The sequence below is a fragment of the Micropterus salmoides genome, unplaced genomic scaffold, assembly GCF_014851395.1.
Source record: "Micropterus salmoides isolate LMB-PRFRI ecotype aquatic unplaced genomic scaffold, ASM1485139v1 Ms_hic_scaffold_13, whole genome shotgun sequence".
Taxonomy (NCBI): domain Eukaryota; kingdom Metazoa; phylum Chordata; class Actinopteri; order Centrarchiformes; family Centrarchidae; genus Micropterus; species Micropterus salmoides.
In genome coordinates this window covers 31545150-31617238 of record NW_024040374.1, presented here as the reverse complement: position 1 = coordinate 31617238, position 72089 = coordinate 31545150, and the positions used below count along the sequence as shown (strand labels likewise).

General features: G+C 41.3%; 1 protein-coding gene across 2 annotated transcripts; it reads left to right on the top strand.

Annotated features, from left to right (window-relative positions):
- Window positions 1-52058: 52058 nt before the first annotated feature.
- On the top strand, window positions 52059-68286 carry dsg2.1 (desmoglein 2, tandem duplicate 1). Of its 2 annotated transcripts, none has more exons than XM_038716852.1 (14): window positions 52059-52279; window positions 54260-54388; window positions 54955-55110; window positions 55300-55441; window positions 56042-56202; window positions 57351-57485; window positions 57755-57940; window positions 59231-59685; window positions 59782-59924; window positions 60964-61185; window positions 61545-61787; window positions 64834-64964; window positions 65074-65385; window positions 65866-68286. In XM_038716852.1, the coding sequence occupies exons 1-14, from the start codon at window positions 52235-52237 to the stop codon at window positions 66952-66954; spliced, it is 3549 nt and encodes a 1182-aa protein (XP_038572780.1). In that variant the 5' UTR covers window positions 52059-52234; the 3' UTR covers window positions 66955-68286. The 2 variants fall into 2 exon arrangements, with proteins under 2 accessions (XP_038572780.1, XP_038572779.1); XM_038716851.1 differs by having other exon boundaries at window positions 52062-52279; window positions 65863-68286.
- Window positions 68287-72089: the final 3803 nt, after the last annotated feature.

Genomic DNA, 72089 nt, shown 5'->3' with positions numbered 1-72089 from the left:
TCAGAACTCCACTGCAGACTAGAGTTTGTTAAGAGACAGACAGACGCTTTCTCCTATGAAACAGAATTCGACTTTTAACTTCTGAAATAATTTAGATGCTCTGGTTAAGCTCAGGATTGATCAGGACGGGCTGATTTACACAAATTAACATTAGATCCTGACCGATCCTGTTGGCGTTTTGGGAGATTATAATAGTCAATTAAGGTATGCTGCTGTGCCTCGTGCATAAATGTACACAGCATCCCTCTTATCAGAGTAATGCGCCCCTAAAATAACAAAAGACAACGAAATATTACACACATTTTTGTTTGGGTCAGCAGCGCAATTGCTTTCTGCTGCCTCAAGATAGCAATGTACCAACAATTTCCCTGACCACACCTCATTTTATGACCAACTCCCATGGATGCACAGATGGTCGCAAGTGCATTTGCGTCGGTTGGAAACTAGCAATTACACTTCCACTGTGCCTTGTGCCGTGTGCAAGATAGGGCCCAGTGAGTCTTTCCACAGTGATGTATGAGTAATACAGTGCTACCAAACACATGAAAGTCATCCAAATACAGAAACACAAATGAACACAGAAAAAGCTTCCAAGTACAACAAACTCAACTAAATGCAGAAAATGAAACATAACACAGAAAACGCAACCAAATACAGAATGCAACCACATACAGAAAACGCATTCAAATACTATACTTATAGACAATGCAAACACATACAGAAAATGAACTGCATGATGGTTACAGCCATGAAACATGATGGTTCAAAGACACTATGTAACTGTGGGTGTCAAGTTCCCCAAAAGCAAGGCATGAATGACGTGTTTCATTACTGTCTGTCCCTGCTTTGGGCTATTTGATTCGGGTAATGGCAAGATGGCTAAAAGTAATTTCATGGAATAAATGGGAAATGCCTTAAAGGGGATGCATGAGATAAAACCTGCTCCCCAAATTATCTCTCACAGCATGGCATCCCAGAGGGCAGACACTGCAGCAATCTCATTTGAAACCTTTAGATATACAAAAAGACCAAACAATTACGGGTTAAGCCCTCTGGAATGCCACACTGTGAGAGATAATTTACGAGTTTAGGGTGGTGAACAAGTCCCCTGCATTGTCATTGCCTAAATAACTTCCACAGCAAACACATGAATTGTGAATCACAGCCTTAATTAGAATAGCCAGTGGCCTTCATTATATGGGAAAACTGTAGAGTAGCTACAGTGGTATTGTAGCTCAAGTGCTTTCATCAATTTCCTCACCAAATGACTGTAACATTAGATGGACTGTCTATTATGCAGAGTGCATTTATTTCACATATGGCTGATGATAGATCTCTGGCCAAAGCAGTGCTGCTGACCATGATTAGATGTCACCTTCGTCTCTGGATCTGAATTCAGATGAGGATTTTCTGTGTGTTCAGGAGTGATATGTAGGCTACTGTATGTACAATACGATGGCCTATATGGTAATGCATTTTAATTGGACCATGCTGCCTTTACTGTTCTGGAGTTTTGACATCATTGCTAGCATGATTGCAGCATATGCTAATATGCCTGCCTGTCACTGAGGTATTCCCCCCCCCCCCATTCTATTTCTGTTGTGAGTCTGCAGTTCTACTCCCCGACCCCTTGTGTCTATGTTCTCTCCCCTCCCAGTGTCTCCTGTTAGTCTGTCTCTCTGTGTTGTCTGGGCGTGGCTTCTCGATCTGGGCCTGGCACTCCACCTGCACACCAGATCCACATTCCACTAATCCACACTCTGCAGTATATCAACCCGGTTCTTCACCTCACTTGTTGCCAGATCGTCAGTGGTATTTGTGCTGCGGCTAACCAGTCTCTTGTCATACACTCACCTAAATGATTATTAGGAACACCTGTTCAATTTCTCATAATGCAATTATCTAATCAACCAATCACATGGCAGTTGCGTCAATGCATTTAGGGGTGTGGTCCTGGTCAAGACAATCTCCTGAACTCCAAACTGAATGTCAGAATGGGAAAGAAAGGTGATTTAAGCAATTTTGAGCGTGGCATGGTTGTTGGTGCCAGACCGGCCGGTCTGAGTATTTCACAATCTGCTCAGTTACTGGGATTTTCACGCACAACCATTTCTAGGGTTTACAAAGAATGGTGTGAAAAGGGAAACACATCCAGTATGCGGCAGTCCTGTGGGCGAAAATGCCTCGTTGATGCTAGAGGTCAGAGGAGAATGGGCCGACTGATTCAAGCTGATAAAAGAGCAACTTTGACTGAAATAACCACTCGTTACAACCGAGGTATGCAGCAAAGCATTTGTGAAGCCACAACACGCACAACCTTGAGGCGGATGGGCTACAACAACAGAAGACCCCACCGGGTACCACTCATCTCCACTACAAATAGGAAACAGAGGCTACAATTTGCAAGAGCTCACCAAAATTGGACAGTTGAAGACTGGAAAAATGTTGCCTGGTCTGATGAGTCTCGATTTCTGTCGAGACATTCAGATGGTAGAGTCAGAATTTGGCGTAAACAGAATGAGAACATGGATCCATCATGCCTTGTTACCACTGTGCAGGCTGGTGGTGGTGGTGTAATGGTGTGGGGGATGTTTTCTTGGCACACTTCAGGCCCCTTAGTGCCAATTGGGCATCATTTAAATGCCACGGCCTACCTGAGCATTGTTTCTGACCATGTCCATCCCTTTATGGCCACCATGTACCCATCCTCTGATGGCTACTTCCAGCAGGATAATGCACCATGTCACAAAGCTCCAATCATTTCAAATTGGTTTCTTGAACATGACAATGAGTTCACTGTACTAAAATGGCCCCCACAGTCACCAGATCTCAACCCAATAGAGCATCTTTGGGATGTGGTGGAACTGGAGCTTCGTGCCCTGGATGTGCATCCCACAAATCTCCATCAACTGCAAGATGCTATCCTATCAATATGGGCCAATGTTTCTAAAAAATGCTTTTCAGCACCTCAACGCCACGTAGAATTAAGGCAGTTCGGAAGGCGAAAGGGGGTCAAACACAGTATTAGTATGGTGTTCCTAATAATCCTTTAGGTGGGTGTATATACTATTGTTCTAGTGAGATCACTTACCTTGTCTCCCTGTGCTCAGGATCACTGCCTGCCTGGAAATCCACTTGCTGGTCTCCATTCCCTGGTCTGCCCTCTGCTCTGCTCTCACCCCACCCTTTCAATAAACTTTAAATTCCTGGATATTAACCTGTCCCGAGTCCATTCGCCTAGTCTGCCATAACAATTTCATGCAGTCAGTAGGAGGTCAGTGTAGCGTAAAGGCAGACTGTGGGTTTTGGAGAATTGCTGAAATCCTTTAGTGACATGCAGCTTCTCGGTCTTAGGTAGTGCTGCCCCTTTTAACCTCTTCCTGTCTGAGAATCACACACACTGTACATCAAACACGGACTCACTGGTAGGAGGTCTACTGATAACTTCCAAACACAGCCCTCTGCATTCTCTGCTCCATTCAGTTCCTTTATCTGAGACTATGAGGTTTTGTTCTGATGTTTCAGTCTTTTGATCAGTATGAGCCTTGAGTTATCAATGCCATTGCTCAATATGAATGTAGCAGCTACTGTGATATCACATTGTGGTGAGGTTCTAATTGTGATGCGCACAAAGGACAATGGCACATCAAATGAACAGAAAAGAAGGGCCTTCAGCTGCGCTGTGATGGATCATAATTAGAATATCAAAGTTGATTTCAGTAATTCCATGCAAAAAGTGAAACTTGGATATTATATTCATTACACACAGACTGATTTCAAATGTTATTTCATTTAATTGTGATGATTAAAACTGACAATGAAAATCCCAAATTCAGTATCTTCCGAAAATTAGAATATTACTTAAGACAATACAAAAAAGAAATTTTTAGAAATGTTGGCCAACTGAAAAGTATGAAAATGCAAAATTATGAGCATGTACAGCACTCAATACTTAGTTGGGGCTCCTTTTTGCCTGAATTACTGCAGCAATGCGGCGTGGCATGGAGTCGATCAGTCTGTGGCCACTGCTCAGGTGTTATGAGAGCCCAGGTTGCTCTGATAGTGGCCTTCAGCTCTTCTGCATTGTTGGGTCTGGCGTATCGCATCTTCCTCTTCACCATACTCCATAGATTTTCTATAGGGTTAAGGTCAGGCCAGTTTGCTGGCCAATTAAGAACAGGGATACCATGGTCCTTAAACCAGGTACTGGTAGCTTTGGCACTGTGTGCAGGTGCCAAGTCCTGTTGGAAAATGAAATCTGCATCTCCATAAAGTTGGTCAGCAGCAGGAAGCATAAAGTGCTCTAAAACTTCCTGGTAGACGCGGCTGCGTTGACCTTGGACCTCAGAAAACACAGTGGACCAACACCAGCAAATGACATGGCACCCCCAAACCATCACTGACTATGGAAACTTAACACTGGACTTCAACCAACGTGGATTCTGTGCCTCTCCTCTCTTCCTCCAGACTCTGGGACCTTGATTTCCAAAGGAAATGCAAAATTTACTTTCATCAGAGAACATAACTTTGGACCACTCAGCAGCAGTCCAGTCCTTTTTAGTCTTTAGCCCTGGCAAGACACTTCTGATGCTGTGTCTTGTTCAAGAGTGGCTTGACACAAGGAATGCGACAGCTGAAACCCATATCTTGCATACGTCTGTGCGTGGTGGTTCTTGAAGCACTGACTCCAGCTGCAGTCCACTCTTTGTGAATCTCCCCCACACTTTTGAATGGGTTTTGTTTCACAATCCTCTCCAGGGTGCGGTTATCCCTATTGCTTGTACACTTTTTTCTACCACATCTTTTCCTTCCCTTCGCCTCTCTATTAATGTGCTTGGACACAGAGCTCTGAACTGCCAGCCTCTTTAGCAATGACCTTTTGTGTCTTGCCCTCCTTGTGCAAGGTTTCAGTGGTTGTCTTTTGGACAGCTGTCAAGTCAGCAGTCTTCAACCATTATGGTGTACCCTAGAGAACTAGACTGAGAGACCATTTAAAGGCCTTTGCGGGCATTTTAATTAATTAGCTGATTAGAGTGTGGCACCAGGTGTCTTCAATATTGAACCTGTTCACAATATTCTAATTTTCTGAGATTCTGATTTTGGGGTTTTCATTAGTTGTCAGTTATAATCAATTAAAAGGAATGAACACTTGAAATATATCAGTCTGTGTGGAATGAATTTATACAAGTTTCATTTTGTGAATGGAAATTACTCAAATAAATCAAATTTTTTATAATATTCTAATTATATGACCAGCACCTGTATTGTGATGGACGCTGACTGGCCTTGTGAGGCCAAGCATGACTTAAAATCATTGCATTACATTGATTATAAATTACAAGCAAATAACAAGCTTCGGAGTTGATGGCTGACGAAATAAAACATGTCAGTCTGTCTTTCCACCACCTTGGTCCCGACTTAAATATTTGTTGGATGGATTACAATGGGGAACAATTTGGAAAGGGCGACCAGTGTTTACGGCTTTCAGCGTCTGTGCTGACTACACGACTTACCGTGATGTGATGGGAGTCTAGAAGTTGTTTTGGTGTTCATACGATGTGATTGGTTAGCGACAGGGGGTCACACACACAACAAGAGCTTGACAACGACTCAGAGGGCAGACACTGCAGCAATCTCAACGAGCGGTCACCCGGCGATGTTCTGATTTGTCCCCGAACACAGCCCAACGGTCGGGGAGCTTGGCGACTTCCAAAATGGGCTTAAAATTGTGTAGAGTGAACTAGGCTTAACAAATGAGTAAGTTTGACTGCAGTGTTGAAAATAATCAAGGATAGGATTTAGTTTGTGCGTTGGAGTCCGGGGGAGGCATCTCCTCGTTGGCTTGGAGGGACCTGTTTGCGTTCCTGTTTTGCTTCGTTGGCCTCGGATCCGTGCTTGCCCATTTCTCTGTCGGCCAGTTGTTGGACCCCTCTGGATACTGAGGTATATAGTTAGTTTTCGGGATGTGCAGTGTGGGTGCGGGGCAGGGCTGTGCTCCGGTTTGTTCTGGGTTTGTGCCTGGAGTTCTCGGCCCTTGATAGATGGGTGGGTTGTTGGTGGCATGCAGCTGAGCTAGTTGATTTTGCCTCGTTGCTGGTTTGGCTGGTGTTGCATGGCAGCCGGGGGGCGCGCTGGGCATGGGGGATGTCGGCTGGCGCCGGCGGTTGGGGGGACGGTGGACTTTTATTGGCGGGTGCACGGTGACCTGTGCGGCGCGTTTGCTGCCGGGCTGGGACTTGCTGCTGGTGTTTCTCTCCGCTGGCTTTCGCTGTCGTGTTGTTCCGTTTGCTCTCTCTCATTTGCCCGACCTCGCACGCGGGATTCGCGGGGGGCTGCTGGGCATGGGTGTCGCCGTGCTCGCGCAGTGTGCGCGTTGGGCTCGTCACTTGTGCATTGGTGTTGATGATTGCGTGGCATTTGGGCATTGTGGTTGTTTGCTGCGTGGCGGTGGGGTGCTGGATGGGGGGGCCACTGGTCTATGTTGTGTCCGCGCCGCGGTCGGTCCGGGCGCTGCTCTTCCTCTTTTGCGTTCCGTCGGCATTACGTTGTCAACTGGCATTTGGGTCGGGGTCTTCTGCGTTTGCATCTCGGTGCATCTGGGAGTCTTTGTTTTTTTTTGATTTGATTTATTCTTTTTCTTTCTTCCACCCCTATTGGCTACTGGGGTTCTTGCCTGCCTGTTACAGTCGTGGCGTCCCACTCTCTCTAACAACTACATTCTTTAACAGGCTTATGCGCACACACACATGTACACACACACACATACAGACACATTCACCCACACGCACACAGACACACACAAACTTAGGTTGTCCCTGTTAGAACTATTCCTGATGCCTTTCTTTCAGTTACTTATTTAAATTAATTATTATTCCAGCTCTCGTGGCTGTGTTGTGTTGCTTATTTAGTGTGTGTGACTGTTTCTTGTTTTCATTGTTCTCTTAGTTGTCTTAATATGTCATTAATATGTCAGCTGTTTATTGCCGCTGTTCGGCTGGTTGTCTTTTACTATTATTATTATTTTTATTGTTTTTTTTGTTTGTGTTTGTTTGTTGTTGTTTTTCTCCTCCCCAAGCCCCCCTCTCTGTTCTCTTGCAGGTTTCGTTGCTTTCTGCAATTGGTGTTTCCCACTGCTTTTCCCTGTTGTCCCCACCTTCCATCCTCCTTCTCTTACAGGTCTTGTCCTTTCTCTGTGCTGTCTGTCTGTGCCCCCCCATCCCCGTGTCTGCCCCCCTGTCCGGACCGGTGACAAATCAATACATAATTAAATAAATAATAAAACAGACAAAGGAGTATTTTAATACTCTCTTGTTAAAGTAAAATCTGTCTGGCACAATATGGTATCCAGGTCATTATACTCTATACCAGGCTGCTGGGCAGGACAGGTTTAAAAAAAAAAAAAAAGAAATAAAAAAAAAAAAAAATAATCAAGGATTGTGTTTATTGTTACTGATTACTGAATTGACAGAGATTGAATACACACTTGTCATGTCATACAATGATGAGTCTGCATATAGGAGTGAAGTACAACAACTAGCAGTAGGGTGTAATTGTCACAACCTGGCTTCAAACTTCAAGAAGACCAGGGAAGTGATCATGGACTTTTGCATGTCAGGACAACATAATCACACCTCACTCTACATAAATTGTGAGACAGTGGAGAAGGTCGCCAACTTCAATTCCTGGGCCTGACATTTACTGTCTTGGAACACCAGCGCTGCTTTAGTGATTGGGGAAATCCCAACAGCGCCTCTTTTATCTGATAAAACTGACGAAAGCAAAACTAATGGTGTATTTCTACCACTGTGCCAATGTGTGGAGCTGTAGCCTAAGTGCCGTAATTGTTTTCATGTCTATTCGACTTATTAATGTTTGACGGCCACAATCATTGGCATTGCCGCCCGCGTTTGTCCTGTGGCAAATAAACGAAGCGTCATCACCACCTTCAATTTAACTGAAAACGCATTACTGTGTAAAGTCAGTGGTGAGTTGACGTCCCTCACCAACTCGCTGATGAAGCCTGCGTGGTCCAAACCAGTCTTAATAACTGCGTGTTGTGAAATAATTCAGAAACATTCTTCCTCTCCTGAAAGATGCATGTCTCTGTCTCCACAGCACCATCACAAGCCCCTACTGGCAGCTCCTAACCACTTGAGAGACCTCTGGAGCTGTCTTAAATAACTGGGAGAATACGAGTGATTCTTAGCTTTAAGAAATTTGATAACTTGCTTTTATTCTGAAGTTTAAAAGTAGGAGTAAATTCCATAAATTCTCAGCACTTAAGACTAAAGTGGCACTTTGAGAGGCTTGATAAATACCGGCCATGGCCACACACTTGCTTGCACCTGTGAGCTGCAGAACAGGGAACTCTGCAGCATCTGCTGATGAGGCAAAGCATAGTGTCTGAGACACCTAGGTTATGTTAGCAGAGATTAACTGGTCTCACTGATGGACACAAACAATTGTAACACAGTTAGCGAGGTTAGCACCAGAGACTAACCCCTAACACTAAGATTGTTTGGAAAACAAAAAGTAGCAAGTCTAGAATGATATTGACTCAGTACAGACAGAGTAAATAAGAGTGAAAAATAAGAGTTTGAAGGAGGAGGGAGAAACAGTAGAAAGCAGTTTGTTGATCTCACAGAAGTCTCAATGCGCGTTACAGAAGATGTGCAGCATTTGCTGCTCCTGGAGCTGTTGGTCCACTCTTCAGTGTCAATCAACAGGTTAACAGATTGACGTTTTCTTCAGTTAAAAGGGGCCTTCAAATTTAGTGGTCCAAAGAAAAGTCGGATTTGTCATGTACTTCTTGTTTGTCAGCATGGTGCTGAGGCTGCTATGTATAAAATTAGAACAATTCCATTAGTACGGACATTGAGATAAATGGCCTGCAGTAATTTTCATTTGAAAAATACATGTGTTCAAAGTCCATCTGTGTGAAACTCCCAAACTCATAGTTTTTGTTGAGCCAACCAACAACTATTTAAAATCAGTGCTCACTTTTAATCTTTTTTCGTGTTCTAGATCACAAACCAAGCCAGAACTCTTTTGGTGTAGTTATGGACTCAGACCTACATATAATAGTGACATTAAGAAAAATGTATTACAAAAACCGCCTAATATCACCTTAGAAATATGGCAGCAATTAAATTTCTCTCTGTAGGATTGAGACAAACTTGTTAATGTGTTTAGTTGGCTAAACAATTCTGATTGTATCCTTACTACAAGACGGTATAACAGATGTGGACGTAGCCACTGTGACATCACTCATTGGTTTGTGGACCACCATCTTGAAACCTTGAGTTTATCATTTTGGCCATGCGCTGCTTTGTCATCCATTTTCCTCTAAATGGGACCATACTTTACTAAATTAACATCATGCTGTGTTGAAGAAGACTTGAAACTAACGACTGAGACCATAAAGTCATTAGGAAAGTGTGTAATAAATCAGTTGAGTAGCATCATTTTCTCATAGACTTCTATACAATCTGACTTCTTTTTGCAACCAGTGGAGTTGCTCCCTGCTGGCCATTAGAAAGAATGCATGTTTAAGGCACTTGCACATTGGCTTCACTTTTCAGACACGGAGGTCGCCCCTTGGTCTATACAGGTCAAGATTCAGAACCTAATTAATACTGGGAGACTAGATCACATCATTCCAGTTCTCAGGTCTTTATGTGACAGGGCCAGAAAATGGCAGATTACTTTTTATGCTTCTGGTGTGTTTTCATTTGTGTGCTGTGCCTTTTTTACCTCTTTGTGTTATTTGTGTTTTTATCGCACATGGTGTGTTTTAATGCATGTGTTGTTGCAAGTTTTACTTACTAGCTGGACTGCCCTTAAACCTCTCACCACTACTGATCACATGTTAATGAGCAACAGGTGTGGCAGCTGACAACCGATTGGACAGGACTCCTTTTTTAGTAGTAAGGGGGGGTCGGGGGAAATAATAGAGGCGGAGATAGGACAAGGATGTAGGCTGGTAATGAGCGTGACGGCGGGGAGGCCAGAGGAGATGGCGGTCATCGGGCACTGAGCAGGGGGCATCGAGCAGGAGGCCTCGAGCAGGAGGACGGCAGCTACGAAAGACCTGTGGGGAATTAATTGTTTGGACGGAACTGGCGCGGCAGCCGAGACGACGCAGCAGCGGGCGACCGTGAGAGCAGACGCTATAGAGGCCTGTAAGGAGACGCTGGGCAGATTCCGGCAGACCCAGGAGCAACACCAGCAGACGACCGCAGCAGCCAGTGTCCGCCAACGCGCTTTTACTCAGGCCTGGGCGAACAGTTCGACTGTTGCCTGGGGAAACCGCGAGTAACAGTTTTACGTATTTTCAACTAGGCGGCACAGAGGACCAGGCAGGGGAGGGCTGCAGAGTTGGGGTCGGAGGCATAGGATGCGGGTTGACGTGAGCACACTACTCGCCAGTGCTTCCTCTGTTATAGGGAACCAACGCGAGCCACGGACTTAAGAGCAGGTGGAGCGACCCGTGGAGAAGCTCGGCCGTGGGACGGAGGAATCCTTAGAGGGACTGTTTGCCGTGCTGGGAGCTGCCAACTCACAGAATATTCCCCTTTCATTTGGCATTACATGGGTTTTCGCAAGGCTGTTTTAAAATGTTAACATTTATTTTAGCTCCTGTGATTTGTTCTGCTCTGCTCCAACCCCGATTTTTAAAGAACCTGTGTGTCTGTGAGTCCTAGGGCTCATTCCCCAGGTGGCGTTGTCGGCGAACCCTCGCAACATATTTTTTTGTTAGTAATGCCTTTTTAATTTATCTTTTCACGTATCTACAAGCGCCACATTTACACTGGCTTCCTGTTTGTCGAATCGTTTACTTTAAAATACTACTTTTGGTTTATAAAGCACTGAATGTTTTATTTCTGTTCTTCTGCTCCTTTATGAACTGTCCAGACCTTTGAAATGGTCTTGGAAAGGTCTGCTTACTGTCCCCAGATTCCAATTTGAACATGGAGAAGCAGTGTTCAGTGCTTCAATTAACAAGCTCATCAATTTATTAGTGGATTGACCCATGAGATTTTCATGGGGGTTTAAAATCACAAATACATAATACAAAAACACATAACTTGTACACAACGAATACACAAAAACATAGCTCACTCATCTGCTTTCATCCACACCCGAGACTGACAACAATTGAAACAGAAATTAGAAAAGAAGAATCAGCTTTATTGGCAGGTATGTGTACACATACGAGGAATTAAACTCAGGATTGTACATTGATGATTATTATTATGTACATGTCGGAGGTGGATGAGATATACAGGTGCACATACACATACAAGCATACATGCACACATGTACGCAGTGCGATGGATCATAGAGCAAAGGATGCTGGGAGTATTATGTGGAAGTATTATGTACTTGAAGTAGGTGGATTTGGTACAGTATATAGAGTATACAATATGAACGGCTCTGAAATAGAGTGAGAGAATGTTGAATAAATAATAGGTGATAGTCAATAATTAGTCGGAAAATTAGAAGGTTTCAGTAAACAAAAAGAAAACGCATCATTACATATCATAGTTCATACAGCTGGTAGCTAATATAATAAAGTACATCACATTCAGGTCAGTTCACTATACAGTACAACATGGCACAATAAGGACGGACAATAGGTTTCTCTCCCTAAGTGCTGTCTCTGAGCAGCCTGACCCTAAAACTGGCCACCTTTTGATGCCGCAGCCAGTTAACGCAGTACTTGACTGTTAAACTGACAAAGGAACAGATTTTCTTTTCCTTTTTATAGACATATTAAAAGTTTAGAAAGGCAGTCCCTCGGGAAACGGGAAACAGCCCGCCCTCTGGGAAACGAACCACGCCCCAACCAACAAAAGCGCAACACACGACATCGTTCGATTTTCTCCATTAAAGCCGACAAGAGATGGACCCCCGGAGCAATTCCCTGGCAGAGAAAGCAACTGGCCAATGGCTTGAAGCTGTCCTAAATGAGAACGCACAGACTCTGCCAGTGTGAGGCCGTTTTACCAACAACCCGGCGGGGAGAAACACAAGCAGTAAGAAGAAAACCATCAGTGATGTCCAATAGTTGGTTAGTCCAGCACATGTAATCCTTGAAACTCCTAGACAAATTTAACCAAGTTATCATCTAATTGCATTCATTAACTGCCGTATGAGTCAAATTCTCCCACAATAGACCTCCATTCTCATTGTTTAGCCATTGTTTATTTCTCTGATGTATTTACCCGCATTTTTATATCACCTTAGTTAGTTAATAAATTCACTGTAACCAAGGAATTGTGTGTGTTGCCTATTTCTAAGTCCCTGTCAAGAGAATTTACCCCTTTCAGATGAGACTGATTGATTGATTGATTGATTGATTGATTTAAGATAATTGAGCGATTGTTGGCTAATTGATCATTAGTGAATAATTGTAAAATTTAATGCTACCCAGAGGTCCGGAGACTTTGGGTTAATAACTACGGTGGTGCCCCGAAACAAGAGATTTAGATTAATATTTTCTGAATATTAAAATTCATAATTGGGTATTAATTCTTATTAAAATAATTTATTAAAAATCATACGTAGCTTTAGACCTGCTACACAGACAAGGTTGATATACTTGTCAGCATCAGTAACATGCACACAGTGTATTAAGATGGTGAAATAGAGATCAACTAAAGCAGCAAAAAGACATGATGGATTTCAAAGAAAGAGGGAGATTGTTCCAATCACAGGGCTGCTTATAATGTAAATGTCCAGCAGCAGTGACAATTCCTGGTACAAAGCAAACAAGATGTTGCATATCTCTAAGAGGATATGCAGAACTATGAGGAACCAATAGATCTTTCAGATATGGAGGACATTTGAAGTAGGCACATTTAAATAAAGTGAAAGCACTCCCAGGAAGCTGGTCTGCTCCAAATCTGTGATTTTAAGATGAAAACTTAATACATATACCTAATATTATTTGGGACTATTTATTCATATCTTGTATTGTACTGTATCAGTGCTTGAAGTGGGCCGGAACGCACCGGTACGCCGTACTGGTACCTCGACATTTTACTCTTTGCCGTACCGGGACATTTTCTTGCGTACCGGGACTTCTTCCAAGTTGTCGGTCCTTTCCTCTGCCCTCTCCATATCAGGTTCTCTGGGCGCTACGTGACACTCACCTGTTCCCGTTCTCTCGGCCTGCTAAACTCTTTCGGTGGAAAGAGACGAGGGAGAAGAGAAGTTCGGGTGCCTCTCAAGCAGCCGTGCTGAATGTAGCTCATCAGTGTCACTTATTGTGAACCGACCAATCACAGCCTGGATGGGGCAGGACATTTAAAAGTATCGACAGATAGGTGTCATTTACACTGGGGACACTGGGAACAGGTCAGAATCTGAATGTGTCCATCACTTTTTGAAAGCTTTTGTTAAAAATGTTCTGAAAAACAGGGGTGTACTGGCACGTATTTTTTTCCACTTCAAGCACTGACTGTAATTACTGTAACTGTTACGCACTCCCTCACACACATGCTCTGAACTTGAACAACTTTAAAAAGATGAATGAAATAGTTTGCTGTCTATTTTGGAGAACGTTGTTTATGCAAGTTAACAGCCTGAAGGTGTGTGAATCTCTGCAGACAATGATACTTCAAACAACAGCTCAACCAATAGCTCTAATTTTATACATAATGAGAATCTCCATTAGATGACACGCTTGCTTCTTAGATATTTTTTGGCCACTGTATTGCGCCTAAAACATAAACCCCATGACCGACTCTCATTTATATTGCTGCGTTTGTTCTCCAGCAGTCCTTTGTTACACCTTGTTCAGGCGTGGGTTTGTCATGTTGCTGATGGGATCAAACATACTCTGCTTGAAAGAGTGTTGCTCCTAATTATATTCAGTGTTTTCGAGACAGGGGGCACATGGGTAGGAAATTAAGTCTAATTCAACTGAAACCCACTGCCACACTGTGTTACATCTGAGAAATAAAACACCACTTTGATTTAGAGAATATATCAAATATAATGCAGTATGTTAAAATGTGGTTACTTTCCTGGTCATCACTCATCAGTATTTTCAAGGCTGCATCTACCGTAAATGTCCACCCTTTGCACCAGCAGACTGAGCTCCTGCAGCCTCTGTCAGGTATTTTACCCTGCGCACACAATATGAGATAACATTTCACTTGTTTCTGGGGATATAAATTCATGTTCCTGACCCCTGTTACCAAATTATTTTTCAGAAAGTTTTTAAGTATGGGTTCGCATGTTTTCAATCTGTCCTAATACAACACCCTCTTTGGAAGATATCCAGTAGTCCTATATTTGTCCTCAATTACTTCTACTGTAATTACTTTAGGAAAGGTTCTCTTTACGGCCAGTGTAAACTGTCCTTAAACATAATAGACGTTGCAAGATGTAATGTATACCCTGCACTTGTATAACGCTTTTCTCGTCTTCCAACCACTCAAACTTTACTAAATTTACACACATTCATACACTGATGGAAAAGGCTGCCATGCAAGGTGCCATCAGCTACCTGTTGTAATCTACGCAATAATTCTTAGTTAATCACCCATAACAGGTACTACAATTACACATTCTTTGAATAAAAAAAAATCATACTTATGAAAGTATTTCAGTATTTTATTTATATATATATATATATATTACGGAATAACTTTAAAATTATCATTTTTAACAACAATGAATGATCAGATGTATTTCATTTCACAGCAAATAGTCAATTTTATTACATTTGCTTAGCTTCACTACCTTTACCATAAAGTGACAAACCATTTGGTAGAGCATGTTTTTAAAAAATTAGTTGACCCTAGAGAATGGTGTATCAAGTTACATAATCCTGTTAATGAAGACCTCTGAAACTATAATATGCTAACTTACTGTAAGGATAAGATATAATAATAATATTAAGGCATATTATTTAAATACACAGCGACATTAGTGGATAATTTTAGCATAACATACCTAAACCAAGTGGTAGAGGTGGCTTTATGAGTTCAACACATTTTCCAGTAAGATATAGTGACTCAAAATGTACTCTTCTAAACAGCTGAATAGAACATTAAAGGGTTTTAAATCATCTCTTGAAGCATGAAACAGTTCTTGTTTATCTGGTATTGTAGAGATAGAGGGGGGTGAGTTCTAATGACTTAGATAAAATGAACTCCCCATTGAGGCCAAGAGAGCAGAGTCACTGCCATCTTCTTTCACAGGCTGAAAACCACATTTTCAGACTACACCTAGACATCCCATGCTAACACTGAATGTACTGCAGCTGAGAAATCTGACAATAAAGTGCAATCAAGTCAATCCAACAAGCTTTGATAACGATATTAATGAATTAATTTAATGAAGGCAATCATAAACTCAAAAGCCCTTGGACTTTGGCTAGTCATTCAAGTTTCAATAGCTGCATGAAAGCATTAAGAATTAAGGGAAAATATATTAATGCCACAAAAACATTATTTTTAAAGCAGATTGATTGATTATGCGCATCACTATCAGAGTGCATTTTTTTAATCTGTTAATTTCGTGAGCTCCACCAGAGAACACAAAATCACTAGACGTAGTAGCAGAAGGTTGAAAAGCTCTGGAAAGAGTTAGAAAGTGGACCTTGAGTTGGGATTTTTTTGTCAAATTAAATTGATGACATGTTTGCAGTTATCCAGCATTTCCACCAGTATTTAGAGTTTGCATCTATCTGGACAAGAATGCATTCATATTTCATATATTGTCATATAAGAAGGTGTGTTAGCCTACTGCTAAAACATGTTTTAGAATTACAAAACAAGAAAAAATGGAGGAATTGCATTGAGGGCTACATAACATAAAGCACCTAAATCAGCATTAAATCCTTTCCACTGTTGCCCTCAAACCAGTTTTGTTGTCACTACTGCTAGCCCTGCTGCTTTTTATTTAAACTCATCTCTTTGCATGTGGTTAACTCTGTGACCTTTTGTGGTGCGTGCTCAGAATCAAAAACCTGAGAGCGAACAGACTGAGCTGCAGACATGCCAACAATCATTTGAAAGACGATTACGTAATGCAGCCTTGTGAATCCAGTTATGCTTACTCAGATTACCACCTTAATGCGAGTAAGATAACTAGATGTTTACATGAGTTGCAATAATGACAGTATTGCCTTACTGTGGCTGTAATCAAATTATTGAAGTGCACACTGTCTGACTCTGTCTGATAAGCCTGGAGCCGCCAGGGTCTGGGAGTGTAGAGAGCAGGCTTCAAATTTATGAACAAATCGCACTGCATGACATACGGTTATGGTAGCATACTGCTAAGGCCAGCCGTTACACACGCGCACACACACACACACACACACACAGTGAAAGGAATACAGAAACATTAGTCAGATACATTGGGTTGACAAAAGAACCTGGTCCTGTCTAAAATAATAGACATGTGTTTGGTGGGTTGCAGTAAGACCTATGGTTTATTACAACTTGTGTTTTCCTGTTGGTTATAACCAGTGTTATGCAATAACACTTCTCTGTAATATTATTACTTTTCCCAGTAACTAGTAGTGTAAGGGATTACTATTTTCAAAGCAGCATTGCGTTACAAGAACACACCCTGCTTGGCGTGAATGCGCAACAGGTCAGCAGCACCGGACTTGTTGTTTGTCTGAAAACACACCTCTTCAGTCATACCTAACCAAAATCTCTACCATTGTTTGTTTTTGTCGCCATTTATTTTGTTCAAAAACATTTTTACACTTTTGTTCATATATACAGCTTATGTCACCAGGTTAGAGGACTCGTCCAATCACATGCAAAGTCATGGTCACATTGAGGACCTCGCGTTGGGAATTAAAATAGTTGAAAGCAGGCCTATTCAAATACAAATTCAATCGGGACAGATTTTAAAACCAGGACATGAAGATGGGCTGGTTTCTCACAAGTTGGGATGGGTATCATTAGAATTTATTGATACACTCTTAATGATACTACTTTTTGGTTCACTTCTCTTATCAGCTCTTTTTCATTACTAAATAATTGCCTTTTTAAAAATATATAATTTTATTTATAATTAAATATTTTATTATAACTAAATATTGTTTTTAGAGCAACAGGATTTTCAACAGCATAGTCACCAATATCTCACTGGAAACAAATCTAAAATGTCAGAAAAATAAATCATATTCCTGACAAAAAATAGTTTAGAAATAATGATGAACTCTGTCCCTATCAGTCCTTCCTCCTCCTCCTCCTCCTCGCTCTGCTGCTGCTGGTAGAGAGAAGGGCTGGTTTGTCTCAGCCTCCAGCTGAGTTTATAATGTGCCATATTTTAATGTAGGCGGCAAACTAAGCTACGTTTTTATATAAACCACATACTTATAGCTCTTAGCTATTTCCACTAGTTTACTTATGTTGTCATATCAGATGTATGCTGGCCCATATGGAGACTGATTTAAAGGGTCACCAAGTTGTGTAGGTGCAATCAAGTATTGCATGTGCCATAAAAATAACAACAAATTATGACTTTAATTAATAAAGTTCCTCAGGGCACCACCCCTAAAGAAGGGAAAACAATAGCCAATGATTTGATAAGTCTCATAAAATACACTAAATTACTCATTTGGAACTCTGATTAATTATTAAAATGCTTTGACATTTGCTCCAAAAGCAGTGATTGGCTTGCCTACCTACCTGCATACAGTCTGTCCGTGCACTGGGGAGTGGCTTTGGAGGGAGGTGTAAAGGGAGGCTGTTAAAAATCTTACATATACATACACATATACACATTAGGGCTGACCCCCAATAGTCGAGGATTCGATGCTTCGATGGGCGGAGCCTGATTCGACTGTCAATCTCACAGTCGAAGCTTTGCAGCAAAATAAGGATCATGCCATTTTGGCAATATGGTGGTGCTCAACGTCTGATTTTACATAGAACTACCAGTTTTCTCCCAATAAGTTAATATACAGCATATTACAATATACATTTCAATGTTTAATGCTGTATATAAACATGTAAAAAGAAAAAAAACCTTCCAATAAATGTTTTTAAAGTGCATGAATAAATCCAAAATTGTAACCATAACCATAACCCATAAGCCTGGGTCTTCAGTGCGCATGTGTAGGTGTAGCGTGTATGTGTGGAGTGGCAGAAGAGGAACACAGTGTTCAGTGTTGTGTTGTCCGCACCTTGCGGGACTTTCGGATAATTTATAACTGTTGATGAACCACACAAACAATATATCGTTTTTAAATAGCTGGCTACTTGAAAAATGCTTGTTAGCATTGTAAAAAAAAACTGTAATACAGTTTTTCTGAATGCTTGAACAGGTGACAGGTTTGTTGGTTGGTGTGTAGAGTTTTGCAAAAATAGCCTAGTTTCAGAAATAGTGCCTAAGCAATCAGAAAAAAATTATATTCCTGACTACCCTTCCTCTTCCCAATCCTGTTCTTCTCACATGAAGGTGAATATCAGGGAGGCTAAGGAGAAGTACAGGAGGAAGCTGGAGCGTAATCTCCAGCAGAACAACATGAGGGAGGTCTGGAGCGGCATGAGGCAACACTGGGGCCCGGCAGGGGACAGTTCTCTCTCCCTTCCTCTTCACCATCTACACCACAGACTTCAACTACCACACAGAGTCCTGCCCTCTTCAGAAGTTTTCTGATGACTCTGCTGTGGTTGGATGTATCAGCAAGGGTGACGAGGCTGAGCACAGAGCTGTGGTGGGGGACACAATGTGACAGAGACTAAGGAGCTGGTTGTGGATCTAAGGAGAGCAAAGGCACCAGTGACCCCTGTTTCCATCCAGGGGGTCAGTGTGGGCATTGTGGAGGTCTACAAATACCTGGAAGTGCACATGGACAATAAACCAGACTGGGCCAAGAACACTCAAGCCGTCTACATCAAGGGCCAAAGCCGTTTCTATTTTCTGAGAAGGTCCTTCAACATCTGCAGGACGATGCTGAGGATGTTTTATGAGTCTGTGGTGGCCAGTGCTATCCTGTTTGCTGTTGCATGTTGGGGCAGCAGGTTGTCAGAGGGGAGGATGCTATCTAACTACATGTCATCTTGGACAATGTCTCCCACCCACTCCATGACGTGCTGCTCAAACACAAGACTCATTCCCCCAAAATGCACCACAGAGCGCCACAGGAAGTTATTCCTGCTTGTGGCCATCAAACTTTATAACTCCTCCCTTTAAGTGTCTGACACTTAGTCAGTTATTAAACTAGACCTCATTACCTATTTTCTGTCCAATATTACCTGTTTAATAATTAATGTGCGAAAAGAATTTAGAAGACAAATGTCGGCACAAGAGGCAGCTAACGACCTCCTCCATGGTGGAAAGGTGCTGTGGCAGAGGCAGATGAGTAATGCATTTATTATAACCTGAGATTATTTATATATGCATTTATGTATAGGCGTATAGGCTGTATTATATATTACACACACACACACACACGTCATATAATTAGAATATCATCAAAAAGTTGATTTATTTCAGTAATTCTACTCAAAAAGTGAACAGGGATACCATGGTCCTTCAACCAGGTACTGGTAGCTTTGGCACTGTGTGCAGTTGCCAAGTCCTGTTGGAAAATGAAATCTGCATCTCCATAAAGTTGGTCAGCAGCAGGAAGCATAAAGTGCTCTAAAACTTCCTGGTAGACGGCTGCGTTGACCTTGGACCTCAGAAAACACAGTGGACCAACACCAGCAGATGACATGGCACCCAAACCATCACTGACTGTGGAAACTTTACACTGGACTTCAAGCAACGTGGATTCTGTGCCTGTCCTCTCTTCCTCCAGACTCTGGGACCTTGATTTCCAAAGGAAATGCAAAATTTACTTTCGTCAGAGAACATAACTTTGGACCACTCAGCAGCAGTCCAGTCCTTTTTGCCTTTAGCCCAGGCGAGACGCTTCTGACGCTGTGTCTTGTTCAAGAGTGGCTTGACACAAGGAATGCGACAGCTGTCTTGCATACGTCTGTGCGTGGTGGTTCTTGAAGCACTGACTCCAGCTGCAGTCCACTCTTTGTGAATCTCCCCCACATTTTTGAATGGGCTTTGTTTCACAATCCTCTCCAGGGTGCGGTTATCCCTATTGCTTGTACATCTTTTCCTTCCCTTCGCCTCTATTAATGTGCTTGGACACAGAGCTCTGTGAACAGCCAGCCTCTTTATTAGCAATGACCTTTTGTGTCTTGCCCTCCTTGCGCAAGGTGTCGATGGTCGTCTTTTGGACAGCTGTCAAGTCAGCAGTCTTCCCCATGATTGTGTAGCCTACAGAACTAGACTGAGAGACCATTTAAAGGCCTTTGCAGGTGTTTTGAGTTAATTAGCTGATTAGAGTGGCACCAGGTGTCTTCAATATTGACCCTTTTCACAATATTCTAATTTTCTGAGATACTGATTTTGGGGTTTTCATTAGTTGTCAGTTATAATCATCAAAATTAAAAGGAATGAACACTTGAAATATATCAGTCTGTGTGGAATGAATGTTTACATTATACAAGTTTCACTTTTTGAATGGAATTACTGAAATAAATCAACTTTTTGATGATATTCTAATTATATAACCAGCACCTGTTGTCAGGGTTTGGTATGGGTGAAGCAGGTAGTAGGTTGGAGGACCCAAATGCAGGACACGAAAGCCAGCAGGAACAGTTCAGAGGGGTTTTAATAAGCAAACAAAAGACGAGCACACTTACAGAGTGGCTGATTGACTGAGTCCAAAAACAAAGGCTGTCCAACAGAAATCCAAAAGGGTGAAAACCAGAATCCAAAAATGAGCAGGGTAACAGGGAGACACGGCGAGTAAGGCTGAAGACACGAGAACAAACTGCAACACAGGGTGACAGCAACACAGGTGAAAGAAATGAGGCTAACGAGGCACAGGTAGAGAGAGAGTAGGGGAAAACAGAGACAGACATGCAGAGTGTGACAGTACCCCTCCCTCAAAAGGACGGCCCCTGACGTCCTAAAACTAAATATCAAACAAAAAAAAAACAGAAACAGGTCAAGCCGGCCCAGGGTGGGCGGAGGGAGGCCAGGTGGAGGGCCAGAAAAACAAAACCAAAAGTCCCAAAGGACCAACTACCGGCAGGGCAAGGCAGTTCAGGAGGCCGACCAAGGCGGCCAGAGGTGAACAAAAGTTCAGGGGGCAGACCCGGAGGTCGACACAGCAGACCAGGAGGGCAAGAGCCAAACCAGGGTGGGCGGAGGGAGTACAGGAGGAGGGCCAGAGAAAACAAAAAACCCACAGTCCAAGGAGCAGACAGAAGGGAACCAGAGTACAAAACAGGTAGGGCAAGGCAGTTCAGGAGGCTGACCGAGGCATCCAGTGGGGGACAAAAGTTCAGGGGGTCGTCCTGGAGGATAACCCAACGGACCAGGTGGGCAACAGAGTTCGGGAGGTCGCCTGGGACGACGACCCAACTGGGCGGGAGGACCAGAGGAACCACAGAGTTCAGGTGGCCGTCCCGGAGTACAGCCCTGGAGGCCGGACTGTTCAGGGTAACGTCAGGAAGGCCAACAAAGAGGCTGGAAACCCACTGGAGGCCGACGGGAAGACCTCTCCGGAGGTCGGCACCCAAAGCTCTGGTGCTCTGGAGCTGCAGCTGGGCTGAGGACCATGGAATGGACACGAGGAGCTGGAGTCGGTCTGAACACCGACTGAGCAGCTGGGCTTTTGGACCATGGACCGGACACGAGGAGCTGGAGTCGGTCGGGCCACCAACGAAGCTGGTGCTGGTCGGACCACCGATGAGGGACCAGGAGTTGGCGGGGCCACTGGCGAGGGACCAGGAGTCGGCGGGGCCACCGGCGAGGGACCAGGAGTCGAGTCGGCGGGGCCACCGGCAAAGCAGGTGCCGGTCGGACCACCGACGGAGCACGAGCAACGGGAGTCAGCTGGTGATCAGGCTGGCTGCTAGCAGCGCTAGCAGGCCGGGGATCAGGCTGGTTGCTGACGGGTCGCTGCTGGTGACCTGGTCGCCTCCGATGACCACCACGGGAACCTGAAAAGATGGCCAGGCGACTCCCTTCAAAGGAGAACTCCGGGGGAAGCCTAGCCTCCAGGCTATCAGGCCATAGGCTAGCTGCGCTAGCTGGCCGGTAATCAGGCGGAGCAGGCAGCGGGTTAGCTGGCTGACAGCTAGCTGGTTGGCTGACTGGTTGGGGACAAACAGTCCTTGGGCTCTCTGGCTCTAACGCCAAGTCCATCAAAAAAGAAACCAGAGAGCTAGATGTCCAAGAGTCCCCCACCAGTCTGGATGCTGGAGCCAACACAGGAGGGAGATGACCAGGCGGGCGGCTAACGGCGCTAGCCGGCAGGGAATCAGGCGGGCAACTAGCAGGCTAGGTGCTAGCAGGCCGGGAGAGGAAGAATCCTCCCACCCTGCAGCTAGCAGGCCGGGAACAAGTCCTTTTGGGGTTAGCAGGCTGGGGAGCAGACAGCCTGGAGCTAGCAGCACTAGCAGAACTGGTTTCAGGCAAGACAGGCAGAGGGCTAGCAGCCAAGCTGGATACTGGCAGATCCGGAGGAGGGCTAGCAGCGCTAGCCGAGCTGAAGACTTGCGGATCAGGCTGGCAGCTAGTAGCCCTAGCGGGCCAGGAAACAGGCTGGACAGGCCGAGGGCTAGCAGCGCTAGCATTCACCTGCTGGGGGGTTGTGGAACAGAACCTTGACACGGTCTCTAAATCAAAAGTCTTTCTCCACCGGGAGGAGGCAACAAGCAGGGCCATTTCAGGGTCCGTTCTCCACATATTTGACAGTAGTTCAAAAAACTGAGATTCCTCCTCTACTAGCTCCTCTTTAGGCACCCCTAATGCCTCCCAAGTGCTGGGCAACTTAACTATGTCCGCTGGGTCCATGTTTGGTTGGGTCATTCTGTCAGGGTTTGGTATGGGTGAAGCAGGTAGTAGGTTGGAGGACCCAAATGCAGGACACGAAAGCCAGCAGGAACAGTTCAGAGGGGTTTTAATAAGCAAACAAAAGACGAGCACACTTACAACAGAGTGGCTGATTGACTGAGTCCAAAAACAAAGGCTGTCCAACAGAAATCCAAAAGGGTGAAAACCAGAATCCAAAAATGAGCAGGGTAACAGGGAGACACGGCGAGTAAGGCTGAAGACACGAGAACAAACTGCAACACATGGTGACAACATACAATGACCTGACAAAGACAAGACAGAAACACAAGGTATATATACACAGGGACTAATGAGCAGGGTGGGAGCAACACAGGTGAAAGACATGAGGCTAACGAGGCACAGGTAGGGAGAGAGAGAGAGTAGGGGAAAACAGAGACAGACATGCAGAGTGTGACACCTGTATTATAAACAACAGTTGAAAGAAGAAGGAAGAGGAGGAGGAAGAGGAAGAGCTATAGAAGAAGGACAAGGAAGAGGAGAAGGACAATGAAAACTTTCTTGAAGGTCTTTATCATAATGAAATTGACTGCATACAAGTACAACACTATTTATTAAAATAAAAATCTTTCGCTGCGCCCCCACATGGCGCTCACATAAAAGGCCTCTCCGTCTCTGAATTTCAGTCCCAGTACATCCCTGTCTCTGACATTTGCAGAATAATATTTTGAGACAAAAGTCAAAATATTACAAGAATAAATCACAATCTAATGAGAATGAAGTTGTAATATTTGAACAAAATCTCCCTGCCCCTCTGCTGTCCATTACCCGGCATTATTGTTCTGCTGATATGGCAGGCTAGTAGGCTAAGCTACTCCCTTTCGACCGTCTCTCAGACACAGAGCCCGTCTGGGACTGTACTCGATGAGACGAGCGCACTGCTCTTCAGAGGTAGAAAACCAAAACTGAAAACACTTCAGACAAACATCTCACCACAAATCCACACAAATTTGAATTTCAGCTCCTCTGATAAAGTGCAGCGCAGCCACTTCAGTTAGAAGCATCCTGGAGCAGAGACACAGAGCAAAGGTGTCTCTGAGAGAGGAGGACAGAAACAGTAGAGAGAGACAGGTGTCTGTGTCGCGGTCAGATGTATCATATTATTCTGTCGCTACTTTGCGGCGGACTGTTAACCGTTTGTTGTTGTTGTTAACCAGCAAATACCCTGGCTAGACACTGACTGACAAAATTTATATTTAAATGTGTTGATTACAGTTTTGTTAGGGACAGCCTGAAGCTGTGAGCAATGCTCTCTCTCTCTCCTCCCCTGCTCTCTCTAAATGCAGGCAGGCTGAGTTACATGAACTTCAAATAAAATGTCTCTGTTATTTGAAGACCTGCAAGACAGGCTGCCCAATTGAATTTGTAATTGAATAGCCCTGGTATACAGTATAGGGGTGTAAGTGTTTGAGTTATCACAATTCGAGAGAGGGAGCCATAGGTGGCACTAATAAACCAAGCTTATCATGTCTGACGTTTTGTCATGTGACCTGCCAACCCATACCCTCATGTAATGATTTACCAAGCTGAATGAGATAGTGGTCTAGGATTGTAGCAAAGAAGGGAATGTACAACTTTAAGTAGGGAATCTGAAGGGTTCTGTCTACATCTAGTGGCTGAAATGTGAACTGCACAGAATGGAAAAGTCAGAAATGTGAGACAAGTCAGATGTCAGTTACAGACAAAGGGAGACATAAGACCTCATAACCTTTGTTATATTACTAATTATTTCTCAAAGAAACTAAAATGACAGCACAATTCAAAAGCCAAAAAGCATCACAGTCCGTTTCATTTTTCAAATCAGTCTTCAAGCCATCTCAGAGATTTTTAATGAAACATGTTTACACCAATTCTTTATTTTATTGTTTTCCCACAGGGACAATGCCAATACATGTATTGTACCAGATATAGCTAAAAGCGAATTGTCATCTGTAGTCCCTGAATGTTGTTGATGGGTGATTAATGAACTTGTGTATACAGACCTTAAGGTTAAATGCCATATGGACCATGAGGTGGCACTGTGTCTGTGCTGATGTCAGAATCAATAAGAAAGTGACTGATAGCTTGTTTGGAGTCAGGTCCTTTCAAAATGGAACCCTGCTTCAGTGTGACTCATCACCCCTGATGCCCAAAGGTTCTGTATGGCCTTAAAGGATAGGCTTGGACTGTTTTAAGTCTATCTTAAACCCTACTCACATGTTACATGAATTATTACAGCAACCAGTAAATCGTTTAATGTCCATATAACACATGTACAAGCGTTGTGCAGCTGAATCAAGTGCTTCTCAGATCAAGTACAGCAAACTTCAGAGGGAAAAAAGGAGTGGATTTGCAGACTTTAATAGTGCTAATAAACCAACATTTCGACACTACTATTAGCACTATTTCCATGGCAGCATAATGACCAGCTCAAGCAATGTGTGTGTGTGTATATATATATATATATATATATATATATATATATATATATATATATGTATGTAAAAGGGGACCCTGGAACTCTCTTTGATGCTCCGTGTAATGTATTGGTGCTCAGCACACAGTGCACGGTGGTTAGGTTCATTCTGATGAGGCAGAGCAATAAGACGATAATGCATAAAATGTAAAAGAAAAAAGAAAAGAAAAAGATTATTAATTTTAATTAAAGATAAAGAAAAAGCAGAAGCATCAATAAATTGGTCTGCACTGTGATTCTTCTAGTATCTGCTGTCCACAGCTGCTTTATACTGAATAAAATCTTGTCCTTCAGCTCATTAAAGCCCTGCAGCCATCTGAAGGTAGCAGGACACATGCTGACAAATTTGCAGATTCTGATTAGAGAAGTGCCGCATCAGCATTTAGATAGATGCCCACATAGTCCCCCAAGATCTATGACTTCTTTCAGTTTCTGTTACTGAAACGGGGGCCAAGTCTTTATCAGAGTCAAAATGGACAAAAAATGTATTGTATTAAAATAGATTTGAATACCATGAACCTATATCCTTTTAAGTTTTAAGACAATTGAAATTTGAGCCTCTTGCATGATGAGCAGTAGGAACTCTGTTGTAGAAGAATTCTGGCAAATAAAAACCTTCTTGGAAAAGTAGTGAAAGTCACAGGTAGATGGCATCTTTCTTTGAAACAAGTCAGGGACAGCTCAGGTTATGTTTTGAGACTCACAGCACCCTTCCTATATATATCAAGTTGCTTCCATCAGGGTAGAGGCTCTACTTCATTAAAGACCCTAAAAAGACACCAAAGATACATGAGGTATATCATTTTCCCCATTGCTGGGAAATGTGGTTCTCTAGAAATTGTAGTGCTGCTGGTTTGATTCCCTGCCCTTCCAGTCCCCTCGAGGTGTCCTTGGGCAGGATTCTGAATCCCCAAATTGCCCCTGATGGCTGTCACTGTGTATGTAGGGGTTAGGGGTGTGCATCTTATCTCGATGCATCACAATGTGTCACCTCAAGGGTGGGAATTTCTAGCCACTTCATTACGATTATGAGGCTACGATGCAATGGTAAAACGAATTGGATAAAGATGTATTTTTCTCACTGTGTGACTACTTGGTACTTTTAAAACAATTTATAACGATCCAAACAAGTATGTAGTAATGAAATGCAGATATTTCATATAAATGTAGCTAACATTGCATAGCATTATTACATAATTACAGCATTATTACTGACCTCTGCTGCTGCTATTTTTTATTTCTCATGTTGCTGTCAGGTGAGGGTTGAACTACGCACTTTACAATGCTCCAGCCAAACCACGTTCACTCCACCTTAATATCTGTCCCTTTTTTTGTCTCGTCTTGTCTAGTTACATGTTTGGGTCTTGTCTTGTCTTGTAAGTTGATTATTGTAATCTTGAGCACCGTGGGCCTTGAGAAACGGCATTTCATTCATTTTTGTAATCGATATGAGGATGAATTACTTGAACTAGCAGCCAAAAAACGTCCTGGTCAGCTTCCAGACTTCAGTCTGAAGAGATGACAGGTAGCGCTAACTGCCTTCGCTTGCCTCCAGTAGTTTGAAAACAACAGAGAGACTTTAATTAACGGACACACAGTGACCTAAACTGTACATTTACTGCCAGACTGAAACGTAGTGCACATGTTTTCCTCTGCTCCGCTGCTTTCACTCTCCTACTGCCGCCTGTCACGTAGCTGTCCTGAAGAATGAAGAGAGGACGCTAGCTAGCTAGGGGCAGTAGTCATTCATTGAACAGCTGCCTGTCTGTGCCGTACAAGGAGAACCGCACGTCTCTGTTGTGTGCACACCACAGACAGTCTGGAGCTGCACTTTAGCATTTCCGAGTTCCGCCTTTTTTGTTCCATCAACATTACGTTATAAATTAAACTCTAGATAATCGATTATTGACATATGTGAATCGATTCATAATCGTCCAAGTCCGCATCGTTTCTTAGTATATTTGGCTTTGCCTTTTTCATATAGAGCAGTCCTAGGCCATACTCTTTAATATTATTTACAGTGTCAAGGCCGGCCCAAATACCATGACAAATAACGGAAGATGGCATAAAGAGCAAAGAAACTATTACTTTTCTTTTAACACGAATAACAAACATGTCACAACATATCAGTTGGAAGGGGTGGCTGTCAGTGACTCAGTATTGTTGGCATGTATGCATGAGGGAAGGATAAACAGAGATAAGTGTAGGGAGGGTATGGAGCAGAATTTCCTCTTTCTCACTCCCTCATGGAACAGATTTGTTGATTTGCCATTGGCTATGGCCCACAGAAGCCTGTATTTTGTTCTGTAACAAAGAGTGAGCAAACCCAGCTATCATCTTGTAGCTTATTATTGAGGGACACAACAATAGTAATAGTGGTAATAATATTAGTATTAATAAAAATAATAATAGTAATAATGATAATAATAATGAGACTGCTAATAATAATTGTAGCAGTCACACAAATGTATGTGTTTGATAGCTGGTTGGTGCAGTGAGTAAAAGCCATCCCATTGCCTGAAGTCAGGGAGGCTAATTCTACAGATGAATTAAAAGCTCCTCTAAACTTTGGAGAATGACATTTCCTGTGCTGGCCGTGACATTTGTGGTGACATTTGTTCCTCAGAAGTTGACGCTGACCTTATTCAGTTTGATATGCAGGACCTCGACCGTCATGCCATTTGGACCACCACTCACAAAAGAGCTGAGATGTGGAATGTAAAGATGTCTGATCAGTGTCTCTCTTCAGGGAATGTGCATATATACTTATAGTACTATATATTTTTAATAAATAATATTTCCTCCATAAATAATGTATTTAATATTAATTGTATCACACACATAGGAAGTTCATTATGTTTTACTAAAACGTTTCCTTGGGGAGTCGTGCGCCTCTTTCAAGCTCTGTTTTGTGCAAATATATGGTTCCCATGATGAATGAAGCTACAGAGCATCACCTTTTGGTGTTCTGAGTTCCTTCCCTGCCTGCAAGATGTTCACTTATCCTTAGGACAGATCAGCAGGACTGGAGACCGGTGAGGATAAAGCAACAAAGGAACTTAGCACTGCTGCTGCTCAAGCTCAGTGGATTGCCGCAGCTCAGTAGGAAGAGGTGCCAGCCAGGCTGCTGACTGAGAATGAGGAATAGGTGAGGCTGGTTTGTGGCGCTGGGCAGTCGAGTCTCTGGGGTAGCCTACTGGGCATCTAGCAGAAAGACAAGGAGCCGAGCCCTAGTATGTGTGTTAATTAATTCAATATTTGGGTTGACCATGCCTTGATGCCTTCAAACCTGCATCAATGATTCTAGGTACACTTGCACATAGTTTTTGAAGGAACTCTTCAGGTAGGTTGGCCCAAACGTCTTGGAGAACTACCCAGAGTTCTTCTGTGGATTTAGGTAGCCTCATTTGCTTCCTCTCTCTTCATGTAATCCCAGACTGGATGATGTTGAGATCAGGGGCTCTGTGGGGGCCATGCCATCACTTCCAGGACTCCTTGTTGTCCTTCTTTAAGCTGAAGATAGTTCTTAATGACTTCAACTGTATGTTTGGGGTCATTGTTATTCTGCAGATTAAATTTGGACCCAATCAGATGCCTCCCTGACGGTGTTGCATGATGAATACGCATCTGCCTGTACTTCTTAGTATTGCAAACTGCATTTGCATAAATGCAACCCCAAACTTGCAAGGAACCTCCACCACGCTTCACGGTTTCCTGCGCAAACAACCTGCCTTCTGCTTCTGCTTCAAATGCACCTGCTCTCATTTCTCTGCACCCAAGATCCTGTCCACAAGGTCCACTTCTGACTAGACTTCTCTGGACAGTAGATGGACGTACCAGGGTCCCACTGATTTCTGCAGGTCTGAGCTGATGGCACTGCTGGACATCTTCTGATGTCAAAGGGAAGTAGGGTCTATGCTCAAAGAAGAAACGTTGCCTGTTTCTTTGAGCTTCTTCAAAAGACCTTGGACAGCACATTTGTAAACCCCTTTCTGCCTTGAAATTTCTGCCTGGGAGATGCAGTATAACTACTTTGCATCTTGTTGCTGTGTCTTGCCAAGATGTATGACTTTTAACAGTAAAGTTAACAGTAAACTGTCTTCAGCAACCTGAGTTTGGCTGTTCTTCAGCCAGTTGTCTACCTTGCACACAGCTGTTTCTGTTTCAGTTAATGATTGTGTTTCAACCTACATATTGAATTGGTGATCATGAGCATCTGTTAGGTGTAATGTTTTAATCATACACCAGTCAATATGGCAAAAAATCCCCCAACACTGTGCACCTAGAAAATCTTATGCTGTTTTGAAGGCAAAGGGCGGTCACACCAAATATTTGATTTCGATTTTCCTTCTGTTCACTCACTTTGCATTTTGTTGACTGTTAAACATACTCTTTTAATTCGTCTATTTTTTAAATATAGCATAACTCTCCTTTCAGATATAGACAGGTAAACAACAGATAGCCTCAATATACACAAAACACCAGGTAAGTTATTAAACTGTCAGTACATCCTTTTTTTGCTACTTTTAAACCTTCATGAATTATGCTGAAATGATCTAACATTATCTAACCTGACAGAATTTAATACCAACAGTGTTGGGCAGTAACGTGTTACTGTAGTATTATTACGTTCCCAGTAACTAGTAGTGTAGGTTTGGGAGGGTTACTTTGAAAATGCAATCCTGTACAATTACTAATTATTTGTATAAAAATGTAATCAGTAACATAATCCAAGTACCATAAAATAAAAGTAATGTAATCTGATTACTTTTAGTTACAAATGAGAAATATCAACAACGCATTGTCAGCTCAGTGGATTTTTAGAGAAACATAGAATAACAAAATCTCCCATTCCCAAAATCCATGTTTAAATGTTTTTATATGATATGCTTTGCACTATGTCACCACTATGGCAGTATTTGGCCCATCAATGACAAAAAATGTTGTTCGTATGTATTCTTGATGACCAGCTAACCCTACCTCCCTTGTGTTGCTGCAATGTAGCAAACAGGGGCGTTTCATACGGATGCTGAAGGGTACCTTTAGCATAAAATCCTTACGCTTTGTCATGCTGTCTGAAAGCGTCGGTTATGACGCATTGAGATGAGAATGATTTTTCTAAATGTACCTGTAATCTGATTACGACCAGTAACGGTCTGGCCATTTGGAGTACCGAGACAAATCCCGGTGGCCCGGCCAACCTCAGGGCCGGTGGGTTCCTTCCTTAGCCAAAACTTTTTTACTAATAATGAAAAAGATGGCAGAAGGTTGAGCGACATGGGCCAACCCCTCTTCTCCCCAGGCCTGTTGGTCTGTTCAATATGAACGTCTACGCAGCCCTAAGCCCCAACAGTCCATCTCACTCAAACTGAGAGCTGGAAAAGCAGAGTTTAACTGCTAATGTAAAAAAGTAACCGACTCGTTTTGTAGTAGTACTGGTACCAATGGGCCACAGACGCTAAGACCGGGAAAGGAAAGTTGCCACAGCCCTGTTCAAGGGTGAAAGATTACTCAGAGAGGACAGCAAAGCCACAGATAGTGCTGCTGAACAGTGTTCCCATTCATTGACTTATTTGTGGCGGCCCACCTCTATATCAACGCTGACCGCCACATTTGATTTTTGATTTTTTTTTTACTAGGCCTATTAATTAATTTTATTTCTGCAGAACTGTGCGCATAGATTCGAGCAGCATCTCTTCCCTCTCTATCTCTCAGGAACACCACTGCACAAATCTCTCCAACACAACGCTGTCAACGTTGGAGACCCACCACTTTTCAACACAAAGTGACGCCCTTGCTGCTGACATTTATGCAGCAAAACAAAACAAAATTAGTTAAAAACTTGACAGGTCAGAGGAAACTCTGCAGAAGAAACATAATTAAACTTTTAGTGTCTGAAATGTTTACACGCTCTGATGGAGCTCAGAATTGATCAGGAGGACGGCTGCTTTACTCTAAACAGTGTGTCTGTATGACCCTGGACTGTGTGTGAGACCTTTTGGATGGATACAAGAACACAGCATATTATTTAACATGATCCTGTGAGCTTGTCGGGAGATTTAAATACAAGCTTATGCTGGCTTGTGCGTAAATGCGGACAGATCTCTTGATGTGGAGATGCTTCACCCTATTTCACCTTGAAATTAGCTAAATTTAGGCTATATATCGTTAGGGTTCGAGTTATAGTCTGAGCTTGGTGGGGATCTTTAATATACTAATGTTACCGGCAGAGAGAGAGAGAGAGAGAGAGCTTATTACGTGATTCAACATTTCCCTCTCTCTCTTACTCACTCGCAAACGCACAAACACACACGCAGCAGTCCACTACTTGCCCCAGATGTATGCGATATTGCAACAAAGTTTAAGTTTCAATAGCGTGAAAATTTTCATTAAAGACTATTGCTCAAGGAGCAATAATTATGTGCCTAATAATTTTAGGCACTGCTGGCTGCCGGCACACAGTAGCAAGCATATTATCATATGTGTCATGAACCCTGCATCTCTCACCTCGAGTTTGGGACTGAGTGAGTTGAGTGTTTTGATTTGGTTTTTTCTTCTTTCAGTTTTGTGAATCCTGGGCGTGTCTGGGTTCCTGAGTTGGCACTTGCTGCACCTGCTGGTAATCACGTACCTGTTCCTGATCAGCCATCCCTACCTCTTAAGGAGAGACTTCCATTCCCTGCCGGATTGTTAAGTCAGGTATCGTAGGTCTTACCTTAGCATCTAGCCTTAAGCCTGTTAATCTAGCAACCAGCTTGCTTTTACTGACTTCTCTCTGCCTGTCTCCAGATCACCTGCTCTACCTGCTCTGCCTGCCTGCCAGTTCCAAGTCCCTCAAAGCCGAGATCCAAACTTTCCAGCCACACTCCAACCAGCCACGCCAGCCAGCCTGCCCTCACGCTCCACGGCTTGGAAAGAGACTCCCTGCCACCTCACCCTGCATCAGTCAATAAACTGTTTAACTGCTGCTTTGTCTCCGTGTCTGCATCTGGGTTCTAGCATAACTCCTGACAATATGTATTGCCGTACTAATTGGAGGATGCATCAGAAAGCCAATAATACACAAATGAGCAGTAGTCAATACAGAGTCTAATTCTAGGCCTCAATCTGTTACTTCAAAACTGTGGCTGATGGTGGAGAAGTGCAGCCACCCTGTCAGTCATGCGGTGTGCAGTGTAGTTCATTAGGAAAGTATGCTCATTTAAGTCTTTTTAATGTAAGTAATAGTACTAATTACAATGAAAAATAATTTTTTTGTGATTCAAAATAATGTTTGTTGATAAATGAATTTGTGACCCCCCATAGATGCATGAATTTACTACTTCCATCAGAGCTCACACCTCCTTATGGGAGCTGAGCTCCCTCGTAACTCGAACCCTGTTTATCGCCCCAGACTCTGCCTGCAAACAGCAGTGCTCTCAGTTTACGCGCGCACAATGTTGCGATGGTGTAATCAGCTGCATCCACATGCTCCTAAAGCCTTCATTTAAGTTGAGCTTGTTACCAATGGTTTTTATTCAATTTTTTTTTTATTAATAGGCTAGTCTACCTATAATTACGGAGGCTCGGACCTCGGTGACCTCATGGCTGGTTACAGCCATGAGTGTGTGCGCGTGTGTGTGTGTGTGTGTGTGTGTGTGTTCTGCAGCCTTTTTAAGGTAGTAGCTTACTGCCATAGTGATCAATGGCTGTGATGCTGCCAGGTGGTTGTATTAGAGGCTGGGCCTGTTTGTACGTGCTTTCATCAGCAGGGCGGCGATGGTAGAGTATACGGTGGAACATTGTGGTGGGCCGGTCTGGATCAAAGTCCAGGGCCATTTTTTACTCCCAGTCCATCCCTGATTAGTCTTTATTTTTTGTACTGTAACCGAATACAGTTACTTTTTTTTGTATCCTGATTACGTAATGCCGTTACATGTAATCTTGTTACTCCCCAACCCTGGTTACTAGAATGCCGTTTAGTTGTCCTTGACTTGAATGTGTGACTGTGCTGCAGGTCAGTGGTAGTTCAAGTCTAGAAGCCATACAGCTTTTGGCGCTTTTGGCCATAGCTACTTCACACAATTGATTACAAACATAAATCTCTAAAATGCAGATTTATTCACCTTAGCTCACATAAACAGTACTTAACAGTCTTTATTTTAGCCAGTTATTATTTTGATCGGCGTCCACAATTTTAATCATTCTAAACTGTGGTCAAATTCAGTGTACTAATATTGTCTTCTACCAGTGTTCTGTTTACAGTCTGCTTACCTGTTATAAATATGAAATCACAGGTTAGGTCAGAAGCGCTCTCTGTGGCGTGCATTCTTGGCCTCACTCATCACGTACTGACAACTCATTCTATTTTACTGGCATTGGCTACTGATAATAAGGATGATGATGATGATGATGATGATGATGATAATAATAATAATAATGCATATTATACATCCCTCTGCTGACCATGCTGTGCTTCGCAGAAATTAATTACCACACATCTCAGTAACAGAACAGAACAATTCATGTAAGTGACAGAGTAGTTTATTGTGTTTTTTGAGACATTAGCTTTTGCTGAATGAAAAAATAACAGAGGGCTAACTTTACCTGTCTTTTTCAAACACCCCCTGCCACATATGCATTTTTCTACATTAACGAAATGAGCTGTCATCCAAGCTGTGTGTGGGATGTTATGCATGAGAGATTTAACTGGTCTCCCTTGCAGTAAAAAGACACATCCACCTTTGCCAGATATGAATGAAAATTGAGATAATCAGGCAAATAACTTTTCAGTTTAAGCTTTGGTTGTTCTACTAATGTAATCCAATGGAACCAATCCCCGTTGACATTGGGTGAGAGGTGGGGTACACCCTGGACAGGTCCCCAGTACATCAAAGGGCACATATAGTAGAGACAAACAACTATTAACACTCACATTCACACCTAAAATTTGGTTAACCACACTGCTACTGACAGACTTAAGTTTTGGTATTTATATTAACATATTTTTTACTGTGTAAAAAACACATAACTTGTACTTTGCATGTCGCTGTATTTGCTTTGCGACAACTTTGTTTTCCACCGCCACAGTCGCTGTGTACTCCCATGTTACTTTCATTAACAATTCAATGTCGGTCCTTGCAAAGAGATCTCTGGTGTGGTTCTTCACCATTGCTATTCTTTCTTCTTTAGTTAAACTTTCTTCTTTCGCCGAATCTTCTGCACCTGCGGAGTAGACAATCTGCTTCCTGTTTACACCGGCATGTGCATGCCCAGCATACATGAATGGCCACTAGATAAGGGCACTGTCGTTTTGGATCATTTCTGACACACAGCTAAAACCATGGAGTGGACAGAGCAAATTTTTTGTGTTTTAAAATTAAAAATCAGCTTTAAAAAAATAAATCAGCTTTGAGAAATTAGCTTGTCTTGCATTTCTAATTGCTTTGTTGAACATAGTGAGGTGTTCTTGTCATAATGGTCAGCTTAGTTTTTCTCCATTGATGCTCTACTTTTTCTTTAAATGAATAATATCCCCACTTCTCTATGGTGGTTTCTGTTTAGGGAGTAGTAGTAAATCATCACAAGAGGAGCAGGGCATCGGTGGGGTTATATGATTTATGACATTTTCACCAATTTCAGAGATTAAACAACCCACTGAGTAACAGAGCTAGATGATGATGATAATGTTGCAGAGAAAAAAAAATACAGTAGTGGTCTGAGATTGCCAGGATACATCAATCCTTAGACCATGACTGATAATAAGATCCAACTTAATAAAATCCATAGAGCTCAACACATTAAGGAACCCAATGTTGTGATAATTGGTACTGACAATAGGCAACATTTTCAGGTTTCTGTTAAAACATGCAGCCAAGTTTATGTTCAGAGATGAAATTGGTAATAAGAAAAGTCTTGGGAGTGTAGGGCCAGTTAAATGTTTGTGAATCCTCACAAGGGAGTTGCCATATACAGCACAGGTACCTGATCCAACCCCGACCACAGCTACCCAATAAAACATATATACTTTTCACATAGTTCAGCCTAAACACTTAATGAAGTGGCGTTACTGAATTGGAGGGTGTCACAGGTTACACATTCTTGGCTGTCACATTCATGAGACAAGGAAAGACAATCCTCACAAGGGAGTTACCATATACAGTACATATAGTCTACATGTATAATAGAAGAACCCAATTTTACCATGAAAAATAAGCTCTGATCTGTGCCTGCCCTGTTGTCACATTCCCTAGCTACAGCTTCTAAGTTGTTGTTGTTACATTGTCTTCTGTTATTTTAAACGTAAGATATTTTGTGGGGTTTGGAACATTTGTCAAACAAAATAACAGTAAAAAAGACTTCAACACAAGAAATCACTTTTTCACCATTTTCTGACATTTCATAGACAAAACAATCTGATTATGTGTATTTCAAATTTAACTAAAAAAAACATCTGACAAGAAAATGAAATCAAGAAGAGAAATCAGTGATTAGCATAACACAATAAAAAATAATAATTAATTAATTAATTAATTAACAATAGTTGCAGCCAAAGACGTTTTAACTCTTGTCAATGTCCATTACATATTCGAAAAGGAGTGGGAAGAAGAAAAAAAAAAACTTATTTAATCCCACCCCCTATCCACAAATCAAGCATTCCAAATATTTACACATCTACTTTGTTGTACCCCAAAGCAATTCAAAATGTACATTAATTATTTAATCAAGGAAAAAATAAAAAACAATAGGAAAGAATAAATTATAAATTTCAGCAACTCAGAAAACACCACAATGAAACTGAAGATAAGTACTAGCCCCAAAAACACTCTGTGATTATTTACCCCCTTCTTCATCCCTGTAACCATTGAAAACCTTTATACCTGTTTTTAAACTGATTTATGTTTGGACATCGTTTTAGTTCATCATTAAGACTGTTCCATAACTTTACTCCAGAGCTTGAAATGCAAAAACGTTTCCTGGTTGTCCATATCCTGTTTGTTTTGAAGTTGTGTGTCCCCCTTAAATTATAACCTCCCTCTCACTCCCTAAATAATATTTGATTATTTCTCGGCAATAGATTATTTTTGGCTTTAAACAGTATTTGGGCTGATTGAGACTTCACAAGATCAGTGAATTTTAATAATTTTGACTGTAAGAATAATACCCAGCATTGTGAATAATTATTGCTCTTTTTTGGAGAACAGATAGTGAATGTAATGAACTTTTGTAGTTGTGTCCCCAAATCACAGCACAATAAATAAAGTAAAACTAGTGAAAAGTACAACATGTGGGGTGATTTTTGAAGAACCTGCTTTGCTTTGTTTAATAATGCAATTGATCTTGATAGTTTGAATTGTACATGATTAATGTGTCCAACTGATTCTGTCATCAATAACCCCAAGAAATTTATTTTCATGAACTCTAGCAATTATAACCATCTATTTGTATGTTCACCTGAATATTCATATTGCAATTCCACCATCTTCAACAACTTAGATACTGAACATATATCATTAATATACAAAATAAACAGTTTTGGTCCCAACACTGACCCCTGGGAGACACCACAAGCAATGTCCAAACATACTAACCTGGATCTTTCCAACTTCACAAACTTGTCTCTTACTAAGATAACTCCTCACCCAGTCTAACACTATCCACCTGATCCCGTACCTTTCCAGTTTATTTATTAGTATGTCATTTTTAATTGTATCAAAAGCTTTTTTGAGCTCAACAACTACCCCCATTACATAATTTTTTTGATCTATGGCACTCGTGATTTCCTCAATTGCTTCTATTATGGGCAATTTGTATAGCTTAATTTTCTGCTATATTCTTTAATCGGACAATTTTTGTCATATAAATACTTAAAACGTTGTCAGAATGTGTCATATGCATTGTTAATGTCTTTTTATACATATTATATATGTTTGTTAATAGATTCCTCTGACCTCACTCTTCTAAATTCGGTTTGCTTGTTGGGCTTATTAATCCTATATTTGTAATCATAAACTGTAAAAACTGGCAGGTGGTCACTGATATCAATAATTAATAAACCATTCACTGTGTTGTTCTGAATATTATTACTAAAAATATTGTCAATTATGGTGGCACAATAAGATGTAATTTTACTGGTTCTGGTTATTATCGGATTTAGACTCATGCTATGCATTGTATTAATAAATTCATCAGTAATTTTATGTTTATTATGATTCAACAGGTCAATATTGAAATCCCGATATATAAAAATGTTTTTATAGTTTTTTTTTGTAAACATACACTCCATCCAGTCCTTGAATTGTTCTATGTTCGAGCCTGGTGCTCTATATATACACACACACACAACTTATGATCGCATTGTTAGCTTTTTCCACATATTTCTATTATTATACATTCTAATATGTTGTCAACCACAGCTGTCATATTTTCCAGTACCTTAAAGTTCAGCGTTTTTATCCACATATATTGCTACTTCTCCACCCTTGTTTTGTCTATTGTTATATCTAAGTTCATAACCATCCAGTTCAAAGTCCATCCCTTTTTCCGAGTTGATCCATGTTTCGGATATAGCTATGATTTTAAATGGTTGTGAAAATCTGTGTAAATAATCCTTAATGTTATTAAAGTTGGCATATAGGCTTCTGCTATTGAAGTGGATAATTGATAATTTGCCATTTGATATAATCATTTTGTTGTACAGATGATCAGTGTAGTAGCTGCAGTTATTGTTGATGGTGGAGAAGAAGTTATTGTCCGGGTCTATATCTTTTCCAAATCTTGTGAGTTGTAGTCAATGTATTCAAATGTTTTCAGTTCCTGCTGGTCTTGATCATTGTTCATCAAAGTTCTTAGTTTATCGTCTTCAGATGTAAATGAAAGAGTTCTTTCAGCGTGTGACAAATGGTTGTGTGTAGCTGTTCTTGTTCATCACTGATACTTATTCCATATTCCTGATGACAAGTACTTCCTCAGGTGATTCATTTAGTTTAAAGAGTATTTTGCAGTTTGTTGTCCAAGTGTTTTGAATTTTCCTGTTTCTTCAAGTAGCGTGCTTTTCTGGCTATGTCAGCGTTGTGTTTTGTGAGGTTCTCGTTGATGAAGACATTTGAGCCTTTAAGTTTTCTACCCTGTTTTAACAATGCAGCCTTATGTTTTCGGTTAACAAACCTCATAATGACCGCTGATTTATCGCTTGTGTTTTTCCTTGGCAGAGGGTGGCAAGCCTCAGTGGAGTTACAGTCCAACTTAATCAGTTGGCCTGTAAGAAGGCAGCCACCTGTTGCTCTGTGGAGTTAGCCTCCATCTCACCGGGTTCTCCCCCGTTGTCAGCGGCCACCACCCGAGCTTATGACCGGAGTTTAATATGGAGCCCGGTGACAATCACATTATTCATTCTTGGATACTGTTCCAAGTCTGCCACTCTGCTCTCAAGGTATGCGATTCTCTTTTCTTTCTCAGCATTCTGAGTCCGCAAAGCCTTCACCTCCTCGACCAGATCCAGGATACTTTTCTGCTGCAGACTGACAGCAGAAATTTCCTCTGTTAGGAAGTCGAGCGATTTTTTTGATCTCATCGAATTCATCAGTCTGCTGGTTTTTCTTTGGTCCCATTGTGAGCATTTATAGGTCACTTTAAAAGGATTACTAATAGAAACAATCAGTAATAGAAACACAGATGCGGCCTGATGGTACGCGGATGCAGACAATTAAACAATAACTTGAATGATAAGGAATATATATTAAAATTAGTTGCAGCCCTAAAATGCATGCATATTTATTTCACATATCAAAGACAGTAAAAGCTTAAAATATGTGTGTGGTCAGCATACTTAAAGTAATAGTCAGTTCAGTAGGAGTTCAGTAGCGTCAGTAGTCATTATAAGCACCATCTGTAGAAACAGTGTTTTAGAATTCTTCATGCTTGAAGGTATTGAATAGCTACTAAACCTTTTACTTCCCAATCTAATATACAGCATTTAGAATAGAAACAAGCCAACTAAGATTGAAATGGTAATCACCAAACACATGATGCATGTTAAATTGCAAGCTATCTTTAACCTCACAAAGCAACACTGGTGTTTGGTGTTTATTAGAGGGGTTTATTTCTCCAGAAATTCTAAGCATCCCTCACCACTACTCCCCCTGAGTACAGTTACAAGAGCATAAGAGACAGACCTACTTCCTCCATTTGTGAAGTGTAGTTGAAAGTGAGTGAGTAGTCTCCATTGTGATAACTTTTTGATAAGGTGACATTTGACTTATTCATGTGCACTGGCTGTGGTAGGGTGTGTACAGAAACGTGTTTGATAGGTCATTGGAGGTATTTTTATTTGTTGTTCCCACAAAAGAGATAATTACCTGCAGTTGATGCCACTCCTCAGCTTCACTTCCTTCTTGGAAATAAAAGTAGTGTTACATAAAAGCAAAAAGATCTACTACCCACTTTTTTTCCCTTCTTCAGCAGAAAGTAATTCCAGTGAACTGCTGGCGGTGACATCTGTGGGTTTTCCTGAGTAATAATGCAAGTCCAAGCTAGTTAGGTTTATTTCCAGCCCAAAACCACAATTTGTTCACAAAGGCATTACAATGTGCACAGCATGCAACACCTCAGTTCATGTTTTAAGCTGGAAACACGTCATCTTTCACAAGATCCTAAATTAGGATAAAAAAAACTCTTCTCTCTGCTTCTATTAAATTAGATTATATAGATTTACAGAGACCAAACAATTCCCACCATGAGCAAGCACTTGGCGACAGTGGCAGAAAGCCCAAAACTATGATGGGAGGTAAAAAGTCAAGTTAGTAGCATGTGTTGTGGGACCAACCAGCCTCTCACCTCAAAAGGGAGGTGAGATCAGATAATGATCGAAAAATGCTACCATAGCGAAAATCAATAGACTCGACTCTACTCGGCCCTGCTCTGTTTTCCATTGCAGACAGTACCCAGAGATAGTACGTAGCTTGTCGTCATAGCGACGCCACACACAACTGCCGCGACATAATGTTCAATGCGACACACACACCAGCGATCCACACAGCTTTCTGGACTTTTTCACTTTGCAAACCTGTTACATGCACAAAAAAGATATATAAGTCAATAAAGGAGAGGGGGAAAAGCCAAAAAGCAGAATACCACCTCTTTAACTTTTAATTGACTTTTTCAGTTGAAACCAATCAAGGGGTTTTTATTGGCTAAACCTAGTGGAGGCACAGGATGTTGATCTGTTGACCTGTTGATCTTCCTTTTCCTGAACTCCGATCTAACGGCCAAGGACTGTTTTTCGATCTGCTCATGTTTATTTTTGGATTGCACAATCAACTTTTTAACTATTGTACTTTGTATTATATTGGATTAATTTTATTATTTTAGATCCCTAACAACATCAGGTGAAAGGAGTGCAGACAAAAACTAGCCTGTGGCTAGCCGGGTACATTGACATCTGTTTTGAATATTGATTGATGTACAATGTCCCTTCTCAAATAAACAATAAAAAAGTATCATATAATTATTAATTAACAACAGCAACCAATTTGAACTGTTTGAAATTCATTTACAGATTCCATAAATTCCATGAAGTGAATTGTGTATATGAATGAATAAAAGTGAGTGCTTAAGTGCTTGTGTGTGTGTGTGTGTGTGTGTGAGAAATTCATGACAATCTCTGCAACAAACTTGTAACAGGCACGTACCGACAGGCTTTTAGAGGCAAACAAAATAAGTTAGATGTAAGATATAAGCACCAGGCTCTTCAACGTGCTGGATGTAATAATAATAATTATAATAATCCTTATTTGTAGAGCACTTTTCAAAAACAAGTTACAAAGTGCTTTAACAAGTGTAAAGACAAAAATACAAAATAAACAGCAAAATACAGATAAATATAAAATTAGTAAAATACAATAAAATAAAAGGGATAAAATAAAGTCAAATAAGATCGGGAAAGGCTCTCCTATAAAAGTATGTTTTAAGAAGGGATTTAAAAGAGTTCACTGACTCAGCCGACCTGATTTCCTCGGGCAGGCTGTTCCAGAGCCTCGGGGCCCTGACAGCAAACGCTCTGTCCCCTTTAGTTTTCACTCGAGACTCTGGAACAGACAACAGACCTCTGCCCGAGGATCTCAAGGTACGTGCTGGTGCGTATGGGACTAAAAGGTCAGAAATATAACAAGGCGAGAGGCCATGAAGAGCTTTAAAAGTGATCAATAGAATTTTAGATGTAAAATTTTTGTTTAATGTAATTGTTGAATGTAACTGTTGGAGCCTTCACATAGCCTGCTCCACTACCAGGGGTATTCAATTAGAATTCAAAGAGGTCCAGTTAGAGAAAATTTCCCAAAGCAAAGTTCCGGAACATCAAAACGACTAACTTGAATTATCATTCAGTGCCATAACGTATAGTTGTATCAACATGTGTTTTTATTCAACAACTGACTGTCAAATCAATATTTCAAGAATATTCTCCAGTTTGATATTTTCATCACACTGGAGGGATAATAAATAACTACTATAATAATAATTTCTAATTTTAAGTAAACTAAAATAAAGTGCTTAATTTTTAGAAAAATGAAATAAAAAGTGTAGCTTGAAGTGATGAAGTGTATTCTTAACCAATTTTATAATAAACACTCAGCACATAACAAATGAACAGCTGTAATGCCTCCTCTTCTTTCATGCTTGTGAATCTCGTGGACTCAACTCACAAGCATCGGTATGCACAGATTTGATTGGCTGAGCAGCGTCACATGAGACGATTGAAGCACATACGATTGGTCTTTGAGTTTCCTGGGCCTCTCTCTGCAGCACTCCACCAGTAGCCAGACGGAAGCCACTCCTCAGTAAAAGGCACATGACAGCCTGCCTTGAGTTTGGAGGATGGACTCTCAGACCATGAGAATTCCTAAGATTGAATGGCAAGCGTCATGTCTGGAGGAAACCTGACACCGCTCACCATCTGGCCAATACCATCCCTACAGTGAAGCATGGGGGTGGCAGCATCATGCTGTTTGGATGTTTTTCAGCAGTAGGAACTGGGAGACTAGTCAGGATCGAGGAAAAGATGAATGCAGCAATGTACAGAGACATCCTTGATGAAAACCTGCTCCAGAGCGCTCTGGACCTCAGACTGGGGCAAAGGTTCATCTTCCAACAGGACAATGACCGTAAGCACACAGCCAAGATAACAAAGGAGTGTCTACAGGACAACTCTGTGTATGTCCTTGAGTGGTCCAGCCAGAGCCCAGATTTCCACCAGAAAATTATACATAGCGGTGCGACCGATGACCAAAATCAGGCAGACAGAAGTATACAGTGGGTACGGAAAGTATTCAGACCCCTTTAAATTTTTCACTCTTTGTTTCATTCGGCTTTCATGTGTCTTGCACTGAGGAGAGGCTTCCGTCGGGCCACTCTGCCATAAAGCCCCGACTGGTGGATTGCTGCAGTGATGGTTGACTTACTACAACTTTCTCCCATCTCCCGACTGCATCTCTGGAGCTCAGCCACAGTGACCTTTGGGTTCTTCTTTACCTCTCTCACCAAGGCTCTTCTCCCCCGATAGCTCAGTTTGGCCGGACGGCCAGCTCTAGGAAGGGTTCTGGTCGTCCCAAACGTCTTCCATTTGAGGATTATGGAGGCCACTGTGCTCTTAGGAACCTTAAGTGCAGCAGAAACTTTTTTGTAACCTTGGCCAGATCTGTGCCTTGCCACAATTCTGTCTCTGAGCTCTTCAGGCAGTTCCTTTGACCTCATGATTCTCATTTGCTCTGACATGCACTGTGAGCTGTAAGGTCTTATATAGACAGGTGTGTGGCTTTCCTAATCAAGTCCAATCAGTATAATCAAACACAGCTGGACTCAAATGAAGGTGTAGAACCATCTCAAGGATGATCAGAAGAAATAGACAGCACCTGAGTTAAATATGAGTGTCACGGCAAAGGGTCTGAATACTTATGACCATGTGATATTTCAGTTTTTCTTTTTTAATAAATTTGCAAAAATTTCTACATTTCTGTTTTTTTTTGTCAAGATGGGGTGCTGAGTGTACATTACTGAGAAATAAAATGAACTTTTTTGATTTTTGGAAAATGGCTGCAATGAAACAAAGAGTGAAAAATTTAAAGGGGTCTGAATACTTTCCGTACCCACTGTATGTAAGGACGCGAGTTTCTGCTAGATAATAGAAACTACTGCAGGAGCCAACGACCAAGAGAACTAGGTTGGCTCATCAAGATTGGCCTACTATGTCATGCTACCACTGACGAGACCTCGGGGCGGACGGCTTCACTTTTTATACAAACGATTCGTGGTGCTGTGATGTAAGGATGAGATCCAAACACTGTTCCCCAGATGTGAAATGTCGCCCATTTTACCTGCCAAGGGAGTTGACAGCGGTCATTATCATTCACCCTGTTGCCCTCACCCCAATAGCCATGTAATGTTTTGAGCAGCTTGTTATGGAGCATATTAAATCACACCTCCATGCGAGCTTGGACCCCCTACAATTTACATACAGGGCAAACCGGAGGATCTCTATCCACCCTGATCCTGTTAATTCGCTTCAGCTTGGCATTCAGTACTATCTTGCCACAACAGATCCTGGACTTCCTTACACAGAGAAGGCAGACTGTGAGAACTGGCAGCAAAACATCGAACACCATCACAGTGAGCACAGGATCACCTCAGGGGTGAGTCCACTACTGTTCACGCTACTGACACGCTACTGTTTTGCACGTTCTAACACCGACCACATGATTAAGTTCGCTGATGACACGACACTAGTAGGCCTCATCAGAAATGAAGATGAGTGTACGGGAAAGAGGTGGAGCAGCTGACAACCTGGGGTAGATCCCACAACCTCGCTCTCAACTCAGACAAAACAAAAGAGATGATTGATTGGGCCAAATCAAACCATCACCCCCAGTTGAGCATCTAAGGTTCTGTTGTGGAGAGAGTTAAATGCACCAACTTTCTGGGAGTTCATCTGGCTGATGACTTGACCTCCAGCTACACCACAGCAGTAGTCAAGAAGGCTCAAGGATCAGCTCCCTGAAAAGGGCTGATCTACCTGCTCCAGCAATGACTGTTTTTTATTGTGATACCATTGAAAGCATCTTACCATACTGCATCCCTTCCTGGTTGGGGAACAGCCGAGTAGAGGCAGAGACTGGACAGAGTGGTGAGTACGGCATAAAAGATCATTGGTGCGCCACTGTCATCTCTGCTGGATTTCTACAGCCAGAGGTTCATCCGCAGAGGAGACAGCATTATAAAGAACCCGTTTTTTTAAATGTGATATTTATTTATTTATTTACTTATTTTATATATTGATTGCACTTACAGTCTTTGCAAGGTGGTTGTATGCGAAGCGTTATTTTGTTTTCTTTGTACCCTCATAAAGAATGACAAATAAAGGAATCCTGATCCTGATTCTGATCCGACTTAAAATCAATTGAACATCTCTGAAAATGGCTGTGCACCGACGCTCCCCACCCAACCTGATGGAGCTGGAGAGGTCCAGCAATGAAGAATGGGAGAAACAGCCCAAAAATAGGTGTGCCATTATACTTAAAAAAGACTCGAGGCTGTAATTGGTGCCAAAGGTGCTTCAACACAGTACTGAGCAAAGGCTGTGAATACTGAACCATGTGGGACAGGTGGAGAGACAATAGATGGATAAAGAAACTCGAGCTGTTGCTGTTCTGTTTCCCTTTGAAAAGAGGAAAGAAGAAGCGGAGTGGTCTGGGCTGCTGCACTGCACTGCACTCATGTAGTGTTGTATTGCAGTGAATCCTGGCTGCATTGCAACACACTGCAGATGTTTCAGTTGTTATAGTTTAAAATCCAGCCTACATGTCTAGTATGTAGTGGAACAAAATATAAGTCTGCTTCACAGTCTCATCAAATTGTCATTGACAAAAGGGGGTGGCTGTGGCTTGTGATTGTGTGAATGCAGTGAATGTGACATATAGTGTAAATGAGCGTTTGGAAAAACGCTGCAGTCCATTTACCATTTACAATTTAAAGGCAACGCCCACAGAAACATTCCCACATGTGACGTAAAGCTGGCTGTACGCCGTCCGCCTGTGGCATAGAGAACCAAAGACAAAGGAAAGATGTCCTGACAAATGTAGCTGCTATGACACCTGTAGAACAACATGTTCAACACTGAGTTCCCTGTGGCTTCACGTCTGACAGGCCTGTGGCTGTTTTCCTGAAACAGACAAGTATGACAAGTGTTTAGGATTACAAAAACATACTACATCAGATTTATAATAAAAACAATATGGTTCAGTTTAACCGTACAGCATTAAGCCCATCTGCCCCTTTAAACAGAAACATTTCTTTAGAGAATACAAAAGGCTGTTTCTGTTTCCCCTAACAACCATTCAACTTCCAACAGATTACTTCCTTTTCAGACTGATCTGGTCACAGCCTCAGGTAAGCAGCGAAATGAGGAAGTCCTGCCCTAAAAGTCTAAACGATGTCACCAACTACACTGTGCTCTAATTCACACTTTTACTTCAGTAATCAGTAATGTTGCTGGAGGTGATTTAAAAATATTGTTTAAAAGCATTCTGTGAACAGTGTGCCCTTTGTATGAGTGACTGAGCTGAGCTCTCCCAGTGACAGTGCCACAGGTTTCCCATTACTAAAGGGTCATGTTTCAGTCAGGTGAGAACCAGACGAGGAGGAATGTGCCGATGACCAGAAAAACCAGACAAAAACACACAGAGTAGCACTCTCTCTCTCTCTCTGTCTCTCTCTCTCATACACACCCAGTACTATTACCGAGAAGCCAATTAGCTTGACATACAGTGTCCTGACATGACTTAGTGAATTCCTGAGAGAGATGTTGTTGCAACAGGCTTTATGATAGATGACTGACAGATATGTTTTCTCACTCAGACAGCAACATGAGTCATTGCCTCACTTGTTTGGTAAACATACAGCAACACTTCTTAAACTCCATTTAAAAGATTTTTAAAGCTGTAAATACGTATTAATACATAAATGACATACATACAAAATACAACTTGTATGATATACAAAATCCCATCCTCCCAAAACCACTCCACCTCTGAGACTGGCAAACAATATCTGTTTGAAAATACAGAGAAACTTCCACATAGATTATTTACATTATTTAATTCCAATTGCACTTTTTCTTCTTAGTGTATAGTAAAAGTATATCTTTCACTGGTATTACTGAAGTACAAGAAGTCTTACAACACTGGACTTACAGACAACAAGAAAATCCCCTGACGCTGCAGTACCTGAGCTTAAACACAAAGACGCCTACACAGACAGAGTATTAATTACATATGCTTACTGCATAACACCACAGATCCAGATCTAGGGCCTACACGTCCTCAGCCAACAGTTAATACTGTTCTCCCTCTGTCCCAGTGTTCTGTAACTTATCTTCTCTTTACACAGTCTAATTACAATGACATCAGCTTTGCGCTTATGTATGGCAGCTTTCATGCTAGCACCACAGAGGTGTTTTGTCTTGGCATGATCTCTAAAGCATGTTTACAGAAGTCCATCATATGAGCCCTGGGACGCGCTTCATCTGTAGCATTAGCATCCTTCAGGATCAGTTTACAGGTAGCCACTGTGACCCACCGTCCTCCGCAGTCACAGCACTTTCCACTGCTTCGTCCTTTATCTGAAGACCCAGCTGCTTTTGTTTTCCTCAGAGGGCCAAAGAAGTGGCAGATTTTTTGTGTTTTCTGAATCCATCCATAGTTAAGAGATTAGTTTAGTGATATAAGCTAAAGTTGACAGCCTGAGCATATCTATGCATACATTCATGGAACATGTTTTCTGATTATGTTAATGAGATAATGGAATTCAGGTGGCATTGGCATCACAACATATTTGCTTGAGCAAATGAGTAGAACATAATCATAATAAATGATAATGAATCAATGACAGTTATTTTCCTAATAGTTCTGATATCTGTGTCAACTGTAATGAGTAATGACCTTTTTATTGTGTGTCAAAAGCTGCAATTTCTTTTTATAAAAATGACTTCAAAGACAGATTCCAATAAATACTTAAAATGTGCTTATATGTGCTCACACCTACACTATAGTGTGTTACTAATCATTTAGTAAGTGTTTATATACTGCTTAAAAATGCTGTAGACGGGAGTTAAAGTGAAGTGTTGAAGTGGCTTGTTTTTATATGAGAACCCACATTAGCATAATGTGCAGCAGGACTGGTCCTGTTTTAGCTGCTTTTTTTCTGTTTGTCTCCTTGTGTGACTGCTCATGTTTTCCAGCTGGTTGGCGGTGGACAGTTTCCGGTTGAACCAGTTTTCATCCTGGGAACAGTGAATTCAAACTCTCCATGTCTGTAGTCGACAGGGCTGAGGGACCCATCTTAAATCTCATTTTCACCACATCACAATAAAGAGGTCAAGCTGTACATTTGTTGGTACGTTGTTAAAGCAAGCTGCTAGCTGCACTGTTTTCACCCACCTGAACACGTTTCTGATGTATTTGATCATCATATATTTATTATGGGGGTATTTGGGCTATCTTCAAGAAATGTGTGTGACACAGTAACAATCTAATGGCAAAAATTGGAGAAGATATTTGCCACTGTCACCTTTGCTGTGTCGAATCCCAGGGACAAATGTAAATTATGTTACATAACATTTGTTATTATTCTTTGGTTATTGATTTATGTTGTATTTAACTGAGATCAGGTAGAAGTCAGCAACATTCTGTGTTGTTATTGCCATGGTCTATAGCTTTTCACATAACTCCAATTGTACCACTTAATATGGCACTGTTTACAAATGGTTCATACAGTAAGAGTTATGGTTATTAAACCACTTACTTTACTTTATTGATGAGTTAAAAGTCATTAAACAAACTATCTGGTTGTGAAACTGTCAATATAATACTTGCTTACTCTATGTGACCTACAGACATAAGCAAACAACCATCAGCAAGAAGATTGTCTATTTTGTCTGTGCGGATTCAGTCACCCAGATCCTAGTTATCCAAGGAGGCTTGAATCAAGGCAGCAAAGTATTAGGGCCGGTAGTAAAAATATTATGGACTCTAATTAAATTATGACGTTATTCTCGTAATGTCACCACTTCTCTACATGTCAGAGAACACAGATATGTGGGAGAGATTTTGAATGTACAGAAAGTTATGAACATGAACAGAAAAGCTGCTGAAATACAGCAAATCAAATCAAATGAAACAGTTTATCATTGAGGTGAAAAGATGCTGAATGCAGATTTAAAGAGATTACTTCCCCAAACAAGGACACAAAAGGGGAAGGAAGACTAAATCATGTGTGTTGACTCAGCAGGGTCTTTAATAAATGAGGAGACGGGAGTACCATATTTAAAAGCAATAGCCTGAAAGTCTTTATATATTACATTATATTCTATAAATTATATTCTATAAAAGACAAAAGACATTTTCACCAGATATTGATGCAGAAAACGCAATATGCAGACCCACCACTTCATAAGTGTCCTCTCCAGTATTCAAATAAAACCTACTGCTCTTGCATTTCTACAAAAACTGTACCCCATAAATTCACTAGACTGAAAGAAAACCATCTCTATTTGACAAATAGTGTCTGGGGGAACATTCCAAATATCTTGTTTGTTTCCTAATTTCCGCAGTGATGTCTGGAGGGTGGTAAGTATGCTAATCACATTTATTCATTTTGACCATGATTATTGACTTGAACTTTTTACGCGCTGGCTGGGTAATGCCAACTGCCAAAGTAAGACTGACACTGTAAGAAATCAAAGTGCTCCTTTAAAATGTGTGGTTTTGGTTTAATCTTACTATCATTATGCTCTCTGTAAATGGACAGTAAGGGTTCAGACTGATTGCTTTCCCCATCGAGCTGTTTTAGTCTCTCCTCTAGCAGATTTATACAGGTTCGCACTACACACACACAATACACGCAGATATAATTACATTTCTAATCTGGTTTTCGATCTTGTATTCTACAGGAGGAGTTACATTACTGACAATTTAGTTTCTCTTTGATCTTTTGTTCTTTGCTATCGTTTTGTCAGTAGGCGTATGCCAATTTTCAAAAGGGTATGTTGCTTCACATCCATTCTTTTTGGTGGCTGTCTTTTTATAGTTGTAGGTGTTTTCCAGTTTTTGGAGCAAAACGTTTGAGGAGTTCAACAGAAAGTCCTCATACTTTCCTCTGTAAGGCTCAATCACTGCGAAGGATGTGATGCAGGCCTTACTCATCTGTATATTCACATGAGCACATCTTCACTTGTTTTTATTTCTGCCCCACATCACAATTTGCCCAATTTATTACAGATATTGAAAACCATGACTCACAGACACACCTGCTTGGAAAAAACACTACACCCTCTACCTGTCTGTTTAAGATCACACACATACGCGACTCTCCTTTGAAGTTTTTCTTTTGTTGCCAAAACTAATAGTCAAAGAACACTTCAGTTATATAGTTCCACAGAATATCTTTGTCCTCACTTCTCACTGGCACTGATTATAATCCCACCTAACAGCTTCAGTCCAAACATGATGGAAATCCATCTGAATCGAAACCAGAAGCATCACTTATGATCACAGATACACCACAATCCACGTCTGAAACGTACATCTTGTAGAAAGTTCCTCAAATTCCCATATTATGATAACTATCTAAGGGCGTCTCTGATGACTGAAAGGTTGCAAACAACCCACATAAACTATCATGACCATCAGTGACACAACAACGGACTTCAAAACCTGCGCAGTTGGTATAGCAACCAATCAAACAACAGCAACAAGGTGTTTCTGTTAGTGCTGATGATATCAGACAGATAGTATCTGCTGGCCATGATACTTTCACCCTTACGATGAGGGGAGGGTGTCACATTCGATTTCTTAACACTGCGTTGGCCAAGGCTGTTCCTTAAACTCCATCTGCTGATGAAGACAGTGAGATACATTTAAAGATCTAAAAAAAGCTAGTAAGTTGACTTTGACATAAGAGCCACTGTGTAGAATATTCTAACTTTGAATTAAGGATCACACAGTGCAACAATCCCAACTGTTGTTCTTCTTAATGGTTTACAACTGATTTCTAAAGATATAAACTGACCGTACGTACAGCCGGGCTGCACCAAAATGCATCCCTCTAAAACTGTGGGAAGCCAGGTGAGCAAACACACACAGTTCATGTCCTGAAGATCTCTGCTAGAGTGCTGTATGTCATATAAAACACCAGACCAAAACACACAGCATCCACTGGGATGGGTTAAAATACAACATGAATTTAGCAATCATATAGTACGACTATAATATAGTCGTAAGCAGATCAAAGTAGTTTTTAACCACTATAACTGGAGTGTACTGTATGTCACTGTCTTTATCAGCAATTTAAGACACACTTCAGCTGTCCTTGTATGTTCTTACAGCTACATTACCAGTCATGAAAGGTCTGTATACTTCTAACTGATACATAGAAGTGCTTAAAGTCAAGTGTAACTGATGAAGAGTAACAATGATGCTCTTGTTTTCTTGTTCTTTGGAAGAGGAGCGTACAAACATTCTTCGAGATTGTTACTGTGGTCCCGAGGTGGGTGACACTGGTAAGACTCCATGTCTTCTCTGCATCAGGTCAGCACTATTTAACCACATCATCTCTAACAGTGAGTCTGGGGAGACTTTCTGTGTCTCTGTAGGCTACAGGTATGAGGCTAACTGAAGTTCAGATCTGCCCCCAATAAGTATTCCAAGTAAACCAAGGCTGCACGAACATGCTGTTACGTGTATTGGCCTGTTTTACACGTGAAGAGCTAACAGGTAGCTGAGGGACTCCCACAATAATATCTCAAAGTATAAACTCCAGTTGGCACACTTTATTTAAAGAAAACAAAGCTTTTTAATACAGTATTTTACAGAATAGCAAATATAACTGGAAGCCCAGCACCAGCTGCTGTGTTGGACCCAGGGTCCTGCCTCTCTGGAACTGAACTAGGTTCAACTCAGTCGAACAATAACGTTATAGGCTATGATGCCTGTATTAAGCAGCTGAGAGGCACTCGCTCATTATCTCATTACCACTGGCTCCAACCTATTCTTACACATACATTTAGCTAATTCCATCACAAGGAGCCCTGAGGGGCCACAGAGCTCCCATGTTATTATTAATTTACCCGCGTGTTTGGACCAGTGTGTCCTGGACAAGCGCTAACAGGTGTTGTGCCAAATTCTGGATGCCTGCCGAGAATTGCATGCACTCTCTGCATCTGTTTAGCCGAATTATGCATCCACCTCTTACATCTTTTTCACACACCTTGTTGTGCACATCGATCAAAAGCAGGTTATCACCACATATTTTTGCTGAATCTCAAGGAATGCTATTTTTACTAAGTGTAATAAAATATTCACAACTCTAAATGTTCATAGAATATATAGGCTCCTTAGAACCGATTATTACCATTGATGAACCCCACAATAGCGTTAGTATAGCGTTTAAAAGCAGTATTTGGAGGCGCAAGCAATTCTCGTCCGGCAGGCAAAACTCGCCGTAACACCTGTCGAACACACACACACATAATGTGTGTCTGGGTTGGTTCAGGTGTTAGCAGCCGGGGTACCGCGCTGGGAGAAGCCATTGTTAGTGTGTTACAGGAAGTCTTCTGCTGGTTCGGGCCAGGATAACAAAAGACAAACTTTCCCACACTCACCGGCAGCCGCAGGCTCAATAGTAAGGTTCATGCAGGCTGTCTCCCTGTTCTGAGTGAGTGTGTGGGTGTGTGTGGTGGAGTGCTCCTCCTCTTTGATAAGCCTCCTCTTCGCCTCCATCAGCCCACAGTCTGCCGGGAAGTCTTGTCGGCGCCATCGGGATTCTCACCGGGACCTTTCTTCAGTCATGATTCGGGTTTCTTCGCCTGTGTTTTTGCTGTTATTGTTTGCGGTGAGTACAGAAGCGCTTTATTTTATTATTTATTATTATTTTACTTTTAACAGGGAAAAATGTCAACATGTCTGAACATATGTCCTTCTGTATTGTTAAATATTGTTGTATTGGACACATAGCTGTTAAATGAAGTCAGTCCTGGCACAACATGTCGTGCTGCTTGTTACTACTTGTAGGCAAAACGAACTCACTTGTTTGTATCACACCAGCTTTCAAATCCTAATTTCCTAGTTATGACAGAACGAATAAAAACCTGTTTGCTTCATACTGTCCTGTCCTGATGGTACACTGAGTTTAGGTGTGCTCATATCAATATTGTCAGCTATTGTTTGTGGATTATAGAAATGCATTCCGAACATGTCATGATCTGTTGTAATGTTTCAAAATCTTTACATGAGACCTTGGAGTGTCTCATGTACCGTAAATAGAAAAGCAGGAACTAAAACATTAAGTCCTTAAGAAAAGGCCACGCTTCCAGTACTAATATAATGTAACATGGCTCCAGAAAAGAATTTAGACATCTTAGTGAAAGTGTGTTTGTGTTTGGAACAAGCTTTAAGCACAATATGCTGACTGTATGGATCATATTTTGATCATTTGCTGTACATTATTCTGTGGTTCTTTTAAAACAGTCGGATTCTTCAACAAGTTACAGACTGTAATGCATTTTGAAAACCCAGTGATATTACTGACTAAAAATGTAGCAGTGACATTAGAGATATTTCCTCACATGAAAGATTCACCTGTCAGTGTTGATTCAGTATGTTCTTTCTGTTTATTTATGTCTAACTGACTTCTTTCTTTAACTAAAATATGTGAAGCCCCTCCCTTCTCTTTTTGTCATCCTAGCGCTTCTGTTACCTTGACATGCCCATGCATTGACTGAATAGTTAAGGCTTACATTTTCTAGAAGTGGTAGGGTGTGTCCACATCTCCTCTGAACAAAGGCAGCTGCACAGTACCTGACAGGCTGATGCTTTTGCACACAGGCCCTCACAGTATCTCAATTCAGGCTGTTTTTATAATGCCAACCTAAATACTATTATTCCCATGGATATAAGACGTTTAAAGAGTTTCTGAGAGCTATGATATTCCCAACTTGGCAGAGGAATGGCATTAACCTGTAAACTACAAATATTTGGGAAACATTTGGAGGAGGCTTGCTAATGACATAGCCTAGCCAAACGATCGACACCAGTGTGGTACAGGATGATATCTCTCTAAAATGGGTCACTAAATATTCTTTGGCAGCCGTTAATATACCTTGCAAAGTAAAGTCTATATGTGGGAAACACTGCAGTTTTTATTCTGCATAGCTAGGTACAGCACTAAAGAGCCAGAATAACTAAAGACACCAGTGTGGCTTGAGAATATTTCATATCTTACTGAAACTGTAGGCATTGAGCCTAATTAAAAACGATTGCCATTTCACAATGAAAAGATGCTGTAATTATGAAATGGAGACATATAACTGATAGCATATGACTGTGGCACATGTTATCACTTTATCCAACTGAGCCACAGAGATAGTTCTGTGTTTACGGCGGCTGTGTATCAGTCCTTTATAGAAATCTAACGTGGTTTATATTCAGCCTCGCCATGTCAACTTTTATAAGAATGACTTCATTATTTAAACAAGTTACTACACGGTGCTAGGTTGGAAGGGGCAATAACGTGAATATTTATGTCAGAAATCTTTTTTCCCCGTAGAAGCAGCTTATGGAGATGAGAGGGGTATAAAAAAAATAGTTTCACAAATTATTGTTTGAGAAAAAACTGCAACATTTTAAAAGACTATGTAAAGCAGAACATGGGTTTAAGGTTTCTGTCCACGATGCACTATTTTTTGTACTTTCTGGTACAGTTGTATCCTATGCTTACTGATATTATTAATGTGCAGCCTACTCTACATTGGTGGACTTTAGATGAATCTGTCAGGTAAGGGTGCATTGTTAGTAATTATTAATTGTGTTACAGCTCCAGGCTGTTGCTGTGATGTGGGCCAACTCTGGAGAGAGTCTGGTAAGAAAAAGAAGAGAATGGATTCTCCCTCCAAAGCCACTGAAGGAGAACACAGACTACACTAAGGACAAATCTATTGCCAGGGTGAGTCACTGATCTCTAATTAACTTTTAATTCTGCCCACTAACTCTGAAGAATCAAAGGTTTCACAGTGGACTGGAACCTTGGATGAGGAGTCATTTGGGACAATGAACATATTAGTAGAAATGGTTTTGTTTTTATTTATGTAGTTAAGTTTTGTTTTTATTGGCATTGAAGATAGCAGAAGGAAACCACTTGGCTCTCATTGTAGAAGCAGTATTGAAAACAGCCTCAACATTTAAAAACAGAAAACTGGATCCTTGAATCCTTGAAATCCAAAACCAACGATAACAATAATTGAAAATAATTTGTCAGCTACTCCAATAGATCAAGCAGAAGAAGAAGTTAACAAATGACCCTCTGCATTCCACGTACATGTCAAGTTACATGTCCACAAAAATGACAACGCAGATATCACCTAGATGATCAGATCTGCAGTAAGAAATAAAAAACACTGGGTCACTGGAACAACAAAGAGGGGATCACTCAGCATGTATTGTTATTCTGGTGCAAATGTTTCTTTTTTTCTGGGCCCATAAAGTGATCAGGTTTTCTGCTTTGTGTTTCAGATTCGATCAGATGCTGAAAGTGTGGAAAATATTGAATACTCTCTAGAAGGCATTGGTGCAAACAAATATCCCTTCCATGTGTTTGTAGTTGACTCTAAAACTGGACTAATTCGTGTGACCAAAGTTCTTGACAGGGAGGAGATCGACACGTACAATGTGAGTGATACATGACAGGTTGTGTTCTGTTCTTCTTTAAGACTTTATAAGATTCAGTAATTGCTGCTTTTCATATTTAATGTGGAGATATTTGGCAGCCATTTGCCATGTGAATGTAACATGCTGTTTATGTGTGTTCAATGCACGTGCAGACACTGATAATAAAGACATTTGAGTTTTGTGTTTCAGCTGTCAGGTGTCGCTAGGTACAGTGATGGCAGAGAAGCAGAGAAAAATATTGACATACGAATCAAGGTTGTGGATGAGAACGACAACTCTCCAGTGTTTGGAGTCTTCGAGCCCGTGGAGATGTATGAATGCAGTCCTGTAGGTTAGTGTTTCTGCTTTTATGTAATCTCACAAATCCCCATCCTGACTATCGCCAAATCAATACTTTTAAAACGGTTCCGGTAATCTGTTTTTTAAAATTAAATTGAACAGTAAATTAAGTGTTTAAAGTATACTTTAAATATAAATATTAAACATTTACATAACAAATTCAAAATATAACAATGTATAAAACCTGAACCACCTAACCCAACTGCTGTCATTACCAGTTACAGTTCTAACAGCAAAGTCTATTTTGAGTTGGTATTCTTATGCTCCCAGGCCACCCAGGCTGCATGTCGAAGGGCAAGATACTGAACCCTGAATTGCCCCTGGTGGCTGTTCTGCCAGTGTATGAATGCGTGTGAATGTTAGTTTCTGTTTGAGCACTTGGGCTTAAGGATGTGTTGTGACTGGGCTACGCACAACCATGCTTACTTTGGGTATTTGTTAAAATGACCTTAGATCACACTTAGATGTTAGATCATACAGTATCAACTTTAATATCTAATTGTTTTATGAGTTCAGTGTGTCTGTGCCTTCTGACCTAGTAACTAGGGTGAAATGTAATCATTCATTCATTCAATGCAATTGTTTTTTACAGGCACTTCAGTTATGAATGTAACTGCTACTGATGCTGATGAACCAGGAAATAAGAACTCTCAGATCTTCTATTCCCTCATTAGTCAGAATCCATCTCATGACATATTTAGAATTGAGGGTAATGGGACCATCTACGTCAAAAAGGCTGATCTGGACAGAGAGGTACAGTATGAAGTACACCAACACATCCACAGGGCCAGTGCCAATTGCAGATAACTGAAATTCCATTCTTACTATTCTTACTATTTTATTATTATTAATACTACCAGCACAACCTGTTATAACACACAACAACCTAAAATCTTTCGATAACAATGGATTATACTATTTGTGAAGTGAAAAGTGTTGCCGTTAGCGATGAGCCCATAGAGAAATATCACCCAAATCTGGATCTCCCCTTAGCTCTGTAGAGCTTTTTTTTTTTAGCTTCTGTCAGCTTTTGTTTTGGTTTTCCAGCCTGTTTGCACCCAACTCAACAGTACTGTTCATCCTGTAGTTCGATAATTTCACATCTTATTAGCTAATTTAGGGACTTTGATCTTTAATCCCTGCTGCTTTAAATGGCTTTGGACAGCCTGGATATTCAGTGGCTGGAAATTACATTTGTGACTCTTTTCAAAGATGCAACCATAAGACAAACATTAAAGGAGACCTACTGCATTTCTAGTCCTTTAATGTAGTGTTGTGACTCCTGTATGGAAGCTTTGCATGATAAAGTTAAAGGAGACCTATTATGATTCCACATTTTATGACTTGTATACAATGTTACAATTTATTTTCTATCTCATACTGGCTCTTAATGTAAGCCTTCAGCCTCTGTCTGAAACAAGCTGTAGATTGTCCTCTCTCTTTAAGCAATTCATACATAGCCTACTATTGACATGAAAAATATTAGTATTGTACATTTTATGCTATTAATACTACATAAATGTCACACTGTCACAAATGTCTGGAAACATTTTAAAACTTAAACTCTGATCTTGGTGTGCATGTTTCCACACCAGTAGAAGCTTCGTAGTAAAGACTAGCAGTATCAACAGTTAGCAGTCCCATTGCATGTTGTCATATTAAGCAGGAAAAATTTAAAACAGTAATACAACCAGCATGATTGATGTATAAAATGAATAAAACAAAATAAAACACCGTGTGTCCTAACACGGAGCCATAGGTAGAAAAAGCTGTTGAAACCAGAGCATTCAGAACAGGAGGAAATCTGTGGTTTCGGCTCACAGGGATTTCTTTTCAATACTTTTACCTCTTTATTTGAAGCTTTGGCCAGTTTACATTTTATTTATGATTTCTATTTTCAGAAAGCAGATTTGTACACTCTGACAGTGAGGGGTCAAGACCTAAATGGTGCTCCAGGGGGAAACACTGGAACCGGCACTGTTACCATTAAAGTCCTTGATGTGAATGACAACCCACCCACCCTGGAAAAATCAGAGGTAGTTCTCACACTCTACTATATCAACATGTTATACTGAATTTTGGTGCAAGAAGAAATGGTTTCCACGAGGGTTTACAGAGTATATGGTTTCAGTGTTTCTTTTGAGGAAAAAAAGAATATATGAAAATGTTTGTGTGCTCATATTACAGATCATGCGCTAAAGTCAAAGAAATGCTAATTAACGAATGTGTCGTTAAAACAAAACCTGATGACATTTATCTTACATCATGTCTTCACATTCATCTTACATTCATGTTTTACTTGCAGTATGAGGGCAGCATTGAGGAGAACACACAGGGTGTGGAGGTGATGAGACTAAAAGCAAATGACCTGGACCTGAAAGGCACAGACAACTGGGAAGCTGTGTTTGACATTGTGCAAGGCAACGAGGCAGGGTACTTCAGCATCAAGACAGACCCCAACACCAACGAGGGCATCCTAATGCTTGACAAGGTACTGCTGTTTTAATTTAGGATAAATGTGTTGGTATTCCAGTTTTATTGGGAATAAATATGTTATATTCCATTTGCATGCTCCATAAAACAAAGAAAGAAAAAGAAAGAAGAAGTAATTTTAGACATAATTTGAATAAAAAAAGTAGCAACTTAGAAAAACAAAGAGTGTTTATGTACATTCTATTGGCAAATGTTTTAGAACTCTGAATCACTGAATTCAGGTGTTCCAATCACTTCTATGACCGCGAGTGTATAAAATAAAGTACCTAGGTATGCAGACTGCTTCTACAAACATTTGGGAAAGAATGGGTCGCTCTCAGGAGCTCAGGGAATTCAAGCGTGGTACCGTGATGGGTTGCCACCTGTGCAATAAGTCTGTGAATTTTCATAAATTTTGTCAAGTGTTAGTGGTATTATAACAATGTGGTAGTGATTGGGAACAACAGAACTCAGAACTCAGCCACGAAGTGGTAGGCCACACAAAATCACAGAGCGGGGTCAGCACTGAGGTACACAGTGCGCAGAAGTCGCCAACTTTCTGCAGAGTCAATAGCTCTAAACGTCATGTGGCCTTCAGATTAGCTCAAGAACAGAGCATAGCTTCATTTCTGGAAGGAGGTCAGCTGGGCTCTTGGACTCCAAGTCCTTTATGAGGCCTTCCAGTACTAGCAGAAGAACACTGATGTTCCCCAGGCTAGGGGCCATTGCTGTTGACTGGTAAGCTTTCACCAGAAGCCCATCAGTGAAGCATCATTTCTTCTTATTTAGGTGATGGGCAGCTATGTTCCCCCTGCAAACAGTGCAAAGGTTGGGCCCACCATCCAACAAGCATAGGTGGCGATAGCACAACAAAACGTTTAGCCAAGTAAGAGATGAAGACAAGGCCAGGGCTAAAGCTAAAAGCCAAAGAACTCCTTCTCATCTCACTCACCAACCCGTGGTCCCTTATGTTTTAGACCAGCAAATAGAAAGGATCACAGACAAATGTATCTTATGGACTGATATATTGATCAATATTTTATTGATTTACATACAACAATTGCACAAGACCCATTAAATGTTTTGTGGCAATTTTATAGGGGGTCAGAATTATATAAAGGCTGCCCTCTTAAGTGTCATTTTGGCACGTACTGGAGGTATTGATGGATTTACTAAGCAATATCAATTTTCAGTACATTTCAGGGGAATAGTATAACTATTCAACCCTAAATCCTCAGATGACCCAGGTTTAGGCTTAGTTTTTTATTAATAATCTGTGTTCTCTGTGTTTGTGTGTGCAATTTTACAGGCTGTGGATTATGAGGATGTCAAGGATCTTCAGCTTGGAATAGGCGTAAGGAACAAGGCTCCACCCTTTGATGGATCTGGGGTAAATTCTGTAGCTGCTGTAAGTTTTGGAGCGGCAGCAGGGGGTGGAGGAGGAGGCGGAGGGGGAGCAGGGGGTGGAGCCAGCAGTGCTAGCAGTGCCAGCGGAGCCAGCGGTGCCAGCGGAGCCAGCGGAGCCAGCGGAGCCAGCGGTGCCAGCGGAGCCAGCGGAGCCAGCGGATCATGGCAAAGTGGGACAAAAATGAAAATCTACCCAGTCAAAATCAATGTAAAGAACCAGCCTGAGGGGCCACGTTTTGTCCCCAAAGTCAAAGCCATTCCTGTCTCAGAAGGAGGCAAGACTTTCAACATTAAAGATGTTATTGCCAGGTACCCTGCATTAGATGGAGACACTGGGAAACCAGCAGAGAAAGTCAGGTCAGTGCAAACACAAACTCTGCAGTTAAAACTGTCAGCTTAACTGTCTACATTCAGTAATAATAATAACTGACTGACTATTTATTCCGCCTCTAGGTATGTCAAGGGCTCAGACCCTGACAACTGGTTTACCATCGACCAAAATACAGCTGAGATCAGACTGAACAAGATGCCTGACAGAGAATCTCCACTTGTGGTCAATGGGACATATTTTGGTCAAGTACTTTGCATTTCAGAAGGTACACTCTTCCACTATGTGTCTGCTCCAACTTCAGACATTTTGCATGACAGACTAGTTTTTTGCAGTGTGAAGTAGCTGGAAAGGAATGCCACATCATGCTTAAAAGTCTAAATTCTGACAATTTTTGCAAATCGAACAGCCTTGCCATTATTGGGGCTAAAATATGAAGTTTGCTCTGAGTATGGCTTCCGGAAGCAAAGAAAATGTATTGACAAATTGCCCATTAGATTATCAGAGGCTTTGTGCAATTTCCATCCAAGTTAAGTGGGTTAATGATTTGTTTTCTGGGGACCATAAACATAAGTAAATGTTGTGGAAATCCAGATGTCAGCATTACATTAACATTACATTAGCTGACGCTTTTATCCAAAGAAACTTACAATTGCTATATATGTCAGAGGTAGCACGTCTCTGGAGCAATTAGGGGTTAAGTGTCTTGCTCAGGGGAACAGTGTCACAGTGGGGAATTGAACCCAGGTCTCTCACACCAAAGGGATGTGTCTTATCCACTGCCTCATCACCACCCACCAGCATTTTGTGTACAAAGATGTTTTTTTAAATGTAAATGTAAATGCTCCGTATTTGTATAGCATTCATACACAGTCATACACTGCTGGAACAGCCACCAGGGGCAATTCAAGGTTCAGTGTCTTGCCCAAAGACACTTCGACATGCAGCTTGGGGGAGCCGGGAATTAACGGGCAACCCGCTCTACCTCCTGAGCCACAGTCGCCCCTTTTGCAAAACACCATCACATTCCCAGGCACACCCACTCAAAGTGCTCAGGTTGCTAGCTAGGTACAAACAAACATGAAAACAGTCCAAGGGTCAAATTCATGTAAATAAATCAAGGAGAAAAGTTGCTTAACCTTCTATCTGAGCATGTCATTAGGCCCACCACTAGCAGGACAAACAGTTGTGTACACCTGTTGTCCACCAGCTTGGAGTGTGAAGCGTTTGAACTTGTCTTACAGAATGGGAATAGATAGAAAGGAAATGCTGAATGATCTGTTCTTATTTCTGTTTTTCTAACACAGACATGCCCGCTAAAACAGCCACCGGCACCATAGCCATCCAGGTGGAAGATGCTAATGACCACTGCCCCACCCTGACCAGTAACATCCAGACAATGTGTACCACGGATACTTCTGTTATTGTGAACGCCAAAGATGAGGACGCATCTCCTAACGGACCTCCTTTTGACTTTGTCATCATCCCAAAGGGCACAAAGGGCCAATGGAAGGTGGAGCATCTCAATGGTGAGGAGAAATCTGCCAACTATTTAAAAGTTATGATAGATAGATGTAAAACTAAATAAATACCCGTAGATACAAAGTTAGAAATTGCTCGACATGAATTGGTGTCTGGCTTAGATTTTTATTTTTTTTTAGCTTTTGCCAAAGTGAACATTGTTCAAATTCTACAGGAGTTGCTTTAAGGGTCTGACCTTAAAACTAGCACTTAGCGTGTTTTGACCATGACTCCTGGAACCTTGTTTTGAAACTAGAGTGTGGAAAAGGAAATTTATCCTTGAGTGTTTGATCCAGAATACTAATAACTTTAGAGTAAAGCATATTGACTTACTACACTCTTCATATGTTTGTCTTGTTGCGGGAAGACACTGCAGCTATCCTGAGAGCCCAGGAGTCCATGTGGCCTGGTGTCTATGAGGTGGAATTGGCAGTAAGCGACATGCAGGGACAGGTCTGTCCAGAACCACAGAAAGTGCAGGTCCAAGTTTGTACCTGTGAGAATGGAGTGGTGTGTGGAAAAAGAAGCAGCCATGGTCAGGCCAGCAAAGAAGCAGTGTTAGGACCTGCAGGCATCGGACTGCTATTACTGGGCCTGCTGCTCTTACTACGTAAGTATGATGTGACGGTCAGTCTGATGAAAGACCGTGTGATCAAATGCTTTGCTGCTCAAAACAAGTCAGGTTGAGTTGAGTTTAAATCCAAGTTTAGGCCAAAGATAAGGCCAGAGCAAAGAATTCAAAAACAAGACCAAAACTCTTGGTTATAGACGGTCTTTTCAAATGTGAAATAATACTTAGGGACTTTCTTAAAGATCAACAGAAATACCATTAGTAGTATTAGTAGTTAGTAGCACCATGTTAAGAGGAAACAGAGGTTTATCAAGCGGACAGGTCTGTGAATACTTTAGATATCAAAAGCCTAGTAAGTAAGAGAGGGGGTCTCAATACAGGACGCAACATTAAATTTCACAATTTTTTCCAGACATGTAGATATCCTGATGTGTCATTAGTAACCCTTTGAAATAATCCATCATTATTTCTTTACATTAATAATCATTCATAATTGTGACCGGTGGGATAATATATTGGATTCTGAAGTAACATATTTCTCTTATGCAGTCATCATAAATTCTTATATATCCCAACCTAGTTATTAACACATTTAAAACTGTCACTGCCCATTGTAGTGTGACTGTTACTTATCAAAACCCCTATACAACACTAATATGAATACTGACAGCAAACTCAAAAAACAGTAACCATCAGCGCATTACAAAATAGATATTTTAACATAAAGTTAGGTGACAAATCATCATCTTCTGTTCAGAGAACGTCTCTCCACACGGCTATAAATGGCCTCCTTGACTCCTCTTTCAAACCATCCGTCCTCCCTGTCTAAAATACAACTTTTAGACATATTTTGGCGCATGTACCATACAGAAGCAGGATTTTCTTCTTGTGCTTGCGAATCAATTTTACATTTTCCTCTTCAAGAGTAAAATGTAACATCACTATAACTGGTGTCTTTACCATCGATGTAAATGCAGATGTGACTTCAGCCACTGTTCCTAGTGAAACACTTGCCAGTTGTATTAAGTTCCTGCCATCTATGTCCAAGCAATGAACGCTCTTTCAAAGTCTTTTCCTCTTGAAACAAAATCTGAATGAACTGTCTGCTCAGAATTTGTATACCTGCCACAGAGCATGATTGGAGGCATTCATTATCCAAGGAAGAAAAATCAAGGGCGCTGGACTTGGTTGAAGACACTTGAAGCCCTTCCGCCTCTCATTTTATCGGCTTTTTCAATTTTGACTAACTGGAAGGGAATCCCAGCCACTTAACCTCTGTGGGCTTGTTATAAAGGTGATGGATACCGCTCGGTTCGTTAGTGCTTGTAACATCTCAAAATAGGCAAATATGTGACCTCGCGCTCACATTTCACTTGCCATGAACGGAGACAGGGTGCACACAGGCTCAGCACTTATTATTGTTATTGAGACAAAAACAGAAGTATGGGCATTAAAACCCCCTACACTGTCTTACAGGCCAGATATTTCAAGCTCCTACAAACTTTGCTTCCAATCTGAAGCATTAACATTTTAAATATTCATTACTAAATAAGCAGCAATTACATTTAAAAAATGGCTTTAGGTATATTTATTAACACTCAAAAACTCTTCATCAATGCTTGAATTGAATATTGAAATGAACACAACTTTGGCACAAAACAGTTTATTTATGTATGTCAGAGCTGATTGAGAAAATATGTTTTCAGGTCATTTTAATTGCTCCAACAGTCACAAGGAAGCAGTATCTGCAATGGGAAAATAAATCTGGGCCAGTATTTATCAAGCTTCTCAAAGTGCCATATTAGTCTTAAGTCCTGAGAATTCATGAAATATACTCCTACTTTTAAACTTAAGAATAAAAGCAAATTATCAAATTTCTTAAAGCTAAGAATCACTCTTACTCTCCCAGTTATTTAAGACAGCTCCAGAGGTCTCTCAAATGGTAAGGAGCTGCCAGTAGGGGCTTGTGGTGGCGCTTTGGAGATGTGCGCAAATCTTTCAGTAGAAGAAGAATGTTTCTGAATTATTTGACGACGTGCAGTTAATCAGACTGGGTCGGACCACGCAGGCATAAACTTTGTCAGCAAGTTGATGAGGGACGTCATCTCACCACTGACTTTACACAGCAGTGTGCTTTCAGCTAAACCTAAGGTGGTGATGACACTTTTGCCACAGGACAAACGGAGCAGTGCTGATGATTTTGGCCCGTCACAACCATCAATAAGCCAAATTGTCATGGAAACAATTATAGCACTTACAGCTTCACTCATTGTCATGCATTTCATCGACTTCCCAACAACACCCCCGTAATCCGACGGAAACAAACACAATTCATACAAATAGCTGGCATCCCTGGAGCAGTTGGCGCAATTGATGGCACTCGTATAAAGAAACTTTTTTATTTTTCATTTATTACTGTGGATATCATAGTGTATTCTCTTGAAAATTCTCTATTGTTAAATGTGTGTTGAACATAAACCATGAAATTTCACCATTCAGTGTGAATTTACCTGAGAATTTTCTTAAATAAGGAAATCTATTCAGTGATTGGTCCTTGGCTACATCGTCATCCAAAATCCTGTTTGTGGCACAGCAAAGTGTCGTAAACCAGCTTTAAGATTGATACTTAAGATTTAGTCCTACACTTCACTTATATTAGGACTATGATGCTTGATAACTAACTTTTAAGCGTTGAGCCAAAAATAAATCTGAGAAGCTTGATAAATACGGGCCCTGATCACAGTCTCTGACAGCCCCAGTAATGATTAAGGTATATTCAGAAATCTATTTAGAGGTTTTTATGGGTCTGGCCAGTTGAAGGGAGTAACCAGATCTGATAGCACACTCAAGAGGCGAAACTGTCAGTGAAGTCAAGAAATGTCAGACATTACAACATGCAACTTCCACCAGAACGGTTATAGAAAAACCTGGAGATGTTAATAAAGAACTACATGGTTGCCTGTTACAAGAGAAGACATAAACACATTGTATTGAACCAGGTAAATTAAAACTGCACCCTCCAGAGGACCGCTGCAGTCCCCGAATCACACGTTTTCTAAAACTTGATTGTTGTTGTGTTTTAAAGTCATTCCTCTGTTGATGCTCTTCTGCCAATGTGGGGAGGCTGCTGGTCTGCCAGGGGGCTTTAGTGAGATGCCTTTCGACACCAAATCACACCTTATTAACTACCGCACTGAGGGCCAGGGAGAGAACACGGTGAGACATATTTAAAACATATTTATCTTTCAAACACATGACCGTCATGTTTGCTATTGAGATGCTGTATGAAGTGATGCTTGACATTTGGATCATTGGCCTGTGATAGGAGGTGCCGCTACTGGCCATGCCAACACAACTGGATGGAGATACGGTCTCTATGGGTATGAAGACTAAAAAATCTTCAGCAATGGGGCCCATGGCAGTTTTGGATTTCCAGAAATCTGTCACTTCCATGGATGAGATGAACGGGGCTGCCTATCAGGACGGTTTTGGAAGTGGCCACAGAGAAGGGACATGGGGGACGATGAACCAGCAGAACTTCTACTCTGAGTTTGAAGGACGAGAATCGGGAACAGGTGGAGGAATCTATGATGGCATGGCTTTGCCAGACTACTTCCTGGGACAGTACTACAATCAGGTGAGGGATCATTTACATATTTCAACTCTTTCTGTAACCCTTTGTAGGCTTTTGTCATCTGGACATAATTATTTTGATGGGTTTCAAATGTTGGGAAGACAAACTCGATAAAACAGGTGCAATTTGCAAATGTCTTTGCTTTAACAGTTCAACAAAAAATCACATAGTAGCTATCCTGTCAGTTTGGCCTTTAAGCTAACTGACTGTGTGTTCATGGACACACCAACTAAACTTCGAACACTTTAAAGAACATGTTCTTGGGCACCACTATTGTCAGGCAGGGCTTAGTTTGTGTACATATACACATGCCTCTGGTGTTTCTCCTTACAAATCATTTAGATTTTTGAATTTTTTTATTTGGATGAGACATTCATTGAAAGTTTAATTAAAACCGTTTGCACCCTGAATGCTACAAGAAGATTGTGATCAGCTAACAACATAGGTAACCTGATGGTTTCTTTCTTTTTTTTCCAAAAGAAGATGACCAGTGGAAACGAGAGCCTTGGTGTGAAGGATGGTCTTTTGGTTTACGATTACGAGGGCCAGGCCTCCCCTGCTGGCTCAGTGGGCTGCTGCAGCCTCCTGGAGTCTGACAACGACCTGCAGTTCCTCGATGACCTCGGGCTAAAGTTCAAGACCCTGGCTGAAGTGTGCGGAGGCAAGAAGATCGCAACTGAAGTCAAACCAGTGTTCACTCCTCCGCCCAGTGCCTCCATCAATACTCAGAGCTCAGTATCAAGTTTGATGACTGCCCAACAGCTGCCCCCACCCTCCAAGCTGCAGCCGACTATTGCCGAAACAGGGCAGACTGTAGTCAGGGAGACATCTGAGCGTACTGAGATGGTGAAGGAAAGCAAGGCCACGGTGAGGGAAGGGATGACCACGGTGAAGGTGAACCAAGGGATGGCAAATCATGGCCAGATGCTCCTGCTACAGCAGCAGCAGCCTGTCTACTACACCACCGCTCCTGTTGTGCAGTCGATGCAGTACGTAGTCCAGCCACAGATTCAGAACACCATGCTGCTGGCTGAGGCACCATCCACCAACTTGCAGGGCATGGTACTGGTTAATGGCACCCAGACTGGATCTTCCCAAGGCATGGTCGTTCAGGGGCAGACAGTGATGTCCAGCGGACAAGCCCGGGGCCCCGGCATGGTGCTGGTGGAGAGCGGCAGCGTCCAGGGGGGGGGTGCCAACCTGATCTACACTGGCAACCTCTCTGGCTCCCAGACCATGATGGTCGTGGAGGGCAAGGTCCCTGCAGGGTCAATGAAAGTGCTGAAGGGGAGCCAGACCTGCCTCGTGCAGGGGGGCACTCTACAGCCAGCAGGGCTTTCAGGATCTCAGAGAGTCCTGGTGGTCGGAGAGACAACAAGCAGCGGAGGGCAGCTGGTCCAAGAGGCAGGAGGTCAGTCCCAGAAGAGTGACGTCACTGGATCTCAAAGAGTCCTCTCCAGCAAGGGCAGCACATCCACTGGATTACAGAGCAGCATGGAGGGTTACTCCACCACCACAGTGAGCTCAACCCCCACCTACCGTAAGGTGCAGGAGACAACATACATTAATTGAATGAGAGACCGTCAGAACAGCAGATGACCTTTTCAGTAATGCCAATAAGCTTGTTCCTCTGGCCTGGCCGTGGTGATGATGGGATGCTCTTGGGACTCAACTAATGCAAGACATTTAATGGAAAGGGGGCAGGGTCGACAAATTGGACAATACAATTCTCCAAATCAAGTCTGTCAATACCAAATGAGCAGCCTCCCTCAAACAGCGCCTTCCAAACGTCTGCGGGCGACTCCAAACACAACCAATATTATCGTACGTGGTCAATACTCTCCACAAGGAAGGGGGACAATGAAGAAATTTAATGTAAATAAATGGAATAATAAAGACTGTAGCTGACCCTCCCAAGCTAAAACTATTCCAGGTGGCCTATCTAATGACTTCACCCTGCCCTACATCTCTACTGCTATGAACTTGGCTTGGGCATAAAGCCATTGCAGTAAAAATAAATTACAAATACTAATAATTTTTTGTTACATTTGCCTTCTCCTTCTTCACCTCTCTCTGCCGTTACACAGGCACATTTATCTGTACTACACAGAGCTCCACAATGAAATTTAAGTTGTAGCCCCTTCATGCTACACACACTGTACATAGAAAATATTTAACACTAGAACCACCAGGGGTCACCGTATACCTAAACCAAAATGGGTGAAATGAAAAATAAAACAATTAGAATGCAGTGATTATATCTGCTACATGTGTCACCAAACACATTTTATGCAAACATTCAGCACCTTTGCTGTGCATTTCCCACAAACAGCTGAATGCTCTGCTTGCGTTTTAATCTGGCTTCATCTTGACAATTTTTAACAATACACACTTTAAGGAAAAGCCAAAGACTAAGGGAATGGAAAACATTCACAGGTACATTTTACCCACTGGGGGTTCTAATGTTGAAATTAGAATAGCTCATCATGTTGAGTAAACATGTTTTTTGTTATTTCTTATTCCTTATTATCTCCCATATATAAGCTATGTGCCGTCTGTTGTTTTGCACCAATAAAAAGAAACTTAAATACCTAAAGACATATTGGTAAGTCATTTTGGCAGCAGATTAGGTAGTTTTATTTGTCACCTACAGTAGCTGTCGTCACTGATGAGCTGACATCCTCCGTTTCAACATCAAGGAACACAGGACACTCGCTAGTTAATCACGATTGCACTTTAACCTCTTGCTGTAGCTGAATATAAATGTTCTTGGACTTGACAGTAAAAATACCTGGGTATTACTGTCCCTCTTGTGTTGTCTGATCTCTGTAAAGTGAATGTAGAGCAACCCATTCATAAAGAAATTGGGTTCCTTACATTTGACAATAAAAATTTAAAAATTAATGTTATCGAGATCAGTCCTCTTTCTAAATTGTGTGACATCACTCTACATCAGGATTCCCTCTAAATACTTAAATAATATAAGAAACTTCATCTCTAATGAAAAGGGACCAGGGCAGTCATCACCGGAGCAGAGCTTCAGAGCAGCCAACAGACTGATGCCCTGCCTCACGTTGCTTCCATCACACTTAGTTTGGTAGTTTGAGACATGGTCTGTAAAGTTTACAACCTGCCATGCTGTTGCTCCTGCCTTGCTCTGTATACAAGGATGCAGCTAAAAAAACAAGTCTACTCGGGGTCTTCTCGACTGATGACTTGAAGCTGCCAAATTCTACCTGCATTTGGCAGGGGGGCAAGATGCCAAGACCTGGAAGCCACTAAATTCTAATTTGAAGTATTGGGGTGGACTGGAGATAGCTAATTTCCATCACCAAATGAGTGTCAACCCTAATTTTGAATATGGAAAAGTGGTCATCACCACCTCAGCATGCACCACATTGGTTTCAATGTTCACCTGGACTTTTGGCTAATAGCTTTACTGAAGAAGTGTTTTTTATTGATCAGCTGTAGTGTCCGACCTAATTTCATCCTATCCAATGCTGTATCATGTGTCATGTATCCAATGAGACAGTAAACTACACCTGGGACTACTAGACAGTCCTGCAGGACTTAACTTTAGTTAGTCTGAGGCTGTATTGAACACCTCCCAGGAGTGAGTGTGTTCAGCTGTGTTAGTTTCTTGTTGGGGGTTTTTGAAAAAGAGCATTTACGCTTGCAATAAATTAAATATAGGCCAAATAAAGCAACCATACAACCAGTGACAATGGTGATTAACAGATGACAGATGGGATTAGTGTGACCCATAAAATTATTCATGATGATGACCCAGATGATGTGGTTATTTCTTTCTACTTTGGTGAGATGTGATGAAATTTGAATGATCTTGTGGGAAGGACATAAAATTAGAAAACACATGACTACATAACATTAGCATGATGCTCAGTGTGTGTTTCTGTTGAGACTGTCCCTCAGGGTACAGGGTGTGAGTGAGTGCATGTGAGTGCTGATGCTTTAGGTTGGCTATTTCAGGTAGAACCGGATTTCATTCTCAGCACTGAATAGAATCACTCCACCCTCATAGTCATCAGGGCTGAAAGAGACTGAGACTTTTTGTCTCCCCAGTCATTAAAGAGGTGTGTTCTTGTTCAGTTGATTCATGGTAACAGCCAACTGACAACAGCAGAATGATTCTTCTGTTGCTTAAAAAAAAAAAGTGTGATCATTGGGCTGTTAAAGCAGCACAAATCAAATCCATCTTCAAGAAAGGGAACAGTAAAATTTCACTGGCACAAATGTTTGGTAGAACATATTCACCACCACATACAGTATGTGTCATGTTGTGTCAAATTTGCTTTTTATTGTATGGAGTGTTTTGTACTGTATCTCAATAAAACAATCACATTGCATCCAAATGATCTCAACACGTTGTTTATTTACAACAAAATCCTAGAGGCCACTTTTAACATTTAGACAGCAGACTGTACATGACCTGTACGTACGACAGCGTATTAGGGCCATCGTAGGTAAAATATACAAATTAAAGAGCTGTGGGAGGGGGTAGTATTCTGAGAAAAAAATAATAAAGTTACGAGAAAAATCTTAGCTATTCTTTGAGATTAAAGTGGTAAATTTACAAGAATAAAATCACAAATTTACAAGACAAAAATTTAATATTCTCCAAGTCATCCATTTGTGAGAAATCTCCGAAAGTCACTGAGAAGTCACAACTCTGAATATACAATTTTGCAGATGTGCTTAGTAAACTACACATGGGACTAGGCTCCGTACTCTATTAAAACAGGTATACAGATGTTAATAACATCCATCCATCCAGCCATAACTATAAGCTACTTTCACCAACCAGTATTGTGAGATACTTCTGCAGACATTTCTAAATGACTAAGATGTGATTCATGCTTTGAAGTGGCCTTGTTGCAGTCTGTTTGTCTGCCACTTGAGAACAAATCTGTTCTACGATTGGTTCCTTTGTCTTTTAAAATTGTTCATCATGTGTCCAAACATTGTTATAGGACTGTAATAAGGAATCTGTGGAGTGCTCTTTTAATTCAATTGTGGGGAAGTTCCATATATAAATTTCATTGAGCGAGTACCATTATAGAATATGTTTTTATATCTTCAAAATAAAAATGAATCCTCAGTTTTTGCTCTCTAACCTGTGAGAAGTGTTGTGTAATGTGCAACACTGCTGTGACTCTTTAAAATCCCCTTTTAAAAAACCCTTTTTAAAGAGCAACAAAAGTGTAGTTCAAAACAGGTGCGTGAATGTGAACGTGGGACAGGCAGAAAGCACAGTATACTTTAGGGCTATTTTGTGATTGACAAGTCGCTACCATGGCAACCTTTCAGGCGTAGCAACGAGTTTCCTTAACTAGCTCCACCCTCTTGTCCAAATATGGTCACTTCTGGTTCTAAAAACCAAGATGGCAATGGCCAAAAGGCCTTTCTTAATATCAAGTATGCCAAGTTCAGACTTCTGTGTTTGGTAGTTTGGACTCAGCTACCCACCCCAATTCTTCAAGTTTGACTCAGAATTACACCTCCTGAGGACAGGAGGACGCAGTCCGTCATTCTGCAATTGACCATTCGCTAAGCCACACCCCCCTTAGTTACTGTTGCTAAATCTGACAGGTCAGACAGCTTGTCGAATTTAGCAACAGTGACGGTGCTGCCACTGTCTATAACTGCACTCCCTGGAGAAATATTGTCTATTTTTTTGAAAAATTAATAAAGTAATCTCAGAAAGAAGACAGAAAGGTTTGCATTATACATTCGATGGTTGAATTCAAGCTGTCAAACTGGCGTGAAATAAATAAAGACAGAAGCTAAAGCCTACCAATCACACAGTAAAAGTGAACCACAGCATCACCTGACAATTGAGACATCGATATTAAGGATTAACACTGTTCCTGCAAAGCTGTAACGTCAATGGAGAGCAGCCATGAAAGTGTCGGACTTCAGTTAGAGAGAGTCTTATACTGCACTGTGATTGGCCAGCTGCGTATTCGGAGCGTGGCTTTGCGAAGGGTCAATTGGCACAGAAGCAGTCTTGATGACATCACCATCTCAGCTCATCTACTCCGGTTATCTTCACTGTAATGTATATTTACAATTAAAAAAAATATTGTATAAAAACAACTGTTCATTAAACGGGCTGCTCCTACACGCCTCTGTCATGCTGCTCAGTTTATTTCTGCTTTTATCAATAGATCTCAGTCTGCTAGTAATTATCTTGCTAATCTTGAAAGGGAACAATTCAATTCTTCCTTTGTAAACCTGGTTTTTAAAATGTGCTTTATAATTAAATGGATTGGATGTCTTATGTCGTTTTACTATTTACAGCTCCATAATTTGTCTTTTGATGACATCAGTAGTCTCATATGTGTTCAGCTGAAGGAGACTGTTCATCTTTATACATTTGAAACAGATATATCATGTTCCATGTTATCAATTTATGGAACAATAAATATAAATGTGTTCTAAAGGAAAGTGTTCTGAATAGACATTGATCAAAATGTAATTTGATTAACTACACATTTCAAATAATTACTGTATTTTTCATTTGAGACAACCTCAAACAATTAGTTTGCTTCAAAAAAATGGAAGGTTTAACTCAATACATTATTTACATTGAGTCAGCGTCAAATATTTCATGTGATTGATTGCTTACATTTTTTACAGGTTGATCCAAGTTTTTTTTTTCATTATGCCCAGGCGCCATGCATGTA

What these genes read in the sequence shown, in the direction of transcription:
- dsg2.1 (XM_038716851.1), top strand. Translation starts at nt 52,235, where the DNA reads ATGATTCGGGTTTCTTCGCCTGTGTTTTTGCTGTTATTGTTTGCG. An exon ending in GCATCCTAATGCTTGACAAG is followed by an intron (nt 57,941 to 59,230) that starts GTACTGCTGTTT and finishes GCAATTTTACAG; the next exon opens with GCTGTGGATTATGAGGATGT. An exon ending in GGGCCTGCTGCTCTTACTAC is followed by an intron (nt 61,788 to 64,833) that starts GTAAGTATGATG and finishes TGTGTTTTAAAG; the next exon opens with TCATTCCTCTGTTGATGCTC.